Here is a 72,089-nt window from a genome sequence, read left to right as displayed (position 1 = left end):
AATTCCTTTGCTTCTCTATGATCCAACATGTGGCAATTTGATCTCTGGTTCCGCTGCCTTTTCTCAATCCAGCCTGAACATCTGGAAGTTCTCAGTTAATGTACTGCTGAAGCCAAGTTTGAAGGATTTTGAGCATAACCTTGCTAACCTGTGAAACAAGTGCAATTGTGTAGTAGTTTGAACATTCTTTGGCATTGTCCTTGTTTGGGATTGGAATGAAAACTGAACTTTTCCAGTCCTGAGGTTACTGCTGAGTTTTCCAGATTTGCTGACATATTAAATGCAGCACTTTAACAGCATCATCTTACAATTTCAAGTAGCCCGGTTGGAATTCCATCACTTCTATTAGCTTTGTTCATAGTAATGCTTCCAAAGGCTGACTTGACTTCACACTCCAGGAGTCTGGCTCTAGGTGAGTGACCACACCATTGTGATTATCCTGGTCATTAAGACCTTTTTTAAAAAATATTTCTTCTGTGTATTCTTGTTATCTCTTCTTAATCTCTGTTAGGTCCTTGATGTTTCTGTCCTTTATTATGCCCAACTTTGCATGAAATGTTCCCTTGATATCTCCAATTTTCTTGAGGAGATCTCAGCTCCTTAGGACATCTTAATATACTACCTAGTATACAATTTCTGCTCAAAAAATATTTCTGAGTTAATAATTGACTGACAATGAAAATGCATTAGAAACAGAAAACAGAGGACATATCAGATGGACCATCTCCAATCAAGTTGTCATATTTGATGTACAAAGTTAGTGTAACTTAAAAGATATTACAGCTTTCACAAAGTATCTTGTTAATTACTTTCTTAAGAAATTTATTTTTCTTAAGATAATGGCAGACTCAAATATATGCTTATGGCATGAGGCATTTGTCATATTCGATACTGGATAATTTTCTCTTGAATAACTCAGTTTTGTCCCCATTTTACTGGTATATAGCACATTTTATGCCTGAATGACAATGATGTGAACTTTTATGTACTTTTCTTGGTGATCCGTCTTTTATTCAGTAGAAGGATGGTGATTAGTTTCCCACAGAAGCTAAATAACTCTCCTGAGGGTACCACTTTTAACTAGTTTGATTTGTGATATTACATTATTAGAGTAAGTGAGATAAACGTCAAGCAATAATAAATCAGGTGACTCCTTTTCAGTAGCCAGCAATCAAATTTCAAAGCTCAAATTATGAAAACTTTGTGTTCACTCATCATTTATATAAGGTAGTCTAATAAAAAGACACAATATTGACTCCTAGAATGAACCACCCTTTGTGTAATTATATACGACTATAAAAGTGGGTGCAACCTATGGACTGTGTGAGAAAAGGAACAACTCTTTACCTGGGTAACATCAGGTACAAGACGTCAATTTCCATGAATAAAGGTAAGCATGATTTTTATTCACTATCTTGTAACTTTAAGATTTTAAATGTCCTAACATTTCAGATGTTAGGTGAGTCAAGCTTTCTGATATAAGAAATTAACATAATGATAATACTGATTATATACTTCAAAGGCTCGTTTGTGTTTCAACTCTAAGGAATGTAAGTTCTCATGTTATACTTGATGTTATTTAGTTTCAATCTGGCCTAGTTCCCATCATGAATTGGATGAAATAAAACTTAATTTTTACATATAATTTTACTCGAATTGTTTGAGCTATGGTTGTCCAGAATTACTGAGAAGCTTAATTAAGACTTGGAAATCTAAAAAGTTTTTCTCTTTACAGACTAGGAAATTGAATGTATTCTTAAAACAATAAAACAATAATATTTCTATATACTGAAAATACATTGAACTACAGATATTATTTGTGTTAACTGCTTAAGATAAATTCAATAAGATATTTTCATATATTAGTTTAAAATATCCTTGTGCTTAAAAGGTTCCATATATAATAAAGTTATTAAGGTAAATAGCAGAGGTGCTTTCTATTGTATTTTTACTGCCCCAGTCTACAATGACCTTGGTATAAATGAATTAAGTGTATAGCAGTTAAAGTTGTACCACAGAGGCTTTTCATAATCAGCAGGGAGTTTCAACTGTACTTTCAAATCCTATAGAGTAATACTGCTAATATGAGAAATCTACCATAATCTCCTTCATGGGCCTATATCATGGAAATGTATTTTAAATTTTGACTGTTGCTTCAGGTTAAATAGTTAGAAATAAAAATTCAGAACATGAAGATTAACCCACCATCTGATTAAGCTTTATAGAATACAATTTACAGAAATAGAATACAAGTAAAATAAATTTATATAACTTACTTTATTCTAAAATTTGAATTACTATTTGCCATGTCACAATTGCTAGGTTTTCTTCTGGTCTGGGGGCCAACTTAATTAGGTTTATTAAATATCTCACCTTTGAAATAACCTTATCAGATTCGCATTTTTATTAATTGCACTAATAATCTCTCTAGACCACAGTTGTCAAGGGCCCTGGAATGGGGCTGGTTTGGATGATCCGTGTCTATCAGTTGGTTTTCTGGGAGGTAGAGAGGGAAGAATCTGCTTCAGGCTTCTCTGAATCAAAGCTCATGGGCAGTCTCTGATTCCTGATAGAAAACAGTATCTCACAGGTGTACACAGTAATATGTGTATGGTGTGTGCGTGTCTGTGTGTCTGTGTGCTTGGGCATGTATGTGTGGCTCAGACAGTAAACAGTCTGCCCACAGTGCCAGAGGCCTGGGTTTGATCCCTGGGTAGGGAAGATCCCCTGGAGAAGGGAATGGCAACCTACTCCAGTATTCTTGCCTGGAGAAGTCTATGGACAGATGAGCCTGGCAAGCTATAGTCCATGGGGTCGCAAAGAGTGAGACACAACTGAGCGACTAACATACACACATATGTGTATAACATCTATATATCTGTGTTAAGCAGAATTTTCCATTTGGGACTTTGCTATCACCAAACTAATGACATGGCCTAGTGAGAAGTAGAAAATATTAAATATTAGTTTCTCCCCTTCCTCCCAAACCCAATCTTTTTCTAATGTAACTTAATTATTTCAAGATGCGCTATACAAAAAAAAAAAAAAAAAAAAAGAATATTTCCACACAAGTTGGCAGACACAGGATAAAATTTCTTAAATTAAAGAGAAAATAAGAGAAAGTGATTGAATTAAGATAGTTGTCTGAGACACATCTACTTTCTTTCCCATCTGAAAATGTGAAATAATAAAATATTTTTTTTAATAAAGAGAAAATCCAAATGAAAGCAGGAAAAAAAAAAAAAAACAATGCATGCAACCAAAGGTTTAGAAATGTTAAAGGATTCTGGAAAGATGGGAGGTCAAAACTACATCATGAAATTTTATAGAGCTGATAGAAAACTCGGTGATCATACCAAGGGTCATAAACTTGGAAGAGTGGGAGCTTTCAAACAGTAGAGAAATTTCTCTTTCTTGATGAAAAAAGTGATAGAGGAGGAGACAGAAAGAGCTTTGATGACATTCAGTCCCAGATCAATCTGTCTTACACTAGTATACTACATTAACACAGGCTTTTTAGTTCTATGAGCCAATCAATTCCATTATTGGTTAAGCTAGTTTTGGTTGTGTTTTTCTGTTATCTGCCATGGAAAGATACCTAACATTGTAGATACAAAAGAAGATGATGAATAACATGGAAGATGATTTCCCAGAGCAAAGAAAATCATTAGATTAGAAGTACCACAGAGTTCAGAACAAGGCAAAATAGAAATGCTCAGTGAGTTACATACTGGTGAAATTTTGTAACAGAATAAGGTCAAAATCCTAAAATATTCCAGATAGAAAAATAAAACAAATTAACAGGAAGTGAATGATAAACAGATTTATATAAGATACTTTATCTGTAAAAATGAATGATGAAAAAGAAAAATAAAGTCTTCAAATTTCTCAGAGAAAATGACTTTGAAATAGTTTTATATCTATTAAAACTATCATCCAAGAGGAAGCCAAAATAAGGAAAATTTTAGACACAAAAGGTCTAGAATTTTGTATCACCAATTTCTCTTCAACAAATTCTTCTTCTCTAGAAGAATCTCTTATATATGGAATCCAGGAAAATTTCATATGACTCTGAGAAAAGGAATTATAAGGATTGTGAGAAACAGTAATATAAAAAATAATGATAAAATTTACAATTATCTAAATACTTTTATAAAGCTTAATTTTTTAAAATCTGAAACTAAAACCCTGGATATATTAATATGGGCTACAGGGATAGTCAACAAGAAAGAAATGAAAGCTGTTGTATTGTAAATGGGAAGATATAGACAAGCATTAACTTTTGAGATTGACAAAAATCTTAAGTGAGGAACAACAATAAAATATTTTGATTATTTCCCATCAGAGACAATGGAGGTCAATGTAATAACATTTAAAGTGCTTAAAAAAACTGTTGAATAAAAGTTATACATCTAGCAAAATTATCCATTAATAATTTTTTTCAAGCAGAACAGCCTTACAAGAAATTCTAAAGGAAATTCTTCACATTGAAAGCAAATGATACCAGACTATTATGCAAATCTACTGGAAGAAATGAAGAGCGCTGAATATGGTAAATATTATAACACTTTTATTTTGAAGTATATAACATACATAGATATAGTATGTACCCATAAATGTATTACAAATAACAGTAATATAAAGATGGGAGAGGAAATGGAGGTGTATTGGAAAAAAGTTGATATAGCTTACTGGAATTAAATAAGTACTAATCTGAAGTAGACAGTGATAAGTTTTGAACATTGTTATCACTACACAAAGAAAATAACTTATTAAAAAATCTACCAAACAATAAAAATAGTTTGCTAAAAGAATTGTTGAACACAAAAGAAGTCAGTAAAAGAGGAATAGAGTAGAAGAGAAAGATATGAGACATAGAAAACAAATATCAAAACAGCAGTACCATAGAAACAATTACAGTTAATTTCAAGGGTTAAACATTGTAATTAAAAAACAGATTCTGGAGTTGGATGAAAGAGCAAGATTTAACTTGACACAATGTATTAGAAATACTTTAAAGATACATAAAGGATACAAAAAGGTCTACCATGTAAACAATAAATACAGGTGACCTGGAATAGCTATCTCAGACAAAATAGACTTTAACACAAAAAATATTACTAAAGACAAAGAAAGAAATTTCATAATAATAAAAGGGGAAATGTAACAGAATAGCAATAATTACAAATATGCATACATTTAAGAACACACAGCTACCCAAAAAGAAGTAAATCCTGAACAAAACGGAAAGACTAAATCAACTATTAACAGTTATAACTGGGGGCTTCCTAGGTGGTCCAGTGGTAAAGGATCTGCCTGCCAATGCAGGAGATATGGGTTCAATCCCTGGGTTGGGAAGGTCCCCTGGTGGAGAAAATGGGAACCCACTCCTGTATTCTTGCCTGGAAAATTCCATGGACAGAGGAGACTGGTAAGAGCTGGACATCACTGAGCACTCAGGCATACACACAGTTATAACTGGAGATTTTAATCCTCTTTTCTCAGCAACTGATAGAAGAATAGACAAAAAATTCACTAAGAATATGGAAGACATGAACAATGCTATAAACCAAACAGACTTTAAAACATGCAAAAACGTTACCAAAAGAAAGAGAATATGCATTCTTTTGAAGTATACATGAAACAGTTTCTAGGAGAGACCACATGACATCCATAAAACAAGTCTCAGTGACTTCACATTTGAATTTAGATGCACTGAAATCATACAAAGTATTTCTCTGACCACAACCAGATTGTCAAAAACAACAGAAAGAAATCTGGGAAAACCCCAAATACTTGCAAATTAAACACACATTTCCAAAAAATAACTTGTGAATTAAAGAAGAAGCCACAAATGTAAACACAACAAATCATGGAATTTATGGGATGCAACTAAAACAATGCTTAGAAAGTATCTTGTAGCTTTAAATGCTTATATTAGAAAGATCTAAAATCAACTGCCTCTGGGTTACATATCGAGGAAGTAAAGAAAGATCAAGTCAAATCCAAAGCTATCAGAAAGAAAAGCAAATTGAAGAGAAAAATCATTGAAAACAGTGAAACCAAAAGTAGCAAAACTATAGAGAAAAATCAATACAATCAATAAGTTTCTTCTTTGAAAATATTTAAAAAAAATTGATAAACTATTTCTGAGAAGAGACAGATGACACTAATTACCAAAATCAGGAAGGAAAGAGTGGACTCTACAAGAATTAAAAGGATTGTAAGAAAATTTTACAAACAACTTTACAGCAAGAAATAGGCAAGTTAGATAGACAAATTTCTGAAGAGAAACAAATCACCAAAGTTTACTCAAGCAAAAATATAAAATTAAAAAATCTACAAAATAAAAGTGAGTTGGTCATTAAATATATTCCCAGAAAGAAAATTAAAAGCTCTCGTGGGCTACAGTCCATGGGGTCGCAAAGAATCGGATACAACTGAGCAACTACCCACAGCACAGCAATAAAATTCTTAAGGATACATTTAACAAGAATAGTGTATGATCTGTACATGGAAAACTAGAAAATACTGCTGACAGAAATCAAGAAAGACCTAAATAAATGGGTAAAAATACCACGTTTATGGACTAGAAGACAATGTTAAGGTGGCACATCTCACCAAACTGATCTATAGACTCAATGCAATTCCTATCAAAATCTCAGCAAGCTTTTCCATGAAATTGGTGAGCTGATCCTAAATTTATAGTGCAAAGGACTTAGAATAGCCAAAACAATTTAGAGAAAAAGAAAATAAAATGTGGGGGACTTACAACATCTGAGTTCAAGTTTACCATGAAGCTATGAAATAAAAACTGTATGGTATTGACTTAAACACAAATATATCTATCAATGGAAAAGAACAGGAAGTCCAGAAACAAGTCCCTATACTTATGATCAAATGATTTTTGACAGTAGTCCAAGGTTAAACTGATGAAGAAAATACAGATTTTTTTCAGCAAATGGTAACAACTGAATATCCACATGAAATAAAAAGAAACGTTGGACTCTCGCAGCACACACAAAAATTAACTCAAAGTGAATCTTTGTAAAAGCTAAAATCATAAACCTACTGGAAGAAAACATTGAAGAGAACCTTATGATTTTAGCATACAAAAATTTCTACATATGCACAGTGCACAATCCATAAAATGAACAAATTAAATTTTTATCAAAATATAAAAGTTTTGCTTTTTAACAGACAGCATTATGAAAATAAAAAGAAGCCACAAGGTCTAAGAGAATATTTGCAAATCACTTGTTTAATAGAAGTCTTAGATATAAAGGCTTCTTGGATATAAAGACTTCTATTAAGTAAGAAGTCGTTCTTAGAACTTCAGTTCAGTTCAGTTGTTCTGTCACATCTGACGCTTTGTGACCCTATAAATTGCAGCATGCCAGGCTTCCCTGTCCATCACTAAATCCCAGAGCTTACTCAAACTCATGTCCATAGAGTCAGTGTTGCCATTCAACCGCCTTATCCTCTCTTGTCCCCTTCTTCTCCTGCCTTCAATTTTTTCCAGCATCAGGGTTTTTCCAGTGAGTCAGGTCTTCCCATCAGGTGGCCAAAGTACTGGAGCTTCAGCTTCAGCAACAGGATCAGTCCTGCCAATGAATATTCAGGACTGATGTCCTTTAGGATTGACTGCTTTGATCTCCTTGCAGTCCAAGGGACTCTCAAGAGTGTTCTCCAACACCACAGTTCAGAAGCATCAATTCTTAAGTGCTCAGCTTTCTTCAGAGTCCAACTCTCACATCCATACATGACTACTTGAAAAACCATAGCTTTGACTAGATGGACCTTCGTCAGCAAAGCAATGTCTCTGCTTTTTAATATGCTGTTTAGCTTGGTAATACCTTTTCTTCCAAGGAACAAGCATCTTTTAATTTCATGGCTGCAGTTACCATCCACAGTGATTTTGGAGCCTCCCAAAATAAAGTCTCTCACTGTTTCTATTGTTTCCCCATCTATTTGCCATGAAGTGATGGGCCATTTAGAACTGGACATGGAACAACAGACTGGTTCTAAATTGGGAAAGGAGTACATCAAGGCTGTATATTGTCACCCTGCTTATTTAACTTATATGCAGAGTACGTCATGCAAAATGCTGGGCTGGTGAAGCACAAGCTGGAATCAAGATTGCTGGGAGAAATATCAATAACCTCAGATATGCAGATGATACCACTTTTATGGCAGAAATTGAAGAAGAACTAAAGAGCCTCTGGATGAAAGTGAAAGAGGAGACTGAAAAAGTTGGCTCAAAACTCAACATTCAGAAAACTAAGATCATGGCATCCGGTCCCATCACTTCATGGCAAATAGATGGGGAAACAATGGAAACAGTGACAGATTTTATTTTGGGGTAGTCCAAAATCACTGCAGATGGTGACTGCAGCCATGAAATTAAAAGACACTTGTTCCTTGGAAGAAAAGTTATGACCAACCTAGACAGCACATTAAAAAGCAGAGACATTACTTTGCCAACAAAGGTCTGCCTAGTCAAAGGTGTGGTTTTTCCAGTAGTCATGTATGGATGTGAGAGTTGGACTATAAAGAAAGCTGAGTGCTGAAGAATTGATGCTTTTGAACTGTGGTATTGGAGAAGACTCTTTTTTTAATTAATTAATTTTTTATTGAAGGATAATTGATTTACAGAATTTTGCTGTTTTCTGTCAAAACTCAACATGAATCAGCCATAGGTATACACAGAGAAGACCCTTGAGAGTCCCTTGGACTGCAAAGAGATCCAACTAGTCTATCCTACAGGAAATCAGTCCTGAATATTCATTGGAAGGACTGATGCTGAAGCTGAAACCCCAATACTTTGGCCACCTGATGCAAAGAACTGATTCATTTGAAAAGACCCTGATGCTGGGAAAGATTGAAGGCCAAGAGAGGATGAGATGGTTGGATGGCATCACCGATTCAATGGATATGAGTTTGGGTAAACTCCAGGAGTTGGTGATGGACAGAGAGGCCTGGTGTGCTGCAGTCCATGGGGTCCTAAAGAGTCAGACACAACTGAGTGACTGAACTGAATTGAACTGATGGGACCAGATGCCATGATCTTGGTTTTCTGAATGTTGAGTTTTAAGCCAACTTTTTCACTTTCCTCTTTCACTTTCATCAAGAGGCTCTTTAGTTCTTCTTTGCTTTCTGCCGTAAGAGTGGCGTCATCTGCATATCTGAGGTTATTGATATTTCTCCCAGGAATCTTGATTCCAGCTTGTGCTTCATCCAGCCCGGAATTTCGCATGATGTACTCTGCATATAAGTTAAATAAGCAGGGTGACAATAAACAGCCTAGATGTACTCCTTTCCCAATTTGTAGCCAGTCTGCTGTTCCATGTCCAGTTCTAATTGTTGCTTTTTGACATGCATACGTATTTCTCAGGAGGCAGATAAGGTGGTCTGGATTCCCGTCTCTTGAAGAATTTCCCATAGTTTGTTGTGATTCACACAGTCAAGGGCTTTGGCATAGTCAATAAAGCAGAAGTAGATGTCTTTCTGGAACTCTCTTGCTTTTTCTATGATCCAATGCATGTTGGCATTTAACCATTAATAAGGAACACTGATGGGAATGAGAGGTCTTAAAAGACCACTGCTTGAAAAGTGCCTGGAATGCTAAGTCCAGCCAAGATAAAAGGAAAAATTAAATAGTATATCAATCTCTTTGTTTTCATAAGCAGAAAGCGGGGGGTGGGGGGTGGGATGTCAAATCTGTAACACTAGCCATCTTCAATTTTCAGTGTTAAAAAACTAGAGGACAAATTAAAAGAATATTTAATTCTTTGCTTTGGGGGATAAAAATGGGGCATAGGGACAAGAATGCAAAAGGTATCCTTCAAGAGAGATGCTGAGCTAGCAGCTAAAGCCAGTGACTATTACAAAGGGGGAATGTTGGCCTCCTGTGACCCTCCTGCCAGCACCCCCAGTGATGCTGGAGTTCCCTGGGTCCAGAGTCCTCTCTGAGGCCAACACAACCAACTGATGCTTACCACCACAACATGCCCTCTGCCAGGCTTCCAAAATGACCCCTGAAAACCCCTGAAACACCTTCCTCTTAGTTCTCTTTTTGCCTTAGTGACCCCTTTCAGCTAAGAATTGGTAGAAAAGCAACTGATCAATGTAGTTGATAATCACAAATAAAAAGTTTTAATATTCCTATGAGGCATCTGCTTTTAAAATGCCAGGCAGACTGCAATGACTCAAGATTATTCTCTTTTTCCCCTGTTTCTCTGATTCTTTCCTTTATTGGTATCCCAAATACATTCCCAGCTTCAGCTAAATGATAATAAGGTATGCAGCTGACCCCCAGTTCTGCACTCCCTGGACACTGATGCTGCTGGGAAACTGTGCAGGCGGTGAAGTTGAATGCTCTATTCTTCACCAGTCTTTAAAAAGTCCACATTCGTGGGTCAATGACCAGTGATAACTACTTCAATAATATCCTTCCAAGGAATTCCATTCAAAGGGTGGCACTGATGTCAACCTGCCATCACGCCTGGAAGATTTTGGGGGAATCTTTCTGTAGTTCCACAGTATCATCATGCTACCTTCAGTTCAGTTCAGTTGCTCAGTCATGTCTGACTCTGCGACCCCATGGACTGCAGCACACCAGGCCTTCCTGTCCTTCACCAACTACTGGAGCTTGCTCAGACTCATGTCCATTGAGTCAGTGATGCCATCCAACCATCTCATTCTCTGTCGGCCCCTTCTCCTCCTGCCTTCAATCTTTCCCAGCATCAGGGTCTTTTCCAATGAGTCAGTTCTTCACATCAGGTGGCCAAAGAACTTGAGCTTCAGCCTCAGCATCAGTCCTTCCAATGAATATTCAGGACTGATTTCCTTTAGGATTGACTAATTGGATCTCCTTGCAGTCCAAGGGACTCTCAAGAGTCTTTTCCAACACCACAGTTCAAAAGCATCAATTCTTCAGCACTCAGCTTTCTTTATAGTTCAACTCTCACATCCATACATGACCACTGGAAAAACCATAGCTTTGATTAGATGGACCTTTGTCAGCAAAGTAATGTCTCTGCTTTTTAATATGTTGTCTAGGTTGGTCATAACTTTTCTTCCAAGGAACAAGCATCTTTTAATTTCTTGGCTGCAGTCACCTTCTGCAGTGATTTTGGAGCCCAAAAAAATAAAGTCTGTCACTGTTTCCATTGTTTCCCCATCTATTTGCCATGAAGTTGATGGGACCAGATGCCATGATCTTAGTTTTCTGAATGTTGAGTTTTGAGCCAACTTTTTCAGTCTCCTCTTTCACTTTCATCAAGAGGCTCTTTAGTTCTTCTTCGCTTTTTGCCATAAGGTGGTGTCATCTGCACATCTGAGGTTATTGATATTTCTCCCAGGAATCTTGATTCCAGCTTGTGCTTCATCCAGCCCAGCATTTCGCATGATGTACTCTGCATATAAGTTAAACAAGCAGGGTGACAATATACAGCCTTGATGTACTCCTTTCCCTATTTGGAACCAGTCTGTTGTTCCATGTCCAGTTCTAACTGTTGCTTCCTGACCTGCATACAGATTTCTCAGGAGGCAGGTCAGGTGGTCTGGTATTCCCATCTCTTTCAGAATTTTCCACGGTTTGTTTTGATCCATACAGTCAAAGGCTTTGACATAGTCAATAAAACAAGTAGATGTTTTATGTTTTTCTGGAACTCTTTCTTTTTTGATGATCCAACAGATGTTGGCAATTTGATCTCTGGTTCCTCTGCCTTTTCTAAATTCAGGTTGAACATCTGGAAGTTCACGGTTCATGTACTGTTGAAGCCTGGCTTGGAGAATTTTAAGCATTACTTTGCTAGCGTGTGAGAGGAGTGCAATTGTGCGGTAGTTTGAGCATTCTTTGGCATTGCCTTACCTACCCTTAAATACTCTCCAATGGAGCCTGCAGGGCAAGCAGTCCACAAACCTTTATTTAGTGCCTGCTCTCTGTCAGGTCTTGGGTCCACAGGGTTCTTAGGTTAGGTTCTGAAGATTACAGGTGACTATGACAATCCAGAGTGTTTAAAAGAACACGAGTGCTCAGTCATGTCTGAGTTTTTGGGAACCTGTGCCTGCCAGGCTCCTCTGTTCATGGAATTTTCCAGGCAAGAATACTGGAGCAGGTTGCCACTCCCTATTCCAGGGGATCTTCTGGACCCAGGGATCAAACTCCTCTCTCTTGTGTCTCCTGTATTGGCAGGCAGATTCTTTACCACTGTGCCACCTGAGAAGCTCCCCAGCTGCCAAAAGAGTGTCAGTTAAATTCAAGACTATGCAGAGTAATTTGCTTGGAAAGAAGTTTTTTCTTTCTAAACTTGTGGCAGAAACATAGTGGCAACATGTGGCAAACATAGTTTCAGTGGCTATATTATTTGTTGGTAGATGTAAAACTAGCCTCTCTCACAGAGAGTAGACACCTTCCACTCCACAATTAGACCAGCTCTGTTGATTAATAAACTCAGCACTGGCCCATGAAGATAAGCCTGTTCAAACAGTGCTGAGGGTAAACAAATGGACACTAGTCATCATGATTTCTTGTATAATCTAACAGTCATTTTATTAGTCCTGCTGAAACACCAGTCCCTGAGGGGATTAGTATTGTTATGCACAGGAAATGGGGTCAGAGGTTCAAAGTGACTTCTAATCCCTCAAGCCATGGCTAGGATTTAATCACTCCCCCTTTCTTTCCTAGTAGCTCAGCTGGTAAAGAATCTGCCTGCAATGCAAGAGACAGGGTTCTATCCCTGGGTTGGAAAGATCCCCTGGAGAAGGAAATAGCCACCCACTCCAGTACTCTTGCCTGGAGAATTCCATGGACAGAGGAGCCTGGCAGGCTAGTCCATGGGATCACAAAGAATCGGACAAGACTGTGTGACCAACTTTCACTTTCTTGTCTTTTAGAAAGATAAGTTTCTCTAAAAACCTACCCAGCTCAAAGAGCCTTCTACAATGACACAAACACAGGAAGCTGAAGCCTGGTGGCTCTTAGCTGGGAAAACAAATAAATCTATTCATTTATTTTTAAAATTTGGTTATGCCACATGGTATATGAGATCTTAGTACCCCCACCAGCTATCAAACACAGGGCCCTTGCATTGGAAGCACAGAGTCTTAACCACTGGACTGCCAGGGAAGTCTCACAACAAACTTTTTTTTCACTGCGTTGAAATAGGATTTATTTGAAATAGTTTTTTGTTAAAAAGAACAAAAAACAAAAAAATGTTAAGTTTGGCCTTCAGCACATATCCAGGTCACTGTAATGGCCTTCAGAAATATTAAAATCTTAAACATCAATGAATACTCCGAGTCTTCCTTAAACATAATATGACAAGTTTCACAGTCTAGTACTCTTGAAGGCAAAGTTGTGTCAGATCTCACAATCTTGACATTTTGTAGTGTTTATAATTTAAGAGATCAATGAAACATTCCCCCCAAAACCTGCTGTAAACATCATCATTACTTCAAAACTGTATGTAATACTACATGCCAGGAAGAGAGAGAATACAGAGGTCTGTCAATTCTGCATTGCATAGAAATAAAACTCTACTAAAATAAAACTCTAAAAAACTAAAAGCCTTTCATTAAAAAATGTAACAACTTTCTGCTTAGTTTCCAAGAAGCCAGGACTGATCTCAAAACTGGAAGCACTAGAACACAGCCCCTCAAATTCTAGGGTATTCTTTTGATTTACACCCATTTTACATGAGTTGATTGTCCCATTCAAGAATGGTCTGAGTTTTGTGATTGTCTTCTTTTTTTAAATAAATATATAAATCAAAAATTTTAAATAATTTAAAAAAAAAATCTTTCAGTGTACTGTCACTCACTCTCGTCATTCTCTCCCCCGTCCGTCCTCCTGCTCACCCCTTCCTTTCTCTCTGATTGCAGGACTGGATGGGGGCTCTCAGGGTTTTTATTATGAGTCTAGATTCGGTGGAGACACTCCGACCTGACACCTAGACTCAGGGGTGCGCTGCTTCTGCCGGGACGGGCCAGTCGCGCTTACCGCCCGGGGACACACGTGGCGCGGCCTCCCCCTGGCCGCGCGTGGACACGATGGCGCGTCCCCACCCCTCCATGCGCGCCTCCTGCTTCCTGCCCTACAAGTAGCCTGAACCGGGCAACTCCGGCCAGAAGTCCTCCCCGCCTCACGCAGAGCAAACCTCTTTTCTCCCGGGGACCGCCGGGTGCGGAAGAGCTCCGAGCTCCGGCGCCGACCCAGGGGCGCGCGCGTCCTCAGCGCCAGGCCGCTCCCGGCGCCGGCTCACCCCGCCTGTCTCGCCCCAGGTGCCCGCGCCCGTGGGGAGCAGCCGCCGCAGGTGGCGTCCGGAGTGTGGTCAATGAGGCGAAGCCTGAGGAAGATGCTGCGCCCCGGAGAGAAGAAGGCGCCCCGGGACTTCGTCTGCCTGGGCGTGGAGGACCACAAGGACAACAGCAATGACTTCAAGGTACGCGGGCGGGCGCGCTCGGAAGTCTGGGCGCGGGTCGGCTCTTCCTGACTTTACCCTCCTCGACTCGAAGTCTCCTAGCGGGCAGCCCCAGGATGGGAGGACCCGGCCAGGCGAGGGCTGTCTGCTTCCTTCTCGGGAAGTGGGAAGCTCCGGGAGCCGCGTTCTCAAAAGGCGCCCGCCGGCTGCTGCCGGCTTTGACCTTTCTGCTTGCTTGCTTGTTCACCCTGCTCTGGCTGGGTGGTGGGCAGCTGCCGCGTGGGGAGACCTACCCCAAAAGTACCGCTGGCATTTGGCCGCAACTGCCTGGTTCCAAAATCGGAGCGAGTTTTGGAGCGCGTGCTGTTCTCCTTTTGTTAGATTTTATTTAGAACCAAACAGCTAGCTGGCTGAATCTGGCGGCCGGAGAGCTAGCTACTCAAGAAGTGTTTGGGGTTCAGAAGCACGCTGGTCTCGCGGAGGGAAATGGAAGCAGAACCTAACAGTGAGGTGTTGCAGGGGTTGGGAGGACGGGTGGGCGGACTCCTCCAGGGCCTGGGGCAGTCAGTTGGAAGGGACTTTGCGGGAGGAGACCCTTCGAAGCGGGGTAGGTGGTCTTCCGGAGGTCCCAAGGGCTAGGACGGGGCTTCTGGGTTTTTGTTTTTTTTTTTTTTTTTTTCGGTTCCCAAAGTCGCTCTGACCAAAAGGCTGCACCAGTTCAGGTTGCTGGCTGATGGCGCTGAGGGCGGAGGCTGTCGGATGCTCAGAAAACTCACCCTGGATTCCTCAAGTTGTCAGTAGGAGGAAGCATCTCTTTTTAAACATTAAAAGAATTGAAAGCTCTCTCCAACGCTACCACAAATCTCTTTGCATGGTGAAATCATTTACACTTTGATTTGCTCATGGAATATATTTTAGAATACTTCCAAATCAGCCGCTGGAGATGTATCTCATTCTTGTTAGCATCTTTATAATATTCCCTTGTATGAATGTGGCATACTTTACTAGACTAGCACGTGTATGTTTGTTTTGTTTTGCTATTAAACACGTGATTGAGTGTCTGTGGATGTAGATATGGCTTCCTCTGTCTACAGCACCTTAATGAGTATGTTAAAGGCCTAGTAGGATCAAAAGTCACCTAAGGGCTTAATTTTGGTAGAAATCGCCAAGTTGCCCTCTAAATAGTTTAGGTCAATAGACAGTGTTTTTAATCCTGCATGTGAGTCAGGCATGCATAGAAAATTATGTAAAACCACAAACCAGGCCTCCCAAGGTGAGTTTATGTGCACATCCAGATTAAATACTTTTCCTCCTCCTTAATATGAGTATAATAACTATGGTCTTTTAGCTTAATACAAAGAACTGAAGTTATGAGTGAATGTCAAACACTAGGATAGCATCTTTGGAGTTAACGTTAAGGGACTGGAAGAAATTTTTAAATTTTGAAAATCACACCAGTTGTACTTTCTTTACTTATCAATGTGGTCTTTGTTTTCTGGAGATAATCAGTGAAGGAATTCTGCAATACAGTGTCTCAGTTTCTTTATGTTTGTATTTGTCTTTGTTTAGTTTTCTTGCCTAAGTCCAACAAAAGCATTTATGTTATCTAAGGCTTTTGAAAACCACAGTCAAGCTTGCAGATTGAGGGATTTATGTATTTTATTTTGTTACCTGACTTTAAATCATCCTGTAGAAATCTCAGCAGTGAGACTAATTACAAACCAACACATGTAGCACGCTGGAGAGTTCTGAACTCTAAGGATTTCCTTATTAAGAAGACATGGTGTACAACCTTTTCTCCAGCATGCACACACAATACCTCAGGAGTCCTGAAAAAATCAAAGGATGGCAGAAAACTTACAAGATCAGAAATGTGGAATATGAATCATCTGACTGATGCTTTTGATCTTTTCCAATGACTTTCTTTCAAGGGAGTTAATACTTTAGCATTTGGTCTTAATTTCTCATTGTCATGGGCTTCCCTGGTGGCTTAGATGGTAATGAATCCACCTGCAATGCAGGAGACCTGGGTTCAGTCCTTGAGTCGGGAAGATCCTCTGGAAGAGGAAACGGCTAACCACTCAGTATTCTCGCCTGGAGAATTCCATGGACAGAGGGACCTGGCAGGCTACAGTTCATGGGGGGTTGCATAGAGTTGGGCACGACTGAGTGACTGACACTTTCCTTGCTTACTTCTCACAGTTATAATCTCCCATTTGTTAAAATCTCTCATTGTAATAATTTCCTTCCTTCTTGTCCCATACTGCTTATATGTATTTCATTAAAACAACCTAAAACAGGTGTATTTGATACCTCCAGTTTAAAGGACTCAGAATTAGCTTCTTTAAACATGATAGGAGAACTAACCAATCAGTCCTAAAGGAAATCAACTCTGAATATTCATTGGAATATTGAATAATCATTGGTGCTGAAGCTGAAGCTCCAATACTCTGGCCACCTGATGCGAAGAGCCAACTCATTGGAAGAGATCCTGATGCTGGGAAAGATTGAGGGCAGGAGGAGAAGGGGGAGGCAGAGGATAAGATGGTTAAGAGAGTGTCACCTACTCAATGGACATGAATTTGAGCAAACTCTGAGAGACTGTGAAGGACAGGGAAGCCTGGCATGCTGCAGTTCATGTGGGTCGCAAAGATTCAGACACAACTTAGCGACTGAACAATAACAACAAACGTGATCTAGTCTGTTACATTCTGTATCTAGTCACAGAGTTCAGAATCTGAAAGAATCTGAAGTGACCCTGTGACAGTAGAAAACTATATTATCTGAATATGTAATAACTTGTCTAGATGACACCCTTGACTTTCAGTACTTTCTTTAAAGAAATCTCTTCGAAGCCTAGGTAACATGCTGTGAACTAAATTCAGACAGCACATCTGATGAGTTTGTATAAAATATTTAGATGCTTTTTTATCATTGTGAACTCAGCAGTACCTCATGAGCCTCTGAACCCAGGCCTGGCTGTCAAAGAGTGTGTAATTGGATTTGTGTTGACAGCACATCACTGAGTAGACCAGTAAATTGCTCTTTTTGATACAGTGGGGTAGATGATAGAATTCCTTTATTATTACTGGAAGAACATATCAATTTCAAGTGCTATAATACTTCTTAATGGATTCAGGTAAACACTTACTTTGATGGGGTGAGACATTGAGAAAGAGCCTCCTTCTGTGAAGAGCTCATTTTATTTATTTATTTATTTATTTATTTTTCATTTATTTTTATTAGTTGGAGGCTAATTACTTTACAATATTGTAGTGGTTTTTGCCATATGTTGACATGAATCAGCCATGGATTTACATGTATTCCCCATCCCGATCCCCCCTCCCACCTCCCTCTCCACCCGATCCCTCTGGGTCTTCCCAGTGCACCAGGTCCAAGCACTTTTCTCATGCACCCAACCTGGGCTGGCGATCTGTTTCACCCTAGATAATACACATGTTTCGATGCTGTTCTCTTGAAACATCCCACCCTCGCCTTCTCCCACAGAGTCAAAAAGTCTGTTCTGTACATCTGTGTCAAAGAGCTCATTTTAAATTTATTACTGTATATGTTGTAAATTTGGAAATATCATATCTTGTGAGAATGAATCAAAAGCAGAATATCAACACCTCTAAATTTCACAAGGAAGAGATATATTGTCATCCATGATAAGTCATCTTCAGTGCAGTTATAATAAAGAATATAAAGAGCATGAAAAAAATAAGTCTTAGAGAAAATTTAGATATTCCATAAAGTCCTTGCTCCTCCCCTAATATCAGTGGACATTAATGTCTGTTTGGAATCATACTTTTCCAGGCCAGTGACAACTGCCAATTATGCCCAAAACTTATGGAACTTGTCCTGCAAAGTTTGTTCTTATCATCTGGAAACTTATCTATCACACAGTTTCTCTATCACAATTTCAGTCTTCACTGTATGTTGGATTTTTGGCATTCATCAGTCAGACAAAATATGTATTCCATGTACCTTCCGTTCAAATTCTAACTTTGTTCCTTACTGTGTGCCTTTGGGCAAACAGTGTAACCTTTCAGTGTCTTGATCTCTGGCTGTAAGTAAGTACACAGACAGTGGAAACAGTGAGAGACTTTATTTTTGGGGGCTCCAAAATCCCTGCAGATGGTGACTGCAGCCATGAAATTAAAAGACACTTGCTCCTTGGAAGAAATGCCATGACCAACCTAGGCAGCATATTAAAAAGAGAGAGATATTACTTTATCAACAAGGGTCCATCTAGTCAAAGCTATGGTTTTTCCAATAGTCATGTGTGGATGTGAGAGTTGGGACTATAAAGAAAGCTGAGTGCCAAAGAATTGATGCTTTTGAACTGTGGTGTTGGAAAAGATTCTTGAGAGTCCCTTGGACTACAAGATCAAACCAGTCCATCCTAAAGGAAATCAGTCCTAAATATTCATTGGAAGGACTGATGCTGAGGCTGAAGCTCAAGTTCTTTGGCCACCTGATGCGAAGAACTGACTCAATGGAAAAGACCCTGATGCTGGGAAAGACTGAAGGCAGGAGGAGAAGGGGACGACAGAGGATGAGATGGTTGAATGGCATCACCAACTTGATGGACATGAGTTTGAGCAAGCTCTGGGAGTCAGTTATGGACAGGGAAGCCTGGCATGCTGCAGTCCATGGGGTCATGAAGAGTCAGACACGACTGAGCAACTGAACTGAACTAAATGCTAGCCCCTCCTGCCTGCAGAGAACCATGAGGCACTGCATCTGACCTGACTTGGCCTGGCTCAGAATCCCAGTGGTCAAAAGAGGGGGATTGTTCATTTCCAGAGGAGAGTGGGCAGCTATTCTAGATAACTGACCAAGAGACTTACATGACCATCCTTCAATATGATTCTAGTTCCATTACCGAGGAACACATTGGATGGGAATTGACTATCAGCAGGAAGGCCAAAAAAAGGACAGTAATTTAGCTTCTACTCTTACTCCTTGCATTCACGAAAATCTTTTTTCATCAAACCAGAATCCCTTATGCTGTGGTTTCAGCACATTTTTCACCTGGCAGAGACAATGCCTCTGTGTTTTCACTGTACTTATTTTCTTCTCAGCTCACATCTCTTACATTTAATTTGAAACTCTTCTCAAGGCCTTTATTTCTACAGCATATATAGGTTTGGGATCAGAAAATCAAATTATTTATTTAATGTGCTTATCAGTGTGAAAGCATTTGCAGACCTGGGTTCGATCCTTCGTTCAGGAAGATCTCCTGGAAAAGGGAATGGTTACCCACTCCAGTGTTCATGCCTGGAGAATTCCATGGACTGCAGTCCAGGGGGTCTCAAAGAGTCACACATGACTGAGTGACTAACACTTTCACTTTCTTTCTGTATGTCTAAGAATCAGCCAATTAGGGAGACACAGGTTCAATTCCTAGGTTCAGAAGATCTCGTGGAGTAGGAAATGGCTACCCACTCCAGTATTCTTGCCTGGAAAAACCCATGGACAGAGGAGCCTCGCGGGCTACAGTCCATAGGGTCGCAACGAGTCAAACACAACTGACATGCATGCTCTGGGTCATGCTCTATATGTCTAAGCATTTTGTGTTCTTCAGAAAAAAAATATTTACTTTATCATAAGCACAGGAACTAGTTTGGATGATAACTTTTTTTAATGATGAACTTATTATACTAATAAGTTTTACATATGCTTATTTAAGGTAACAATTTTCTATATACTTCTAGGTGGTGTTCGAGGGAAACAAATGCGGTTTACAAAACTTTGTGAAGAAACAAAAGAGATTAAAAAAATATGATGATGTGAATGCCTCTCCTTTGCACCATGCTGCAGAAGAAGGTCAAGTGGAGCTGATGGAGTTGATTGTTAATGAATCCTCCTGTGAAGGTAACAGAACTTTATAGCTAGTGCTGTGTATTCCATCATCCCATTAAACTCATTTGGAAAGAGTGGACTGAAGTGATTCTGGAGTGTCGGTTAGTTCCAGATTATAAAAGGCCTGAATGTCTCACTCAGGAATGTGGTCTTCCCTCCAGCCAGTGCCCTTCAATCTTTTCCACTGAAATACTGCAGAGGACAGTGCAGGGATCTGGCACAGCCCACTGCCAGTGCAGCTTTTCTTTGCAATTGTATGATAGATCATAAAAATTCACATATATTTCATGTATTCTTATATACTGTTTCCACTGAGGTCATCACATACTTAAATTGCTTGCTTGCTGTGTGCGCATGCTGTCACTTCAGTTGTGTCTGTCTCTTTGGGACCCTATGGACTATCGACCACCAGGCTCCTCTGTCCATGGGATTCTCCAGGCAAGAATACTGTAATGGTTAGCCATTTCCTTCTCCAGGGGATTTTCCTGACCCAGGGATCAAACGTGTATCTCTTATGTCTCCTGCATTGGCAGGTGGGTTCTTTGCCACTAGTGCCCCCTTATCGTGGAATAAAATTGACACCCCAAGATGTCACATCCTCTCCAGCCTCATGCCCCCATCCTTCTCTGAGAAACTCAGCTGTAGTTGATAAGGAAGAGGGATGCCACAGAGATTTAAGCAGTGAGGTGGTGTAATAAGACCATTATTATTTAAGGTAAGATGAAGGTCAGTTAAAAAGCCATTTTAGTAGTAAAGAGAAATGGAGCATCCACTAGGGTTTTGAGATTGGAATAAGGAGAAAGGGAGGGATTCATGGACTATTTCACGTGTAGAGTGGGAAGTGCTTGATAAAGATTGAATGTAATGAGTAAGTGATGAAAAGGTGGACTGATGTTGACATTCTTAATTTAGGACATAGGTTAATAGTCTAGCCATCCGGAACAGAAGGCTTGTAAGAAAGCAGAAGAAAAGTGAGTGTGAGGAGATAATTTAAATATGGTCATACTGAGGTTAAAAGGCCCAGGGGACATCCACTTGAAAATTTCTAGTAGACTTGTAGCCTAATAGCTTGTATCTAGTAGACCAAAAATATAGAAGGAAAGGGTCAACACCACAGGGCCAGTATTGCATAGGAGGTAGCTCAAATTGTGTAAATGCATGAAAATCCTTTAGAAGACCATGGAATTGCCAGTGAAGGTGGCTAAGGGTAAAACACCAATGTTCAGGGTCAGAGGGCAGAGGAAAAGCCAGAAAAACGATGGTGAAGACAGTGATGCACAAGAGATTGATGGCACATGAGCCAAGGGAGAGAGTAGTTAGAAGGATCAGGTATCACAAAGAGATCACACAGAAAGAAGACACAATAACCTTGACATTAGAAGGCCTCCCGACCTCTGTGAAAATGATTTCTGAAAAGCAGTGGAGGTAAAAGCCAAATTCACATTATTTAATTGATGAATGGGAGTTTGTAAGTTTTGGCCGCAGTTTTATGAGGTTTGGTGCTAAATAACATGCTGAGTGTGGTGCTTTGTCTTGTTCAGACAGAATGGTTAAGGGATATGTGTGAGTATGTCTGTGAGAGAGAGAGAGAATATGTGGGGGCAGGGGGCGGTGTGTTGAGAATTAACCACTGGAGTGACCGAGAGAAGATAGTGGGGAGATAAATGTTAAAAAGGAGAGAAATGAGAAATATGGCTGCAGCATGATGGCATTGTAGGTGGTCCTTAAGTCATATTTATGAATGAGCTGTTTTCCCTTTTCTCTTCAGACATAAAAATATACTACCTCCAATTAAAATGGTTGATAAAGCAGACACTCTTGTTTATTTTAGAGCAAATATAAAGTAAATCCCGCAGTGTCAAAGGGCATGCTGATCACAGGGTAAATAATACGATGATGTATTATAGAAATATGTGGAAACCATGTATGGCATCAAGGTGCACAAGCTCTAATTCCAGTCTTGTGTTTGTTAGTGGTGCATCTTTTTTCTCATTAACATTTTTTTGAACCATTGCTAAAGGCCAAACACTCCACTAAGATCTTTAAGGACATGATTTGATATCCTTCTCCTAAGAATATTGCAAGGTGTACCTGTTTTGCTCCCTCCTTCTCTTCCTCCCCCTCCCCTTTCCTTCCTTCCACCAAATTTGAATATGAGAAAACTGAGATTCAAAGAGCTAAATCAGCTTACAGAGGTCCTTATTGGCTGCATAATGGCAGGATTTTGAACCTCTCTAGTCCTCATCTTTCTGAAAAATGGTCATGGGCCCTTGTGAGCTATTGGGGGGCTGGATGAAATAATGGTTGCGTGGAACTTAGAGTTGCCTGGTGTAGAGTTGTTACTTTTATATAAGCTCAATGCTTTGCAACAAATCCCCAAATTCATGGCACAGATAAAAGCATGTAGCAATAGGAAGACCTATTTCCTATGGATCCTACAGATTGACAGCTAACTCATTTGACAAAGTCAGTGCCATCACTGACATGCATCCCCAAAGGTGTCTGTTAGATGTTTTTGAGAACTGAAGCTATCTTTTTATTTCTTCTAAAGAAGGTGAAGCCTCTACCATGGCACTTGGCACCGAACTTTGCAGTAAATAGGCATGCAGTAGGTGCCGAGCACAATCCAAGCAACATCTCACCTGTATTTTGGTGTCTTTTTCTAGTACTGAATGTGATGGATGATTATGGAAATACCCCGCTGCACTGGGCTGCAGGAAAAAACCAGGTGGAAAGCGTTAAGTTTCTTCTTAGCAAAGGAGCCAACCCAAACCTCCGAAACTGCAGCATGATGGCCCCGCTGCATGTGGCTGTGCAGGGCGCGTACAACGACGTGATGAAGGTGAGCTTGCTGGCGGTTTCCCAGGTACCGAGCATCGTAGCATAGCCCAGGCCTCATGTCCAGCTATGTCTGCCTCGTCCAAAAGGCCAACCTCAGCTGCCAGGGCCAACAACATGTGATGATTTTAAAGTTGGCTTTTCTTCTGACCAAAACCATCTCCATAGTGATCGTGATGATGATGATGATGTGAAGAATAATAACCAACGTCTCATTTTCTTGATTAGTTCTTATGTATCAGCTACCAGCCTTTTTCTGTCTTTAGGAGCCTTCTGTGTTTTTGGTTTGTAAATCCTCATTTTAAAAAATCTATAAAGTAAGACCATAATTATCCCCATTTCATAGCTGAGGAAACTGAGGTAGAGAGAGAATTAAATAACTTGTTTGGTTAGTGCATAAGAGTTAGGAGGAGAAAAGAGAGAGTTAGGAAATTTGTCTTCATTTTTATGTTTCTCAAGTCAGGGTTTTACTGCTTTTACCTGGCTGATCTAATGCTTCAAAGAAAGGAGGTGACCAATGCCTCAGTGAAGAGAGAAAATATAATTGAGATTTATTGTTTTTGTGAGAGTCAGTGACAGGCCTTAGTGGATGGCATGTCTTAGCAGAAGACATAATAATACTATGGGGAAATTTCTTAATATTTTTTTAAGAGAGTGAATTGGGTAAAATAGAGGAAGCCTTGAGAAATGCAGATTACAAATGCATTTACAAATGCATTTACAAATGAATTATATTGTAGAAATTCATTTCTGAGGTAGGTAATTTGGACCTTGCAGTAAATTTTCCTCTAGGAAAAATGTTGCAAAGGATGACATGGCTGTTGTGTCAGAGTACCAGCTGCTATCACAGAACACCACAGACCCAGTGGCTTGAACAACAGCTATCTCTCATAGCTGTGGAGGGTGGGTTGTCCGAGATTGAGGTGGTGGCAGATTTGGTGTCTGATGAGGGCCTGATTCCTGGTTCATAGGTCGCCTTTGTCTCTCTGTGTCTTCATGTTGAGGAAGGAATGATGGTTTTCTGGGCTTTCATTTATGAGTGCTAATCCCACTCGTGAGGGTTCTGCCTTCATGACCTAGTTCAGTTCAGTTGCTTAGTCATGTCCGAGTCTGCAGCACAATGGACTGTGGCACGCCAGGCTTCCCTGTCCTTCACCAACTCCTGGAACTTGCTCAAACTCATATCCATTGAGTCGGAGATGCCATCCAACCATCTCATCCTCTGTCATCCCCTTCTGCTCCTGCCTTCAATCTTTCCCAGCATCAGGGTCTTTTCAGATGAGTCAGTTCTTCCCATCAGATGGCCAAAGTATTGGAGTTTCAGCTTCAACATCAGTCCTTTCAATGAATATTCAGGACCGATTTCCTTTAGGATGGACTGGTTGGATCTCCTTGCAGTCCAAAGGACTCTCAAGAATCTTCAACACCACAGTTCAAAAGCATCAATTCTTTGGCACTCAGCTTTCTTTATAGTCTAGCTCTCACATCCATACATGACTACTGGAAAAACCATAGCTTTGACTAAACAGATTTATTGGCAAATTAATGTCTCTGATTTTTAATATGCTGTCTAGGTTGGTCATAGCTTTTCTTCCAAGGAGCAAGCATCTTTTAATTTCATGCCTGCAGTTACCATCTGCAGTGATTTTGGAGCCCCCGAAAATAAAGTCTCTCACTGTTTCCCCATCTATTTGCCATGAAGTGATGGGACCGGATGCCATGATCTTAGTTTTCTGAATATTGAGTTTTAAGCCAACTTTTTCACTCTCCTCTTTCACTTTCATCAAGAGGCTCTTTAGTTCTTCACTTTCTGCCATAAAGGTGGTATATCTGCATATCTGAGATTATTGATATTTCTCCCAGCAATCTTGATTACAGCTTGTGTTTCATCTAGCCCATCATTTGCATGACATACTCTGCATATAAGTTCAATAAGCAGGGTGACAATATACAGCCTTGATGTACTCCTTTTCCTATTTGGAGGCAGTCTGTTGTTCCATGTCCAGTTATAACTGTTGCTTCCTGACCTGCATGCAGGTTTCTCAGGAGGCAGGTCAGGTGGTCTGGTATTCCCATCTCTTTCAGAATTTTTCATGGTTTGTTGTGATCCACACAGTCAAAGGCTTTGGCATCGACAGTAAAGCAGAAGTAGATGTTTTTCTGGAACTCTCTTGCTTTTTCAATGATCCAACATGGATGTTGGCAGTTTGATCTCTGGTTCCTCTGCCTTTTCTAAATCCAGCTTGAACATCTGGAAGTTCATGGTTCACGTACTGTTGAAGCCTGGCTTGGAGAATTTTGAGCATTACTTTGCTAGCGTGTGAGATGAGCAAAATTGTGCAGTAGTTTGGACATACTTTGGCATTGCCTTTCTTTGGGATTGGAATGAAAACTGACCTTTTCTAGTTCTGTGGCCACTGCTGAGTTTTCCAAATTTGCTGGCATATTGAGTGCAGCATTTTCACAACATCATCTTTTAGGATTTGAAAGAGCTCAGCTGGAATTCCATCACCTCCACTAGCTTTGTTCGTAACGATGCTTCCTAAGGCCCACTTGACTTTGCATTCCAGGATGTCTGGCTCTAGGTACGTGATTACACCATCGTGGCTATCTGGGTCATTAAGATTTTTTTTGTATAGTCCTTCTGTGTATTCTTGCCACCTCTTCTTAATATTGTCTGCTTCTGTTAGGACCATACTGTTTCTGTCCTTTATTATGCCCATCTTTGCATGAAATGTTCCCTTGGTATCTCTAATTTTCTTGACGAGATCTCTAGTCTTTCCCATTCTATTGTTTTCCTCTATTTCTTTGCATTGACCACTGAGAAAGGCTTTCTTATCTCTCCTTGCTATTCTTTGGAACTCTGCATTCAAATGGGAATATCTTTCCTTTTCTCCTTTGCTTTTCTCTTCCCTTCTTTTCTCAGCTATTTGTAAGGGCTCTTCAGACAACCATTTTTCCCTTTGCATTTCTTTTTCTTGGGGATGGTCTTGATCCCTGTCTCCTGAACAATGTCACGAACCTCCGTCCATAGTTCTTCAGACACTCTGTCTATCAGGTCTAATCCCATGAATCTATTTGTCACTTCTACTATATAATTGTAAGGGATTTGAGTTAAGTTATAGCTGAATGGTCTAGTGGTTTCCCTACTTTCTTCAATTTAAGTCTGAATTTTGCAATAAGGAGTTCATGATCTGAACAACAGTCAGCTTCTGGTCTTGTTTTTGCTGACTGTATAGAGCTTCCCCTTCTTTGGCTGCAAAGAATATAATAAATCTGATTTTGGTATTGACTATCTGGTGATGTCCATGTGTAGAGTCTTCTCTCGTGTTTTTGCAAGAGGGTGTTTGCTATGACCAGTACGTTTTCTCGGCAAAACTCTGTTAGCCTTTGCCCTGCTTCATTTTGTACTCCAAGGCCAAACTTGCCTGTTAGTCCAGATATCTCTTGACTTCCTACTTTTGCATTCCAGTCCCCTATAATGAAAAGGGCATCATTTTTGGTGCTAGTTCTAGAAGGTCTTATAGGTTTTCATAGAACCATTCAACTTGAGCTTTTCCACCAGTAGTGGTTGGCGCATAGACTTGCATTACTGTGATATTGAATGGTTTGCCTTGGAAAGGAACAGAGATCATTCTGTCATTTTTGAGATTGCACCCAAAAACTGAATTTTGGACTCTTTTCTTGACTTATAAGGCTACTCCATTTCTTCTAAGGGATTCTTGCCAACGGTATTAGATATAATGGTCATCTGAATTAAATTCACCCATTCCAGTCCATTTTAAATTCACCCATTCCAGTCCATTTTAGTTCACTGATTCCTAAAATGTCGATGTTCATTCTTGCCATCTCCTCTTTGACCACTTCCAATTTACCTTGATTCATGGACCTTACGTTCCAGGTTCCTATGCAATATTGCTCTTTATAGCACCGGACTTTATTCCCGTCACCAGTCACATCCACAACTGGGTGTTGTTTTTTGCTTTGACTCAGTCTCTTCATTCTTTTTGGAGTTATTTCTCCACTCTTCTCCAGTAGCATATTGGGTACCTACTGACCTGGGGAGTTCATCTTTCAGTGTCATATTTCTTTGCATTTTCATACTGTTCATGGGGTTCTCAAGGCAAGAATACTGAAGTGCTTTGCCATTCCCTTCTCCAGTGGACCATATTTTGTCAGAACTCTCCACCACAACCCATCTGTCTTGGGTTGCCCTATGGCATAGCTCATAGTTTCATTGAGTTAGACAAGGCTGTGGCCCATGTGATCAGTTGGGTTCATTTTCTGTGGTTGTGGTTTTCATTCTGTCTGCTCTCTGAGGGATAAGGATAAGAGGCTTATGAAAGCTTCCTGATGGGAGAGACTGACTGTGGGGGAAACTGGGTCTTGTTCTGATGGGCAGGGCCATGCTCAGTAAATCTTTAGTCCAATTTTCTGTTGATGGGCGGGGCTGTGTTCCCTCCCTGTTGTTTGACCTGAGAGCAAACCATGGTGGAGGTAATAAAGAAAATGGTGACCTCCTTCAAAAGGTCCTGTGCATGCACTGCCACACTCAGTGCCCCCATCCCTGCAGCAGGCCACCACCGACCCACACCTCTGCCAGAGACTCCTGGACACTCAGAGGCAAGTCTGGGTCAGTCTCTTGTGAGGTCACTGCTCCTTTCTCCTGGGTCCTGGTGTGCAGAAGGTTTTGTTTGTGCCCTCCAAGAGTCTGTTTCCCCAGTCTTGTGTAAGTTCTGGAGGCTCTATGGCAGGGTTAATGGTAACCTTTTCCAAGAGGACTTACGCCACATCCAGGTCTGTTGCACCCAGAGCCCCTACTCCGGTGGCAAGACGCTGCTGACCCGTAACTCCGCAGGAGACACTCAGACACTCAGAGGCGTCTGGCTCAGTCTCTGTGGGGTCTCCTGGTGTACACAAGGTTTTGTTTGAGCCCTCCAAGCGTCTCTGGTAGGGATGGGGTTTGATTCTAAACGGAATTTCACCCCTCCTACTGTCTTGCTGGGGCTTCTCCTTTACCCTGGGACGTGAGGTGTCTTTCTTTTGTGGGATCCAATAGTCGCCTGTCGATGGTTGTTCAGCAATGGGTTGTAATTTTGGAGTTCTCACAGGAAAATATAAGTGCACGTCCTTCTACTCTATCTTGTAGATTTAAGCACTTCCCAAATGCTCCTCCTCTTAATACCACAATGGGGATTAGGATTTCAATATATGAATTTTGAGGGACAAAAACATTCAGTTTATCACACCACACACAAACCTACTCAGCCTATAAAATACCAACAGTACCTCAGGAGTGTCCATGAACGCCATGCTTCCTTAGTTCAGACCCCTTCCTCTCAGGGCCCTGAGTCCTTGGCTCCTGTAAGCCAGGCAGAGAGGGCGTGAGAGGAGACCCCTTTCCACTCTCCCCTGTGCCTTGTATGTAGCTTTGCCGTAATCCTTAGTACAGGGTGTGGCAATCAAATGTTCGCACTCATCCCCCACTCTGGCTGCTTATACTAGAAGGAGGGACTGTGTGTGACTAATGGAAACATCTCCAGTCCTCGCATTGCTGCTAAATGATGGCTCTTGAATGAATAAATTAGTAACTAGGCGTTCTGGCTGAAGGGGAAGGGGAGAGTTTAGGTATCTGTGCCTAAGAAGACAAGTCAGGACAGCCCCTTGCAGAGGTTATTGGAGAGGTCTTTGGCAATAGGCTGTCGATGTCTATAGGCTGTCAGTTTCTGTCGATGTCTGCATTACTCACGAGCCTGATGCTGCTTCTGTATCGTCTGTGCTGGGCCGCCAGTGACTGTGGACCCCTCCACCGAGAGATGGCACGCTTCCCCAGTGAACTCTTGTGCTTCCTCTGAAGGCTCTTTTCAGGAACAAATGCCCATTGACTTAATCTCACCTCTGAAAGTGTGATTTGGGAACTCAAAGGCAGGTAACAGTTGAAAGGTTACTGTTAACTAGAAATCAAATCTTCAGGCTAAAAAATACAGGATAGGCATCACACTGAAATAGAAGAAAGTCTAGAAATAAACCCATAACTGATTTACAAACTAGATGGTAGATATAACAGATTTTCCTTTGTGACACCAGAACAAGGCAAAAAAAAATAGAGTTGTAAGGGAACTGAAATTAGTTGTCTCTCCTTTGCTTAGTCTTACTAACCATCACTTTATCAAAAGATGTTTTCAAGCCCTTCTGCTTCACCAGAGAAGGAGGAGAAGGAATTTAGGAGGGTCTGTCTGTGTGCTTGCATCCTCAGGGCCTGCCTCTCCCATTTATACCATCTACAGTCCCCCAGGTTCCCTCTGTCCATGGAATTCTCCAGACAAGAATACTGGAGTAGGTTGCCATTTCCTTTTCCAGGGGATCTTCCTGACCCAGGGATTGAACCCGGGTCTCTTGCACTGCAGGCAGATTCTTTACCTTGTGAGCCACAGGGAAGCCCTATTTATAATACCAGCTCTTGCCAGTTTCAATCTCCACTATCCAGCCTTCCCCCCAAACCTTCCACAGCTGCCTTGTGGTTTTAAAGTAAAAAGCTGTTACCCATGTGTGACCTTGTGTGACCTCAAGTTCTTACACAGATACCACTGGTGTGCATAGTGTTTCATTGGACCAGGGTTGGTGGCCGGCCTTGCTTCTCAGTAGCCTGCAGGTCTTAGTTCTTGGCTTAACCCCAAAGGGTACAGTTGGACCTCCCATGAGGTTTCCTGGATTCTCATCACAGGGATCTCTGGAGGTCTCACCTGCCCGCCTCCAGACTTGTCTGGTCATGGCTGAGCTTTAACTAGACACACAGTTTAGTTGCTCTCTCTGGGCCCCCTGCCACCTACAATTTAACACAGCTTTAGGAAATACTGTGCTAGTGGCAGTGAGCAGAAACACCCTCAGAGATGCTCCAAATCTATGAGCTGTGATTCTAAGAGTACAGAGATTAAAAAAAACCTCTCCTTGTAGACTTGTGTAGATTACTTCACACGCAAATCAGTCCAGACTTTGTTAAGAACAGAAGGCGATGCCTCAAGTCCATTGACTGAACTGTGTGTGCTCATTTTCCTTCATCCACAATCTTCCTGTGTGTTCTTATGGCCTAAAATTCCAGTGTAATTTTCCTTTATGAGAAGAGCTGATTAGTAAGCCCGATTCATTTGCTGACACATCAGGACACATTCTATTAACTAGGAGCTCTGCGTGCTTTCTGTTGTAAGTCAGAGTTTTTAGGAAACAGCTTGTTTAATAAATTCTTTCTTAACTTAGTTGTGAGCACATGATATAATTTTATGAGTCTTGCTACAAAATAAAAGGCCTTTAGAAGGCTAATTCAGAGATTTCTCTTTTGAAAGAGATGTTTGTGTAAGAAAAATTTTGTTAGAAGAAAACTAGTTCAAGATCAATAGATTCTTAGCCAATAGTCAGCTGTAAGTCAGCCAGATGAAGGGGTAACAGGTCTTCACTTAAATTCCATTAGACAAATTGCTTAACCATTTTAGCAGGAGTTCTCATTTCTTACATCGGAGAAAAATTTCTGGTTCCAGACTAAGTTTGTACCGATTGAGTTAAGCTATATCTCTGTTACATGAGACTCTCTTCTTTCCTGGAAGGAATGGAGTTTTAATGGACATTTCCCAGAATACTTGCAATCTGGGTCAAAGAAAAATGTCCAGATGGGAAAAGGAAACAGTTCCCTCCCGTTTGCTTCTCCCTCCCTCCCTCTCTTCTCTTTTTCTCGTTTCTTACATTCCTTCCTTATCACCACCCACACATTCCAAATTCATTTTTTGGCTCCATCAATTTATTTTTGGTAGATATTAGTTAATCTCATATATTAAAATCACATATCTGGAATCTAGAAAAATGGTACAGATGATACTATTTGCAAAGCAGAAATAGAGATGCAGATGGAGAGAACAAAGGTATGGATACCGAGGCGGGAAGTGAAAAGTGAAAGTGAAGTCGCTCAGTTGTGTCCAACTCTTTGCAACCCCATGGACTGTAGGCTACCAGGCTCCTCAGTCCATGGCATTTTTCAGGTAAGAATACTGGAGTGGGTTGCCATTTCCTTCTCTAGGAGATCTTCCCGATCTTATCCCACATTGTAGGCAGATGCTTTACCATCTGAGCCACCAGGTAAGTCCAAGGAGGGGAAGAGGGTAAGATAAATTGGGAAATTGGGGTTGACATATATACACTTCTTCTTCTAAGTCACTTCAGTCGTGTCCGACTCTGTGCAACCCCATAGACGGGAGACCAGCAGGCTCCCCTGTCCCTGGGATTCTCCAGGCAAGAACACTGGAGTGGGTTGCCATTTCCTTCTCCAATACGTGAAAGTGAATAGTGAAAGTGAAGTTGCTCAGTTGTGTCCGACTCATAGCGACCCCATGGACCGCAGCCTACCAGGCTCCTCCCATCCATGTGATTTTCTAGGCAAGAGTACTGGAGTTGGATGCCATTGTCTTCTCTGATATATACATTATTTTGTATAAAATAGATAACTAATGAGAACCTGCTGTATAGCACAGGGAACTCTACTTACTGCTCTGTGGTGACCTAAATGGGAAGGAAAGCCAAGGGAGAGGGGATATATGTATATAGCTGGTTGACTTTGCTGTACTGCAGAAACTAACACAATGTTATAAAGCTACTATACTCCAGTAAAAATTATATATATGTATGTATATTTACTTAAAATTACTTAAATTTTACTTAAAATTTAAATTTACTTTAAAATTTTACTTAAAATTTACTTAATATGTGTGTATATCTATATAGTTAATACAAGTGAAAAATATTTAGTGAGCAATGTTAACTAGTATTTACAATTTTTAGTCTGTTTTCAATTCTACAACTCCATGTTGCCTTAATTAATGAGTTATAGAAATTTCCATTATTTCATCTACATGAGAAATTTTTGTAGTACCCACTAGGTACAAGGTTTCATGCCAGATTCCATGGGAGAGTGATGGAAAAGGTGAATAAGGACATGGTTCCTGGTACTGAGAGCTTAACATCCAGTGGAAGAAAAATACCCTATTTGAAAACCTGCAGGTTAACTTTTGACTGACTATTCCCTCTTTTATGTAGGTCTTGATTGAGCACAGCAGTACCGATGTTAATCTGGAAGGAGAAAATGGAAACACAGCTCTGATAATCACATGTTTTACAGATAACAGTGAAGCCATGCAGCTTTTGGTTTGTATTTTATTTGTATTTTTTCCTGTTTTCTTTATCCTTTAGTACAATATGAATTTTTGCTCTTTAAAACAGCTTTCAGGGCCTTCCCTGGTGGTTCAGTGGTTAAGACTCCATGTTTCCAATGCAGGGGGCACAGGATTGATCCCTGGCCAGGGAACTAAGGTCCCGTGTGCCATGTGGTGTGGCCAAAAAATAAAAAATAAATAAAACTATTTTCAGTTTCTCTTTTAGCAAAATGTAAAATGTAGAAAATGTGTCAGAAAAAAATAGTTCTATGAGTTTGAGAACATGTTCACACCCCTTAGGGCTTCCCTGATGGATCAGCAGGTAAAGAATCTGGCTGCAATGCAGGACACTCGGGTTCAATCCCTGGGTCAGGAAGATACCCTGGAGGAGGGCAACGCAACCCACTCTGGTGTTCTTGGCCGGAGAATCCCATGGACAGAGGAGCCTAGTGGACTGCAGTCCACGGGGTCACAAAGAGTCAGACACAACTAAAGCAACTGACCACACCCCTTAAATCTTAACTGAGTCTGAAATTTCTTCCAGAAGACAAATAGGAAAGCATTACAGAAAACGTGAGTTGACTGAAATGAAAAGAAAATATCGATAAGAAAAATTAATGTGAAACTGGTGGTCAGACCTAGAATGAAAGTAAATATGCAAGTCATTCAATCGTGTCCGACTGTTTGTGATTCCATGGACTACTGGAGTGGGTAGCCTTTCCCTTCTCCAGGGGATCTTCCCAACCCAGGGACTGAACCCAGGTCTCCTGCATTGCGGGTGGATTCTTTACCAGCTGAGCCACCAGGGAAGCCCAAGAATACTGGAGTGTACAGGAGTACTTCCTGACCCAGGAATCGAATCGGGGTCTCCCGCATTGCCGGCAGATTCTCTACCAGCTGAGCTATCAGGGAAGCCCAGAATACAAAAGACAAAGCATAATGGCCTGTATGTGCATAAAGGTGAATCATACTGGGACTCTGAGCTTCTGAATAGTCAAAGGAAAGATGAAGATTGTTATTTGCAAAATTATTGTTGGGCCCTGAAATAAAAGCCAGGAGAAACACAGCCATATCTGTTTCCAAGATGAAAGAAACAGCTGTCATGGGTTCTCCGAAAGGGACCCTTGCATGATTTAATGACTGAGCTCCTCAGCCATAGCCCGACAAGAAGAGCCAGCCTTCTCTCCAGTGAGATTTCTCGGGATGATCCAGTCCGACTCTTCAGGTGTCTATCACCATGGCTGAGTCCTGCTCCATGGAGTGCCCCTTCTGAGTGTGGTATTAGAATTTCATCAAAAAGCTTTCTTTTAACTATTCCTCAATCACTTGTACATTATTCAGGCCAGATTTTCTATTTTTAGCACTTGATTTTCCCTCTCCACCACCTCCAGGGAGTAAATAAAATGAAATAAAAGAACTTCAGACTATCTGTGGGATATTTCAAATTACAAATACCTTCTAACATATTTACTAAATATACTTGGATGAAAATATATATTCTTATAAGGTGTCATGATTGGACCAAAAAAAGAATTTAAAAAGACTTGACTTTTTTTGATCCAATCATGACAGCTTATACTGGGAAATCCCATGGACAGAGGAGCCTGGTAGGCTAGTCCATGGGGTCACAAGAGTCAGACACAACTTAGCAACTAATCCAACAACCAGCCAACCACAATGGAAGGACCTCAAGCAAAAATCAACAAAATTAGAAACAGCAAAAGGATTTAATTGAATATGAAGGAGAATTTTTAAATGGCAAAGGATCAGTATGCAATCCTATCCTAAAAATTTGAAAATGATTTTTAATGGATAAATGAGCTGTGCTTAGTCACTCAGTTGTGTCCGACTCTTTGCGACCCCATGGACTATATATAACCAGCCAGGCTTCCCAGTCCATGGGACTCTCCAGGCAAGAGTACCATTTTCTACTCCAGGGGATCTTTCCAACTCAGGGATTGAACCCAGGTCTCCTGCATTGCAGGCAGTTTCTTTACCATTTGAGCCACCAGGGAAGCCCAATGGATAAATAACTGAAAGTAACTAAAGTGTTAAAATTGAATATCTGTAAGGAACTATTAAAAGATTTTAGGGAAAAAAGCATTGCTAATACTTCTTTAAAGCTCTGGAATGAGCTCATATTATATGCTTTTATAGATTTTATAGTTTCTTTCAAACTTGCAAAGAAGTTTCTATTTCAGGTAATCTTCCTGTAGCACAAGAAAAGAGTGGCTTTGTGCAGATTAGTTTTATAAAGTAGACATAATAATAATTCCCAAACTTGAGAGCTCACCCCAAAGAAAAATGTAGATCAATTTCACATAGATGCTGTCTTAAAAATACTAGCAATTAATTCATCAAAATAATGAAAAGTAACATGTAATACCACATTGGCCTTATCCAGGGACTGTATGGAGAGTTCAGTATTAGATTAGATTATAATCCATTGATTGACCTGAGCCAACAAAGCATATGATTACATCGATCTGTTTATCTTTAAATGGATATAAAATTATCTGTATTTTCACGGATTTATAAGAAAAAGACAATGGTAAGGGGCACATAAAGTTTATTTTAATTTCTCTAGTAATCAAAGAGGAAGATATTAAAACGATTAGTTTTTTCAATCTCTTAAATTGAAAGGACAAAAATTCCTTATTGATTGAAAATGTAATGAGTTGGGGAATTTCATTCACTGTTGGCACAAATGTATTTTGACTCACCAATCCCAATTCTTGCAATACATCTCAAAGAGATAATTAAAGATATCACTGATATTAACACCAGTGATATATATAGCAGAGAAAACTGAGAAAAAGTTGAAATTCAGTAATAGGGATTCATTGTATGAAGTTTTGTGTACCCCCAAATGGAATATGTATTTAATAAAATCATATAATTTAAGAATATTAAGTAAAATACTTTTAAAATGGTGTGATCACATAGTATACACATAAATATTACTGTGCAAAGACAGAAAATATTGTCTTCTAAGATGTAAAACAATGCTGTCCCTAGAAAGCAAGTTGATACATGTATTTGCTTCTTCACACTTTTTTGCTTTTTCAAAATCTCTAATTTTGTGATAAGAGGTACTTGAAACTGAAATCCACTGTTCTATAGAAAATGATGATTTGAGAATTGTTGACTCAGAGGTGAAGGTAATATACCATTCTGTTCATTTTAACAACTTTTTAGTAGAGAGCATTCATTAGTGAAAATGTCTGATTTTCATGATTTAATACAAGTGCTGGTCTAATCATTTGTTAATTGCACAAATGACAGGAAAATTATCTGAGAAATATTATCACTTTATTTGTATAAGGAAAAGAGAATGGTTATAGGAGCAATCATGATAATGTTTTTAAAAATCTCTTTAATTTCACTAAAAAATGTGTTGACTTTGGTGGAAGATCAAGTTGAAAGTTTTGTGTCCGTGTTGTTACTTTGTCATTAGAAAATCTAAAGTGTCTCTAGTTCAGAATCTTAACCTAGTTCCAAAATTACCTTTTAGTCCAGATTTCATATCATACGAAGCTTTTCTATGTAAATAATTTTACATAGGCACAGAGTAGTGAAAAGTTATGGGAGAGGCATATAAAGTCTTGTCCAAAAAAAAAAATTCTTGTCCATCCTTGTGACTGGGGTTTATCTTTTGTCATTTGACTTCTTTTGTTTTTTCTTTTGTTCCAGTTAAATAAAGGAGCTAAGCCATGTAAATCAAATAAATGGGGGTGCTTCCCTATTCACCAGGCAGCATTTTCGGGTGCCAAAAAATGCATGGAAATAATATTAAAGTTTGGTGAGTAGAAACTTTCCCCCATTATGTACTATAAAGAAGCCTATTTTGGTGGATGCTATTGAGAAATATTTAATATAATTTATACCTGGGCTTTTATGTAAGTCTAAAAGTCCTTTGTTCTTTTTTTACCTTTTATTTATTTATAGTATTTATTCTCTTGAATTTTATTTTCTCCTAAAGGTGAGGAACATGGATATAACAGACTGTCTCACATTAACTTTGTGAACAGTGGGAAAGCCAGCCCTCTCCACATGGCAGTTCAAAGTGGGGACTTGGACATGATTAAAATGTGCCTGGACAATGGTGCACAGCTGGACCTGCTAGAGGTAACTGTTCGGATTCCTCCTGTAGAATTGTTCATGTTCTATTTGCCAAAGTGCCCTACAGCTCTTTCAACAGTTAATTTAGATAGCTGTTACTTCCTGCTATTCATGCAGAAGCAGAACAAGAGATTCTCCCAAATTTTAATCTATCTAAAGAATTTTGAGAGCTACCAAAGACAATTGCAAACACAAATACAGATACAGTGGAGATAAAGACACTGATGACAGAAGCTAAGTACAGTCAGAGCTGTCAAGAACTGTCACCTTGCTAGGAAATAAAGTTGCTAGCTATGACTTTTATATTGAGGCTTCTCAATAGGTGAAACCGATTACTCTTTGCCATCTGAAATTCCATACTCCTTGATTTTGTTGGACTGGGAAGGAAAACAAAAAAACAACTGAATTTAGGTTTGATCCTTAAATTGGGATGGAATATTGATTGATGCTGATATCAAAACTCTTTACAGAAAGGGAAGTGCACAGCCCTTCATTTTGCTGCCACCCAGGGAGCCACTGAGATTGTTAAGCTGATGGTATCTTCCTATTCTGGCAGCAGCGATATTGTTAACGAGGTGGATGGAAACCACGAGACACTGCTTCACAGGCAAGTTTCCCTCCTATCATTCTGAGTACAGATTTTTCGTCTTCATGTGTTTAATTAAGAAGATAAGACAATGTTACCGTTTATGGTAGCAAAGACTCCATAGTTCAAAAGAAAAGAGCAGAGATAACAAAGATCCTGTGGTTCAACTGCAATCTCTATATTCCTCTGGAATCAAAAGTAGAAAGTTGAACAGATTTTCACAGGACAGACTCTCCAGTGGAATATTCTGGATCAGTTCTTAGTCCAGTGGCTATAAGCTCAAGATTCATTTCCTATATGCTCAGGAGGTCAACATACATGGCTTTTCAAAACCTTTCTAACCTGTTTCAGGTCCTCACATGTGTGTTATCTTCATTCTCAGTGGGGATAATGGAACAGATACATATGAGCGGTCTACTTTTCCCACCTGATTTCCCTTTCCACTTAGTCCCACAATTACATGTAAAAGTTCTCAAAACATATATATACTTAGTTTTAAGGAATGATAGCCAAGCTCCAAAGAAGATAAATATTTATGTTGAGTTTAACAGAAATACATATCAGATAAAAGCATCTGAAATTATAGACTTATTAGCTGCTAAGACAGAAAACAGGCAGTGTAGACTAAGTGTTCAATTCCTTGGGAAGATGAAAACTGGCTGTTCCCTATGTGAGTGAAAGAAATGGCTGAGAAGGGGCTTTGCTGTCTCTCTGTCTCTATCTCTCACCATCTCTCTCTGTCTCTGTCTGTCTGTCTGTCTCTCTCACACACACCCAATACGCATACAGGCAGAACTAGAAGCTTGGAATGGCAGAAGAAGAGCTGAGAAAGCCTCAATAAGTAACTGGACCAAGAAATCTACACTATCCCACAGTGAAAAAGAAACTCTAGCTACCAATATAAGATCTGGTTCTAAACTGGGAAGATGGAGGCATGAGTGTACACATTAGCAAGATCACTAGCCATAATAGGCTATGCATGAACAGAAGGAACTCCAAGGAACTTCCATGCAGGATGAGTTTGCAAACTAAAATCTCATAGCATAAAGGAAAATTTATAAGATTGTGACAATGAAATCAACAAAAGGCTAATTTACTTCCAAAGGAATAGAAATAACAGGGCAATTTATAAATAATTTCATAATAAAGGTATTTAAAACTTCCAAAAATTTAAAAGAAGGAATGGTCAGTTATGTAAAGTAAATGTATTAAGAGAAGGCATTATGGAAAACAAATGGGCATTTATGAATCAAAGATTGGTGATATGAAAAAGATGCAGTTGGAAACCCTAGACAAGGAAAAAAAAAAACAAATATTGAAATAAAACAAAAACTCAGTAGACAGATTAACCTCTAGACCAGAGATTTTTCAAAACTACTACATGTTAAAATCCTGTGACGAATTTATAAAATCCCAACATTAATTCATACTCAGAATTGCTGATAACTCTCAGGAATTTTTAAAAACTCTTTGTGATGCCAATGTTTAGCCAATTCAGAAACCTCGTGATCTGAGTTTAGTTAAAATGTGTACATTTACACTAGAGCTTTAATATACAAATATGCACAAGAAGGAGTTATTTTAGGATAACAGACCCATCTACCTGACCAAAAAATATACTTAGCCTGGTGACTAGCTGGACACTTTCAACTTAAGTTGGCTGAAGATTTTTTGGACTAGTTCAGTTCAGTTCTGATGAACCTAATGCTGATCTATGATCCTGGAATGTCCTTTTAATAGCCAGTGACATTAGAGTTTATCTTGAGCTTCAAAGGAAAGTTTGTTCCTTGGTCTACAGTTTCTTTTGCTGCTGTAGTGCAAAGATCTCATTGGTGTGCAGGCCACACTTGGAATACCAGAGCTCTAGACTGAGAAGATACAGAACAAATCGAATGGGGCCTTAAATTGAATTTGACTCTTAAAATTACTCAATACATCTAATAACATTTAGAATGCAACCTCTTGTGAATTTTGAATGAAAATTGGCAAGCTGATACTAAGACTTATACACAGAACGTTAAGAATAGAGGAGATAGTCTTGAGTAGGAACAAAGAATTAAGATTTGCATTAGGAAACAGACTTTTAAATCATTGGTATTAACATTTGTTATGATGTTTTAATATAGATTAAAAACATGTATTTGCTGTATTAATTAACATTATCCTTTAGGGTTGTTTGTGAGATGATGCCAAGTGACTTCAATTATATCCATCGGTTTTTTTTTGGCTTCATAAAACTTTAGGAAAGCTAACACTGCCTTGTTAACTTTTGCCAACAAAGGGGCCTTGTGAACCCTGCAGGTAAATTTTAGCTGTACCTTGTATGCAATTGTTGCTATTTCTCATGGTCACAGTGGTAATAGCCAGTTCTTTGGCCTTTTATTTTAAAACTCTTAGGACAGATTTTACTGTTCACTTCAGAACATGTTCATGATGGTTTTTTACAAGGAGAAAATAGGTTTGCAGAAAGATGAGGAAGAAAATCTTGTGACGTATTTGATCTTTCTCTATTACTCCTACTTGAAAAGTTACCCTAATCAGAATCCAGTTGTAGATTTTGAAAGGTTATTAACTCCCAAGCCTTTTATCATGTTATTCAATGATCCTTTAAATTCACTTTCTGAATATATTGAATAGTCGCCTTATTTTGTATATTTATATCAATAGTTCCTTAATATGCTTATAATTCTCTTTTTGCAGAGCCTCATTATTTGATCACCATGAACTAGCTGACTACTTAATTTCAGTGGTAACTATTCCTTGACAGATTTATTTTTTATTACTATTTATGGTTGAAAAATTATATAATTACATACCATGAATCTTCAAAATTCAACCAAATTTTTCAAATTGGGGTATACTTGCTTCACAATCTTGCGTTCGTTTCTGCTGTACAGTTAAGAGAATCAGCTGTGAGTATACAGACATCCCCCTCCTCTTGAATCTCCCTCCCACTCCCCCACCCCATCCATCTCGGCCACCACAGAGCACCAAGCTGAGCTTCCTGCGCTATACAGCAACTTCCCACTAGCTGTCTGTTTTTACACATGGTAGTGTTTATATCCATCCCATTCTCCCAGTTCATCCACCCCTTTCCTACCCCCGTGTCCACACATCTGTTCTCTACATCTTCATTCCTGCCCTGCAAATAGGTTCATCTGTACCATTGCTCTAGATTCCACACATATGCATTAATATATAATAGTTGTTTTTTGCTTTGATTTCTTGCCTATCAGCAAAAAAATTTACAAAAAGATGATTGATACATTTGCAAAACACTTTGAAAATTTTTTCTATGTCTTTACTTTCGTATCTCTGAGATGAGGGATGTACACTAAACTTACTGTGATAATCACTACATGATATCTGTAAGTCCAATTATTATGCCACATACCTTAAAGTTATACAGTGCTGTGTGTCAGTTATGAAAGTGAAAGTGTTAGTCGCTCAGTCGTGTCTGACTCTTTGTGACCCCATGAGCCCACCAATCTCCTCTGTCCATGGAATTTTCCAGGCAAGAATACTGGAGTGGGTTGCCATTCTCTTTTCCAGGGGATCTTCCCAAACCAGGGATCAAACCTGGGCCTCCTGCATTGCAGGCAAATTCTTTACTGTCTGAGCCACCTTGGAAGAACTGATGCTAAAGCTGAAGCTCCAATAGTTTGGCCACCTGATATGAAGAGCCAATTATTGGGAAAAAAACCCCTGATACTGGGAAAGATTGAAGGCAAAAGGAGAAGGGGGCGGGGGAGGATGAAATGGTTAGATAGCATCATTGACTCAATGGACATGAATTTGAGCAAATTCCAGGAGATATTGGAGAACAGACTAGCCTGGCATGCTGCAGTCCATGGAGTCACCAAGAGTTGGACACGACTTAACGACTAAACAACATGTCAATTATATCTCAGTAAAACTAGAAGAAAAAAAAGATACTTGATACATTCACAAATAGGGTATATTGTATATGAATGCATAATGGCCAAACCTTATTGCCAGGATGCTAGAAGTACCAGAGTATACTTTTGATGCCCATATCAATGCAGTTTTTGTGGGGAGTTGATGGGTTCATGGCAAGGAATGCTCTCTGGTGACCCAGTCCTGGGAAAGCGTCAGGCTTGTTGCCTCGTCAACACCCCTTCAGTACATGTGGCTTGCAGGTGGAGGCAGGACAGAAAGCACGTGCGCCCTTCACCTTCCATTATAATCTTCTGCCCCTGCTGCCTCTGTGCCAGCTTTCAAACAATGAAAATGTGAAGAACTAAAAATACTGTCCAAGGTTCGTTACAAGTGAAAGCACAAGACCTTTTTCACTCTAAGAAATGCAATCAATCAGCTTTTGGGTAAGCCCTTTTACCCAAATTTAGTAAGCCCTTTCTACAGATGAGCCTATGATGTATTTATTTAAGCCCCATCATATCAATAATGAATGTAGTCTGGCCTGGAGTATTTAACATGTGCTTGTTGTCAATAGCAACTATTGAAATTGTGGTATTTACATAGAAGAGTCCCTGGAAGACTCATTATAGCCCAGAGTTTTGTTATGTGCAGTTTTCCTGCAAAATCATTGAGGCAGAACCTCACTGATCACTATCAGGCTGTCATGGGGACCTGTTGCCCCAGTTATCTGTATTTAGTGGGTCCCAAAAGAACAGGATACTATCCCCAGTCAGAGTTTAAGCTATTTTTATTACCCTGTGCAAAAGATAGAATTCTTTTCATGAACTTTTAAGTTTTGTTTCTTGTCATATCAAATATTATAACCATAATATGTAATGGTAAATACCAACTTATTCCCTTAAAATATATACATATGAGATGTGATTTCTTAAATGCAAAATTTTTTAACATTTGACTAAAATTTTACTTTAGGATTTGAATGATTTCAATTTAGTTATTTCAGTTGATCTCTTTCAGATGAAGTAGAGTTTTTAAAAAGAGAACAGTTCTTTTTTCATGAGTTATAATTGAAACATACTATTATGTGAATTTCAGGTGTAGAGCATAATGATTCAATATTTGTATACAATGAAAAGTGAACACCACAGCAAGTCCAGCTATCACATGTCACCATGAAAGTTACAAAAAATTTTTTCCTTATGATGAGAGCTCCCAGGATCCACTCTCTTGGTGATAGAAGTGAATGATTTCTTGTGAATGGTTTTAGAATCACAAGTGCAACAAACTTAGAATTTTTTTTATCACAGATATTTAACAATCTTTTCTTACAGTGGGAACTAAACTAGTGATATAGGTCAACATTTTATGATTTCGGCAGGAAGATAGATCTACTGCCAGATATCAGTCGAAAGATTAACGTGTGAGGACTTCAGTTATTGAAGTTATAGAAGAATGCCTTGGTTTTCCCTATGATTCATACAATGTGAATTACAGGGAAATGTCAAGCAGTCGTGTGTGTGAGTGCTAGCTATATTTTGGACATTCTGTCCCAATGAATGAACATTAAGTTACAAATTGTAGTGTGAACTGTTTTGTCTGTTCATAGGCTCTTTGTTGAATGACTTGTTTTATTTTAGGGAGCAGATATTGATATCACTGATTCTGAAGGACGGTCTCCACTTCTATTAGCAACTGCTTCTGCATCCTGGAATACTGTAAATTTGCTCCTCTCTAAAGGTACTAAGAGGGACTGAGCCATGCCTGTAGAACTGCTCCTCGCTTTGGTTAAACATTCAGTGTCCATTATGGTGTGCCAGGCTACAGGCCAGGTGCTGTGAACACAAATGGGATGCTTCCCATATCTAGAATAATTTTCAGTCCAGGAGGGCGTAATACTTGGAAAGATAACTTCAGAACAATAATTGATAACCTTTATAAGGAAATTATTACATCCCAGGCATCTTACTAAACACTTTATATTCATTCTCTCAGTGAACCAATCCTACCTGATGTAGGTACTGTAACTGTTCCTATTTTAGATACTAACCCAGTCTGATAATGAAGAAAAGAGAAACCTTCACCTCTTCTCTCTTGATCTCTAATCTCTCTATAATTCTGTTTTATGTTTTAAAAGATGAGACCTCATATATTAAATAATGTAATAAATCACACATTCTCTACCTCATTGTACACACACATGCACACTGTAAGATAAACACATTTTAAACCATGCTTAGTTTTCTTACCTAAATAAAGTTCTCTAACTTAAACACTGGCAAAGTTTTAAGTCAATCTTCTATGTTCTTACATTGAAAACCCACCGTAGGCTATGCTTTAAATAAATGAGTAGAGTTATATTTATATTGTGCTTTTTAGGTGCCCGTGTGGACATAAAAGATAATCTTGGACGTAATTTTTTGCATTTGACTGTTCAACAGCCTTATGGATTAAAAAATTTGCGTCCTGAGTTTTTGCAGGTAATACATATGTGTGGATTTCCATAAAGTGAGTTGGGTTCAATAGAGAGTAAAGTGATTTCATTTATTATAATTTTTATTCCTTTGAAGGCTGAGTCTGGAATTTAAATTTTATTTTTAAAGAAAGATGTCATATTTGAATATTTATAATATAGTAGTTATGATTATGATAATGATAATAAATTACATCAGGATCATTTTCTAAGTTATGGAGAGTTTCCATATATCCTTATCTATAATAGAATGCCTTTCCTTCTCTCTTGGACCATTACGAATTGTGTATCAATTGAGAAGTCAAGTACATGAGTGAATTAGCAGCACTTCCTAATCAATGAAGAAAAACTACTCAACATGCTTGTTGACAAATCGAAAACATTTTCTCTATATTTATATTCACCAACTAATACTTACTGAGTGACTATTAGGTACATTTGAAGTGCATCATACTTTTTTAATAAATAGATTTTAATATAGTCTGTGTCTTAAAGAGTCAAGTATATTTGAATGTCTAAAATATAAAATGTTTATGGATTGATTTAAGCTGCTCATTTGCCATTTGATTTTTATTTAAAAGATAAAGTGATGTTAATTTCATTTTATTTAATTCATTTGATACTCACTTAACAATTTTGCTAATTTTGACTAACAGAGCCCATTAACATTAAGCTGTTAAGTATTACTGGGCCGGGCGTGGAATGAAGGGAGAGATGAGAGGTTGGTTTGTGGTCAAATACATTTGAAAAATACTGGGTTTAAAATATTAAATACACTTCCTATTAGGATTTCTCAGTGCCTTTAATACGGTAATGTACATTATAGGGAGACAGAGCACACATCTTCATCCGCATTTATTTTACTCTAGCATCCTTGTGTGTATTTTTAGTTGTTCAGTTGTGTCAGACTCTCTGCGACCCCATGGACTGTAGCCTGTCAGACTCCTCTGTCCATGAGATTTCCCAGGCAAGAATACTGGAGTGGTTTGCCATTTCCTTCTCCAGGGGCTCTTCCCAACCCAGGGATCAAACTTGCATATCTTGCATCTCCTGCATTGGCAGGCAGGTTCTTTACCCCTAGCATCACCTGGGAAGTCCCTAGTATATAACCCTTAAGGTTATTTATACTTTCCACTCAAGGTGTATATATTGGTCCTTGTTAGAAAATACTATTATACAAAATAGGTTGAAAAACACCCTGTAAGCATCATCACAGAATTGTATTTAGAATATCCATCTTTCCCATAGATGCAACATATAAAAGAGCTGGTGATGGACGAGGACAATGATGGGTGCACCCCTCTGCACTATGCATGTCGACAGGGGGTCCCTGTCTCCGTCAACAACCTACTCAACTTTAATGTGTCCATTCATTCCAAAAGCAAAGATAAGAAATCACCCCTGCATTTTGCAGCCAGGTAAGGGTCACTTTAAGCAACATACAAGCATGTCCTCTTTCTGTTAAATGTTTGCTTTGAAGATATCAAACTTTTTTTTTTTTCAAGTTATGGACGTATCAATACCTGTCAGAGGCTCCTGCAAGACATAAGTGACACGAGGCTTTTGAATGAAGGTGACCTACATGGAATGACTCCTCTCCACCTGGCTGCAAAGAATGGGCATGATAAAGTTGTTCAGCTGCTTCTGAAGAAGGGCGCATTATTTCTCAGGTGAGGATATAAGATTGTGATATTTACATCTTCTTTGTAACTGGCTAGACATTGTCAGGCTGTTTTTCTATTTTATTTTTGATTATGATATCTCACTTTCAATCTCACAAAGTACTTTTACCTGTCTTAATTAATCCTCAAAACATAACATGATTTCTCAAATACTGAAAGGAAAGTCAGTATTATTTCTGATTGAAAACACTGAGGTTCATAGAGCTGAAGGCCTTATTCAAAGTCACAGAATAAGTGGCTTTGTGTAGTTTCCAGAATCTTTGAGATACTCGCTTCTTATATATTCCTTCATCTTGCTGTCAGCTGTTTTGGCAGATATAAGGCAGTGTGTTTTTACAGACACACACACATGCTATACAAATCAAAGACTCTGCATCTCATTCAGTATGATGACTGATGGACATGAAGAACTCCCTTTAAGCTGCAACATGAGACATAAAAATTTCCTGAATTTCACTACAAAGGAAATCTAACACATGAAACAAAACCAATAAAATGTGCTGTGCTTAGTCGCTCAGTCGTGTCTGACTCCTTGTGACCCCATGGGCTGTAGCCCTCCAGGCTCCTCTGTCCATGGGGATTCTCCAGGCAAGAATACTGGAGTGGGTTGCCATGCCCCTCTCCAGGGGATCTTCCCAACCCAGGGATTGAACCCAGGTCTCCTGCATTGCAGGTGGACTCTTTACCATCTGAGCCACCAGAGAAGCCCAAGTTAAAATAATTAAGTACAATAAAAAATGGCATCATTAAATGACATCTTTGTAAAAATAAAAGGAAAACCCAGAAGCTTTTTGTAGATGTATGATGGGCTAGTTTCTAATTGCGCCAATGTGGTAGCAGAGAGTTCATTAGGCTAATGTTAAAAAACATATCTCTTTATCAGAGTACCAATCTCAGCATAGCAATGATGCAGCCGTGAAATGAATGTTCTGCTTAGTTCCTTCCTGCCTCTAAATGAACACCAGGCAACAGACTTGCAAAGGGGACCCCAGGTGAACCCAGAAGACAAGTGCTCTTGCTTAATTATGTCATAACTGAAATAGCGAGGTGTCTCTTGCACCTATTATGGTTACTCACTGGCCCTGAAATTAAATTGTGTCAGGATCTCACACTTTTTTTTTTCTATGTCTAATTTGGAAAAAAGGCAAGTGTTCACTGTATTCATATCTTCAATTTCTGACAGAAGAGACAGACATTTCCCAAAAGGATCAAGTAAGAATCTTTGAGAGCATGAGAGGAACAATCTCTTTAGACCTGAACTCAGAAAAAAATAAGTGGCACTAAGCTAAGCATCTTCTATCCATGTTTTGTGCAATGATATTGTTATTATAATTATCTTCATTATTATTATTAGCCATGACTAGTAGCTACAAGGACTAATAACACCATTATGGAAAAATTTTTGATACAATACTCGATGAAAGAATAAAGCAATATTAAAAATAGTGTGTATAAGTACACTACTTATACACATTATACATAACTTATACTTGAAGAAAATATGTATGACACAAACATGCTAACTCTAGTTTCAGTCACCCAAAGTATTTGATAATGTGTTTATAGACTTTATTTATTTTCTTTTATAATTTTATTGAGATTATAATTGACACTGTGTAAGCTTAAGGGGTACAACACATTATCATGAAAGGGTTACCACAGTAAGTTCAGTGAACACCCTTAATTTCATACAGATACCAAAAAAAGGAAAAAGAAAAAAATTTTTCCTTGTGATCAGAACTCTTAGGATTTACTCTGTTAACAATGTTCATTTATAAATACAGCAGTTTTAATTATATTTTTTCATGTTATATACCACATCCCTAGTATTTATCTTACAACTGAGAGTTTGTACCTTTAATCTGTGGACTGTAGCCCACCAGGCTCCACTGTCCATGGAAATCTCCAGGCAAGAATACTGAAATGTGCAACCATTACCTTCTCCAAAGGATCTTTCCGACCCAGGAATTGAACCTGGGTCTCCTGAATTGCAGGCATATTCTTTATTCTCTGAGCCACCAGGGAAACCCTCATCCAATTAAGCTTGAAATTAGCTCATGTTTAATTAACCATGTAACACATATTTGGGCTTCCCAGGTGGCCAGATGCTAAAGAATCCACCTGCCAATGCAGGAGGTGTGGGTTTGATCCTTGAGTCCGGAAGATCTCCTGGAGAAGGAAATGGCAATCCACTCCAGTATTCTTGCATGAAAAATCCCGTGGACAGAAGAGCCTGGTGGGCTACAGTCCATGGGGTTGCAAAGAGTCTGACACAACTTAGCAACACAACAACAACAATACATAATTACTTGCTAGAACACAAATATCTCAGATATGGTTTGTTTTCTCTGATCATCAGACCCACTTTCAATTGGGAGGTGTCCTTCCCCTTTTCATCTGTAAGGTAAAGGCACACATTTTCTCTTACTTCTCTAACAGTGACCACAATGGCTGGACTGCTTTGCATCACGCTTCCTTGGGCGGGTACACTCAGACCATGAAGGTCATTCTTGACACTAACTTGAAATGCACAGATCGGCTAGATGAAGAAGGGGTACGTACTATGTTCCTCATACCGACCCCAAATCTTGGCACAGAGGAACCTTCCAGCATTGCAAGAAACCTTCTTAGCTCCCCTCTTCCCTTCTTACCATATTTTGGGTTCTTCTTTTTTTAAAACTTTTTATATTGGAGTACAGCTGATTAACAATGTTGTGATAGTTTCAGGTGGAGAGCAAAGGGACTCAGCCATACATATACATGTATTCATTCTCTCCCAAACTCCCCTGCCATCCAGGCTGTCACATGCACTGAGCAGACGTCCCTGTGCTCTTACCATAGGTCCTTGGTAGTTATCCTTTTTAAATATAGCAGTGTGCACATGTCCATGCCGGACTCCCTGACCATCCCCAGACTCCCTAACTATGCAGACTGCTAGTGAGGAAAGAGTCAAAGGGGAACAGAATAAGGAGACAGCCCCAAGGGGTGGGTGCATGTTGAGGACAGCTGGTGAGTCTCACAGAGGCCTGTTACAGGCCCACGTGAACTGATGATAAAATTTTCACCATTCCCTGGTAGACCAGGGGAAATGAGGAGGGCAGGGCTAAGTTTTCCCTAAAACTAAGCGTATTTGATTTGAAAGACTGTCCTTCAGTCGGCTGTGATGTCCTTTGTTCTTTTTTGGAGAAGGAGTATTGAAATGTACATTCTTTCTTGCAATGACAGAGCTAGAGGACTATGGTTGCTTTTTAAAGTGTCTTTTTGTGGCAAAACTAGAGACTGGCAACCTTTTATCAACTTCTGATTTTTTTGTTATTTTATTTTTGGTTGTGCTGGATCTTTGCAAGAGCATGGATTTTTCTCCTCTAGCTGCAGTAAGCGGTGCACAGGTTTGTTCTCCTCGCGGTGGCTTCTCTCCTGGAGCACAAGCTCCAGGGTGCGTGGTTTCCATAGTGGTGGCTCCCAGGCTCTAGAGCACAGGCTCAGTAGTTATGATGCAGGAGCTTAGTTGCTCCACGGCACGTGGGATCTTCCCCTACCAGGCATCAAACCCAGGTCTCCTGCATTGGCAGGCGGATTCTTTACCGCTGAGCCACCGGGGGGGCCCCCAATTTTAACTCTTTGCCATTAAATAGTTTTGTTAATAATATCTTAAGCAACTCAGCAGTGAAGCAAAGCTGTAAAATAGCCAAAGGATGAGTAGCCTTTGTCACTGGATTGCTTGTGTTGTTTTCTCTGAAAGAACACCGCACTTCACTTCGCGGCGAGGGAGGGCCATGCCAAAGCCGTCTGCCTGCTGCTGAGCTACGACGCCGATGTGGTCCTGAACAAGCAGCAGGCCTCCTTCCTGCACGTTGCAATTCACAATAAGAGAAAGGAGGTGGTCCTCACGACCATCAGGAACAAAAGGTACGCTGCCATCCTGCCCACAATTGGCTAGTGTCCTCTGGCCTCAGGGATAACCTGAGAGGAAGCAGGAAGAGAAAGAGAATAAAAGTCTCAGCTGTCGATCAACATTTTTATTTATTTTTCCTTTTTTTAATTGAGGTTTGGTTGATGTGCAATATCAACTGATGTGTAAGTTCCAGGCATATAACATAGTGCTTCACAGTTTTTAAAGGTTATATTCCATTTATAGTTTTCTAAAATATTGCCTATATTCTGTGTTGTACATTATATCCTTGTAGCTTATTTGTTTGATACATAGTAGTTTATACCTCCAATTCCCTACTCTTATTTTGCCCTTCCCCTCTTCCTTTTCTCTGCTGGTAACCACTAGTTTATTCTCTATATCCATGAGTCTCTTTCTTTTTTTAAATATTCACTAATTTGTTTTATTTTTAGTCCACATATAAGCGATACCATAAAGCATATTTGTCTTTCTGTCTGACTTATTTCTCTTACCATAATACCCTCCCAAGTCCATATGTGTTGTTACAAATGGCAAAATTTCATTCTTTCTTACAGCTGAGTAATATTCCATTGTATCTATCTATCTATCTATCTATATATATATATATATATGCACACACATATATATATATACCACATCTTCTTTATCCATTCATCTGTTGATGGACACAGGTTGCTTCCATATCTTGGCAACTGTAAATAATGCTGCTTTGAACACTGTGGTACATGTATCTTTTTGAGTTAGTGTTTTTATTTTTCCCTAGGATTATATATCCTGTATACCTATATACCCAGGAGTGGACCTACTTCATCATATGGTAGTTCTATTTTTAGCTTTCTGAGGAACCCCCATAGTGATTGAACCAATTAACATTCCTACCAACAGTGTATGAGGGTTCCCTCTTCTCCACATCCTTGTCACGTTTGTTATATGTGTTCTTGTTGACAATAGCCATTCTGACAGGTGTGAGGTGATATCTCATTGTGGTTTGAATTTGCACTTCTCTGATGATTAGCAGCATCTTTCCATGTGCCCATTGGCTATCTATTAGTCTTCTTTGGGAAAATGTCTATAGAGGTCTTCTGTCCATTTTTTAAAATCAGGTTGTTTTTTGATGTTGAATTGTATGAGCTGCGTCATATCATTTGAAAATATTTTCTTCCACTCAGTAGATTGTCTTTTTATCAATGATGTCCTTTGCTGTGCAAACACTTTTAAGTTCCATTAGATCCCATTTGTTTATTTTTGCTTTTATTTCCTTTGCTTTAGAGACAGATGCAAAAAGTCAACGTTTTGAAATGTCAGTTGTTTTCCCTAAATTTTTTTTTTTTTATGAATCTCTATGGTTTGTTTATTTTTCTTTGTACCTATGATTATGTCTCCATTTTTATTTCTAATTTTGTGTATTTATGATTTCACTCCTTTTCGCTGTTTATTAGTCTGGCTAGCTTTTCTTTTTTCTTTTTTTAATTTTTTTTCCATTTATTTTTATTAGTTAGAGGCTAATTACTTTACATCATTACAGTAGTTTTTGTCATACATTTAAATGAATTAGCCATGGATTTACATGTATTCCCCATCCCAGTCCCCCCTCCCACAAGATGGTAACGATAACCCTATATGCAAAACAGAAAAAGAGACTCAGATGTATAGAACAGACTTGTGGACTCTGGGAGAAGGTGAGGGTGGGATGTTTCAAGAGAACAGCATTGAAACATGTATATTATCTAGGGTGAAACAGATCCCTAAAATTTTTAATGAACTCTTTGAGTGACCACAGACACCCAAAGAGTTGCTTAATCTCTCTGGTCTTCAGCTTCCGTTTCTAAGTGACGGGAGCACAGACCCGATTCACAGCGCTCTTGTGAGGCTCCCAGGGTTCAGGTGTCTATAGCCTGTGGCAACATGGTCGTTGTCAGGCTGACTCTGCCCTGACTCACCTGACCTTGCCTGAAGCTCTCCTGCCCAGTGGAAACCCCCAAACTGGATGTTGGTGAAAATATTCTCCAAGGTAAATCCCTGTTGTGACCAGTGCCAGGAAATGGAATTTCCTTTAACCCATGATCTTGTGTGGCTGTGGGTTTTTTTAAACCGTACTCTAAGAAGTTTTAGTGATGAAGTTGGAGGGTAGTTTGTCCCGTGTCTCAAACATAATCTATTCTATATATTAGTCGTCACAGATAGATTTGCACCAAGGCCCAGCGTCACCCAGTAGTGGACTCAGAGATGAGCACTCTCATATTCATAGCAAACCAAGCCTGTGTTTTGGAGCATGGGCAGTCTGCAGGTCCCCCGACCCATTCTTCCTTAGAAGCACACTGCAACCTGGAGTTTTCTATTGATGGTACAGATATCCTAGATGGACTTTACTGATAGGGTTAACAGAAAATTTGTCTGGGTAGCTTTTAGAACTAGCCTCCTATTACAAAGATAGAATCTTGGAGATAAATGGGCTCTTTTTTACTTCCTGTTGTAGATTTCTTTCATTCTTGGTGTCATAATCATCTCCTTATCCTGTCCAACCAGATGGCAGTAAAGAAAGATGAAAATCTGCAATGTTCTCACAGAGCCCATGGTTATTAATGTACTTGATACATGTTGTTGCTGTTGTTTAGTTGCGCAGTCATGTCCTGCTCTTTTGTGACCCCATGAACTGTAGCCCACCAGGCTCCTCTGTCCATGTGATTTCCCAGGCAACAATACTGGAATGGATTGCCATTCCCTTCTCCAAGGGATCTTCCCGACCCAGGGATCGAACCCATTGTCTCCTGCTTGGCAGGCAGATTCTTTACCACTGAGCCACCTGGGAAGCCCTGATACATGTTACTCTGTAGTTTAATTCAATACATGATGTATACCTGGGTTAAAGGTAAAGTGTCATGTGCCCAGTACTATGTTGCTGTTGTGTGTTTGTGAATGTGGGTATCACCGTACAGCATGACCAGCTTTGAAGGTAATACCCCTTCATGACTTCAGGGGGAAATCAAGGTTAAAACCTACCTTCTTGAAAAGGCATTTAGATAAAGAGTCAGAACAGTGATTATAATAGCCATCCTTGAATTTGCATGAATTCTAATTTATAAATTCCTAATTTCCATGAATGAACAAGGATTTTATTGGATTGATTTCAGTTCACATATTGATTCCATTGGAACCAATCAGTTTCTCCTAAACTTAATAATCTTTAATTTCAACTAACCAATCAGTTTCTCCTAAAGATAGTAATATTGAATTTCAGCTGGTAGTTCTGTTGTTGCACACAACAGAAGGTTTAAGAATTGTGTTTATTATTTTTTTACAGATGGGAAGAGTGTTTCAAGGTTTTTAGTCATTGTTCTCCTACCAATAGATGTCCAGTCATAGAACTGGTAGAATACCTCCCTGAATGCATGAAAGTAAGTTCTAAAAACAAAATTCCTTTGGGTATATGCTTGGCATGTAATAAAATGTGAGGATTTATTGTTGTAATCACAACCTAAACATAGTAATTTCCATCTTTAAAGTTAAGCATCTAGTTTTATATAGGCTTCAAGGGAATCTAGCCAACAAATTTGAGAAGGACATACTTGGATTAAAAAATTCTGTTAGTGGTTATGTGCAATGTAGGAAAATATGTTAAACATTTTTTTTATTCAAACAATCCAAGTCTAGAGCAGAGAGCACTAGTGGAGGTTGCCAGCTGAATAAAGTCTCTAGATGTGGGGGTTTAGGGGCATGCGTGTTATTCTTTCAAATTTGCATTTATTAGTTGTGAACATGATTTCAAATTTTCTCAGTAATTCCAGTTGTTGGGATCTGTCCTAATGAATAATCAAATGTATAGACAGATTTATGTGCAGTGATGCTTCCTGCAGCATTATGAATAATAATAAAAAGTTATAAATATTCACATATGGAAAACATAGAAATTACTCCAAAATGCTACTAAGAATTACAGTTGTGATTATGATTTGGTTTTTCTTTTCTTCTTCATGTTACTATATATTTTCTAGTTCATTTTCTATAATGACTTGGTATTATTTTAGTGTTATGAATATTTTTTTAACTAGGGGAGGTTAAAAGCCTTTTAGTTTAGCCTCACATCACACATTTGAGTAACATACACAATCCTTCCCCCATGACCTTCCCCTTCCCCTGGTAGCCCAGCCTTCACTTTGCCTGTGCTGGTTATTACAAAGCTTTCAAACTGTTATAGCCAGGCCTGTGTCTGGTTCTTCCTTGCACAGCACAATTGACTGGACTTGTCTTTCTTTTTCATGATGTCTTTTACGACTCCTAGTACTGCTGCTGGGTCATCAACAGAGACCGCCTCAAAATTTTTAAGTTGCCTTGGTGCTTGAGACCAGCCAGGACAGGCATGCCCTCCTAGTGGGGCCTGAGTCCCTGTGTCTCCCCTTCAGGGTGCTGTCCAGCCCTCTACCCTTGTGTCCTGCAGGTGGGGTCGACCAGATGTCCCAGGAACTCCAAGGGACCCACTGATGGAGTCACCTGGGGCCTTGTGTCCATATCTGGTTTCAAGAGGGTAGACTGGGCAGAATTTCTTTCTCAGGATCATGATTTGGGGCCACCAGAAAGGTCCCAACACACAGATTTGGAGTTACTCAAATTGTTTATATAGTAGACAAATATCAAAATATCAAAATATTTGTCCCCCTCAAAATATCTGTCCCTACAATTCCCAGGGGAGGATCTAATGCTTAACTCTTAAGTGATTTCTCCCTTAACTGAGCATCTCGAGGGCCTCCAACTGTTTGTCACTATATTATCCATGGCCTAACATCCTGTCCATACCACTTTGGATGTGAACTTTGTCAGTGCTGCTCAGTAAGCCAGGTACAGAAGCAAACACAATATTCCAGGATCAGATGATACAGAAGAAGCAACCTAGACTGTGGGAAGAACTCAGGACTCAGCTGAAAAGTCTCCATTAAGACAATTAAGTTATCACTAGAAGATGATAAGCAAAGGAATCCTCAATCATTCACATGTTTTCTAGAAACCTAGAAAAACATCAAGTTTTAGGCAAAGCAAATGGAATATTTCTTACCTAAAATTTAGTGAATGCAGTTTCATTCTCAGGTGCGTATTTTTCTATATCACTTGGTATTGCTGAGGCATGCAGTAGTACATGTTAACACTTCATGTTTTAGACTTTGTTCCTGAATAACTAAAATCGTAGTGTACAAGTCTTTGAGATACAAGAAGCAAAGGAAGGGGAAGGAAATATCTTGGGTATTATTTTAGAAATGGGACCAAATTCCATCTTGGATCTAGTCTCCTGCCCAGTAGCTTAGCCAGTCTTTCTCTCTCAAAGGTACTTTTAGATTTCTGCGTGATGCCCTCCACAGAAGACAAGTCCTCCCAAGACTACCATGTAAGTTTATTTTATCATAATAACTTGAAATGTATTCTCTTTAGGGAATAGTAAAAATAATGTTACTAGAACTCCAAAATCTCAAAAGATGGTAATTGTCTTCATTTCTCATATGATTATATTATCTACTTATGAGATAATTTTTTCCCTTGGATATGCAGTTTTCTCTCATGATTTTAATTGTTTCTAATAGTTTTATTTAGCCTTATTATTTATATCTTTATATTTTCTTGGGTAATGTTGCCTGAAGAATGAAATCCTAAAAGATCTAAGTGGTCTTTCTAGAAGACATTTTTTTCCCACAACTAGAGAGTTAGAAAAGAATCAAATACCCTGTTATGACATTTATTTTTTGAAATGAATACAGAATAACTTACTTTACTTTTCTTCAGGTTAAATGGTTCAACTTTATTTGAATCACTTAATTTTCAGCAGAATGATAGGGTTGCATATTTGATGTGTTAAGAACGACTTTGGGGGCCTATGCTAGACTGCAATTTTTAAAAATTGTTATCTTCTACAGATTGAGTATAATTTCACATATCTTCAGTGTCCATTAGAATTCACCAAAAAAGGAGCACCTGTACAGGACATTGTATATGAGCCTCTTTTAACTCTCAATGTAAGTCCACTATTTTCCTTATTCAGGTAGTTTCTACATGAATTCTGTAATGTTTGGTATGATAGTTGCAGGAAGGAGTCTGGAGAGAATTCCAGATTTATGGTTTGATCTTTGTGTATGCCATACAGCCTAACTCTTTATTTGTTAGTAAATAAAGCAATCATTTTGTATGATTGCTGTAATTTGGTGCCCTTAAAGTTCCACACTGTTGATCACCTTAGTCCTAATGGTTATGCTAGACCTGCCCAACCCAGAATCCAATAAACCGTGAACAACACAGGCTGACGATCAGCATCTGCTCCTACCTCCATCCACTTCAATGTAGACATATATATATGTTTCCTACAGTGTAAAACCACAGGATAATGCAGGGGATGACAGTTTACAATCATCGATTCCAAATTCAGCTAACCACTGGCCTCCAGGGTAAATGCGAACCTCTCAGCAGCTCTTATATCCTTCTGGAAGAGTGAACCCAATCTGAAAGCAGGCCCTAATCTCACAGTTTGGACCCAAATTTCCCAAGAGACTGGCTCCAAACCAGTTTTTATTCCAAAGAGTGCTTTTACATTTCTAGTAAGTGAGGTCGTGAAAGCCTTGCAGATGATCTGCTTTAGGGTAAACCAGGAGTTTCAGACTCAACTGCAGAGGAAAACAGGTGTCAAATGAGTGGGTTTCTGGTCTAAAAGGACAGCAGCTACTAGTTTCGACAGATTTTAGCCACGTGGAGCAGCAGACTTGTGGTGTAAATATTGGCAACACAAAAACTTGTGTACATGTGAAAGAAAACATTTGAAGGCTGGATGGCAAATGGTGGTGTAGGATCCAGACTGTTCTCTCTAATATAGTATCTGAACCACTTGTGACTGCTTAAATGAAAATTAGTGAAAATTAAAATAAAGTTAAAAATTCATTTCTTCATTTGCAATAGCTATGTTTCAAGTCCTCAGAAGCCTATGTGTCTTGTAGCTCTTTTGCTTAACAGCACAGGTATAGAAATTTTCATCACTGCAGAAAGTTCCATTGGACAGAACTGTTCTAGTTCAATTAAGAACTTTCATTTACCTTAAATGAATTCATTTCCCTTTGTGGAAGCCTTTGATACAGACCATAGTACCAGCCATCACCTAATGTGAAATCTAAAAGGCTGACTGATGGGAATTCCTGGCTGTCCAGTGGTTAAGACTCCCCCTTCCGAGGCAAGGGGGTGCCGGTTCACCAGTTCAATCCCTGGTTGGGGAGCTAAGATCCCACATGCCTCATGGCCAAAAAAAGCAAAACATAAAAAAATAAACAATATTGTAACAAATTCAATAAAGATTTCAAAAATTGTCCATGTTAAAAAAAAAAATCTTTAAAAGACCTACTGAGTACTTGGAGTGTGAAGGAAGAAGAGACATGTGGATCTTATGCCTGTAAGACTGGCGATGACAACTGACTCTCACATCTGTTCTATGCAAATCGTTTTAGCATCTATATAAAATGGTTCTCTCTAGATTGTGAGTGTTTTTTTTAATATATTCTTGATATAATTTTTGATTTTTCAAGTTTTCTGAAATAAGCAAGTGTTGTTTTGATTAAATTCAAAATAAAGTTATAAAGCCAGCAAACAAAAAGCTGAGTTTATACTCAAGAGTTTAATGTGATTGTATTTTTATTGATCTTTCCTTATTTTTCAGGCAATGGTGCAACATAACCGCATAGAGCTTCTCAACCACCCTGTGTGTAAAGAATACTTACTTATGAAATGGTGGGTATTAAGTAATGTTTCTTTTGAATGATGCTCTCATTAAATTTACTAAAAATCTTTCAAAACAAAAAATAAATTTACCCAGTAATATTCGATTGTAAAAAATCTTCTAAATAATTGTTTAATGGTATTAGAATACTTTATATTTTATTACTTCTAATGTTTTATGTTTTGAAAAAGAAATATGTCAAAGGCAAATTTTGGTATTAAAAATGTTGGTATTAATATATCTTTGGCATTAAATGAAATATTTGGGGGGATCATTATATAAAACACAAAGAAGCATTCCTGGGCTCTGCAGTTTAGCAGACAATGAAGTAACAAGAGTATTCCAGGGAAGAGCATTAAACTTGGAGTCAGAGCTAAAGTTCCTTCCATTAATTGGTGAGAGATTTTAAGTAAGTCATTAATTTCCTAGGAAGTTGTGATTCCTTTCTGGAAATGAAAAAGGCAAATTCCAAAATCTTTGGCTTTCAAGTTCAATGAATTTATCAAATACATTTCCAGAAGAGACTATATATAACTCCTCCTTCTGCAGGTATCTTAACTAAATATTTGTGGTTGAAACTATTCAGTGTGCTTTGCTTATGTTTTGTAGGTTGGCTTATGGGTTTAGAGCCCATGTTATGAACCTAGGATCTTACTGTCTTGGTCTGTTTCCCATGACCTTTCTTGTTGTCAATATCAGACCAGGTATGGCTTTCAACTCAACTGGAATCATCAATGAAACTAGTGACCATTCAGAAATTTTAGACACCAAGGTATCTTCAATTGGTTTTTATATTCCAACTTTTTAAAACAAGATTTTCAGAACTGTGGGCTGGGCATTTTTTCTTTAGAAAATACTTTAACCTCATAATAAATCTGAACTATCAAGACTTTGTTTAATACAAAGAGCTTATAGAATTCATATATGTAGCAACTTCTAAAATCCTTTGTAGAATGAGAGGGAATATAAATAAATAGGTCAATAAATGAGCTCATCAACTAACAAAAGGAATTGACATGTATGAGAGCCAATGCACCTGACATGTATGAGGTACATTGACATGTACCTAGCTTAGATGGGTGCTGAAGTATAAAATTTAAAATAGGATATACAAGGAAGCAGGCTTCCCTGGTAGCTCAGCTGGTAAAGAACCTGCCTGCAACGCAGGAGACCCCGGTTAGACTTCTGGGTCGGGATGATCCCCTGGAGAGGGGATAGGCTACCCACCTCAGTATTAATGGGCTTCCCTAGAGGATCAGATGGTAAAGAATCTGGCTTCAATGTGGGAGACCTGGGTTTGATCCCTGGGTTGGGAAGATCCCTTGGAGGAGGGCATGGCAACCCACTCCAGTATTCTGGTCTGGAGAATCCCCATGGACAGAGAAGCCTGGCAGGGTACAGTCCACAGGGTCGCAAAGAGTCGGACATGACTGAATGACTAAGCATATACAAGGAAGCAGATTTCTAGCTGCCAAGGATCCTGGGGAGGGGGAGGTGATGCTTGGCGGGGACAGGATTTCCATTTGGAGGTGATGAAACAGTCATGGCACTAGGTAATAGTTGTATCACATTGTGAATGTACTTCATGCCACAGAATTGTATGTTTCAAAAGGTAACTGTATATGTAAAATGTAACATTTTTGAAATGTAAATTTTGTTATGTATATTTTACCACAGTGAAAAAATTATATAGATCTATAGATTCATATTCCTTTTGAATTCAATTGGCAACCTCTATTAATAAAGACATTATGAAATGACTGTGTTGTTTTTATATTGGCATCACAGCAATTTTCTGTTTAAAGCAAAACTGGACAGTACCTAGAAATAAAAGTGGAGAAAAACAAATGTTTAATACTGAAAATGATGAAGAAAAGTATTACTTTCTTGGTACCCTTTATAACTGTTTGTCTTTTTGTTTCAGAATTCCTATGCTATAAATTTCTGTATGATTTTAGTTTTGCTATCAAGTATATTAGGATACTGCAAAGAAGTGGCCCAAATTTGCCAACAGGTACATGATATGTTTTATATCATTACAATTGCGAATATTTTAATATGCAAAATGTAGATTGATTGCTAAACTATTATATAACTTATGTCAGAATAAAATCACATATCTGGATGAATGTATAAATCAGAAATAACAAGTATAAACTCTTCAAAATGCAGAAATCACATGATTTCAGATAAGGCTCCTGCATTGGATGGTGCCTATTTGATTATCTGAAGCAAGAGATTTCAGTTTTATTAGTATGTATGTGTCTATCAAGTATCTTAGGATACCACAAAGAAATGACCCAAATTTTCCAACAGATACATGATATGTTTTATATCTTTACAGTTGCAAATATTAGATTTAAGGGACTAGATCTGATAGACAGAGTGTCTGATGAACTATGGATGGAGGTTCGTGACATTGTACAGGAGACAGGAATCAAGACCATCCCCAAGAAAAAGAAATGCAAAAAAGCAAAATGGCTGTCTGAGGAGGCCTTACAAATAGCTGTGAAAAGAAGGGAAGTGAAAAGCAAAGGGGAAAAGGAAAGATATACCCATTTGAATGCAAAGTTCCAAAGAATAGCAAGGAGAGATAAGAAAACCTTCCTCAGCGATCAGTGCAAAGAAGTAAAGGAAAACAATAGAACGGGAAAGACTAGAGATCTCTTCAAGAAAATTAGAGTTACCAAGGGAACATTTTATGCAAAGATGGGCTCAATAAAGGACAGAAATGATAGGGACCTAACAGAAGCAGAAGATGTTAAGAAGAGGTGGCAAGAATACACAGAAGAACTGTACAAAAAAGATCTTCACGACCCAGATAATCACAATGGTGTGATCACTCACCTAGAGCCAGACATCCTGGAATGTGAAGTCAAGTGGGCCTTAGGAAGCATCACTATGAACAAAGCTGTGGAGGCGATGGAATTCCAGTTGAGCTATTTCAAATCCTGAAAGATGATGCTGTGAAAGTGCTGCACTCAATATGCCAGCAAATTTGGAAAACTCAGCAGTGGCCACAGGACTGGAAAAGGTCAGTTTTCATTCCAATCCCAAAGAAAGGCAATGCCAAAGAATGCTCAAACTACCACACAATTGCACTCATCTCACACGCTAGTAAAGTAAAGCTTAAAATTCTCCAAGCCAGCCTTCAGCAATACGTGAACCGTGAACTTCCCATTCAAGTTGGTTTCAGAAAAGGCAGAGGAACCAGAGATCAAATTGCCAACATCTGCTGGATCATCGAAAAAGCAAGAGAGTTCCAGAAAAACATCTATTTCTGCTTTATTGACTATGCCAACGCCTTTGACTGTGTGGATCACAATAAACTGTGGAAAATTCTTAAAGAGATGGGAGTACCAGACCACTTGACCTGCCTCCTGAGAAATCTATACAGGTCCGGAAGCAACAGTTAGAACTGGACGTGGAACAACAGACTGGTTCCAAATAGGAAAAGGAGTATGTCAAGGCTGTATATTGTTACCCTGCTTATTTTACTTATATACAGAGTACATCATGCAAAATGCTGGGCTGAAGGAAGCACAAGCTGGAATCAAGATTGCCGGGAGAAATATCAATAACCTCAGATATGCAGATGACACCACCCTTATGGCAGAAAGTGAAGAAGAACTAAAGAGCCTTTGATGAAAGTGAAAGAGGAGAGTGAAAGTGTTGGCTTAAAGCTCAACATTCAGAAAACTAAGATCGTGGCATCTGGTCCCATCACTTCATGGCAAATAGATGGGGAAACAGTGGAAACAGTGACTGACTTTATTTTTCTGGGCTCCAACATCACTGCAGATGGTGATTGCAGCCATGAAATTAAAAGACCCTTACTCCTTGGATGGAAAGTTATGACCAACCTAGACAGCATATTAAAAAGCAGAGACATTACTTTGCCAACAAAGGTCCATCTAGTCAAGGTTATGGTTTTTCCAGTGGTCATGTATGGATGTGAGAGTTGGACTACAAAGAAAGCTGAGTGCTGAAGAATTGATGCTTTTGAACTGTGGTGTTGGAGAAGACTCTTGAGAGTCCCTTGGACTGCAAGGAGATACAACCAGTCCATCCTAATGGAAATCAGTCCTGGGTGTTCCTTGGAAGGACTGATGTTGAAGCTGAAACTCCAATACTTTGGCCATCTGATGCAAAGAGCTGACTCATTGGGAAAAGACCATGATGCTGGGAAAGATTGAGGGCAGGAAGAGAAGGGAATGACAGAGGATGAGATGGTTGGATGGCATCACCGACTCAATGGACATGGGTTTGGGTGGACTCCGGGAGTTGGTGATGGACAGGGAGGCCTGGTGTGCTGTGGTTCATGGGGTTGCAAAGAGTTAGACACGACTGAGTGACCGAACTGAACTGAACTGATGTGTCTACCCAGCTCCAGTGAAGTTTTGAAAGACTTCTCTGTGTTTTCTCTGAGATATATTTCATATTTTGCTAACACACAGATTTTTTCAATTTGATAATTTTAAGTGTCACTGTTTACAGAGCTAATTTTAGGTGTGACTATTTATTTGGCTTAAGACTCCATTTCAAATGGATCTTTTAATTGCTTTCCTAATAGGAATGCTTTATTTTATTGGATAAAATTTCAAATTACAATGGAATTTGGAAACTTTTTATTGCATAATTTTTACAGGTGGCTCAGTGATAAAGAATCCACCTGCCATTCCAGGAGACTCAGGTTCAATCCCTGAGATGGGAAGATCCCCTGGAGAAGGAAATGGCAACCCACTCCATTATGCTTACCTGAGAAATCCCATGGACAGGGGAACCTGACCAGCTACAGTCTGTGGGTTCACAAAGTTGGACATGACTTAGCAACTAGACAAAAACAATGTCTTTTTAAATAGGTGAACACACATTCAGATCAGACACAAGGTTTATATAAATTATATGTAGGTCTTTGATGTAGTTGATAAATGGCTTCAATCATTTATCTGTCAATTTGGAGGCTTAAAGTCTTTTATTATTCATTTTTTGGTATAATTTTGTGTTTTTTATAAGTCATATAGCTTTTATACAACACCTCATTTTCTGAAAGAATTTACTATGTTACATTTTATAAGCACAAGGATATTTGCATTAAAGAATGTTGGTAGTAATAACAGTGTTTTGCATTTGTCTGATACTATACATCACAAGTACACACACACACACACACATTTCCATTAAATTGTCAAAATTCTGAGAGTTAAGACTGTGTTGTTCCACTATTTCTTAAATGATTTAGGGCATATTATTTAATCTCTCTTGTCCTTATTTTTATTTTTTAAAGATGAGAATTACAAATGACAGTTTATATTGAACTGTAAAGTTGTATGATTTCTCTACTAATTTTGGTCTCCACAGCTCCTTATTGATATGTAAATGGTCTACCCTCTAGGAAATCTGATATTCAAAACATGAACTATTTAAGAATAGGAGATGATACCAAATCATTATGGTAATTAAGTCTTAGCACAGGCCCCAAACTTCCTTAGAGGCAGCTTTAGTTCATTGCTGAGAAATCTACGTGCATGTCCTTCTATAGACAGAAAGGAATTACTAAAACAACTTGCAGCCCCCCAGGAGTTTCCTTAAGATGGAGTGAACTTTATGAGCAAAGCCTTGAAACTTATAGAACTGCTTAGGCTCCCAAAATGCCAGGTCAGCAGGAGAGGCTGGGGCACCTCTAATACTGATCTGTACCCAAGACTCTGAGTTAAGTCCGGGATGGCAAGAGCTGGTAGCCCCTTGGTCATAAACTTCTCACCAGCTGTAATGCCAGAAAAATGTTGTTACTGATTACATATATATAACCATCCATAAGTTGCTAGGTCTCAGGTTGTACATGTGGTAATTCTTTATTCTTTTCAACCCCAGAAAAGGAATTACTTTTTGGATAAGGACAATGCAGCTGAATGGATCATCTACACAACCAGCATCATATTTGTGTCACCCTTGTTCATCAGGATACCAGCATATGTGCAGTGGCAGTGTGGAGCAATTGCTATATTCCTCTATTGGATGAACTTCTTATTGTATCTTCAGAGGTAAAACCAGCTTGAATGACTTCTACATCCTTTGCTGTTGTTATTGTGTAGACACTAAGTCATGTCCGACTCTTTGCAACCCCATGAACTGTAGTCTGCCAGGCTCCTCTGTCCACGGGAATTCCCAGGCAAGAATACTGAGTGGGTTGCCATTTCCTTCTCCAGCGCATCTTCCTGACTCAGGGATAGACCCCATGTCTCTTGCGTCTCCTGCATTAGCAGGCGAATTCTTTACCACTTTGCCACCTGGGAAGCCCGTAAGCAATTGGCAGCATTATCTTTGATACTGGGAAGCTATGAAATAATTTCCAGTGGCCAAGTGGTAAAACAGTTCAAGATAAACATTAGGAAGAAGTACAACAAAAGAAACAGCAGTTTGACAGTTTGAAAATTGAAGGCTTGACTCGTCACAAATTCTCATGTCCCTTTCTGAAAGTAGAGGGCCTCAGTGATCTCATCTATGAAACTTAGTACCTAGTGCCTCATAACTATTGAACTAAATGAAATTCAGTTTCAGCAGAAAAGTGAGTAAATGTTGTAATTTTCAAAATATCCCTAGATTTGAAAAGTGTGGAATTTTTATTGTGATGTTGGAGGTGATCATGAAAACTCTGTTGAAATCGACAATTGTGTTTGTCTTCCTTCTTGTGGCTTTTGGACTCTGCTTTTACGTGCTCCTGAATATACAGGTGAGGTATTTGCATGAGTCATTGATTTTGTTGCTGTGAATACTGGGAATATGTATTTATACTTAAATCTTAATGGTGTACAAAATTCATAATAACCTCACAATATTTGAATATTTTTTATCTGATATAATAGCATTCACATGATATTTATTACAGGGAAAAGTATAGTCTTACTCAATGACTTTGTCCATTGTCAGAAAGTTTGTCTAGTACATGATGATCTGTTACATGTGCAGAAAAAATCTTTCTGATGACGTGTTGCTGTTGTTGTTTAGTCACATCCACCTCTCTTTTGTGACAATGTGGACTATAGGCCACCAGGTTCCTCTGTCTATGGGATTTCTCAGGCAAGATTACTGGAGTGGGTTGCCATTTCCTCTTCCAGGGGATCTTTCCGACCCAGGGAATGAAGCTGTGTCTCCCGTTTGGCAGGCAGATTCTTTACCACTGAGCCACCAAGGAAGCCTTTTGGATGACTTTACCACCAGTTTATTAGTATTAATAGTTCTTATCACTGTATTTCAGTAGCTATATTCTTAGGACTTTTTTTTTTTAAGTATTTTAAATGTGATTTCTATCATTTCACTCTCTAGAAAACATTTTTTTCATTATATGCATTTTAAATTTCATTTTCCCCTTACTATCTTTCCCCAGGATGCTTTCAGCTCTCCGTTCCTTTCTATAATGCAGACCTTCAGCATGATGCTAGGAGACATCAATTATCATGATGCCTTCCTAGAGCCATATTTGAGGAATGAATTGAAGTATCCATTTCTGTCCTTTGTACACCTTATCACATTCACCATGTTCGTCCCAATTGTCCTCATGAATTTACTTGTAAGTAATTTATCCTTCTGTTTGCTGTCGGTAGATCACTTGGGATATTTAAGAATGAAAATGCTTTTTACCCTCTTTTGTCTCCTTTCATGAAGGTGGAAAAAGAATTGCTATAAAATTCATTTATTCAACATTCATTAGTACCTGGGGCGAGCCAGGCAGTGTGAGGTTGGGGGATGCTAAAATGCATCTATTTGGCAAATATTTACCAAGAACCTACCAAAATGCCAGACACTGATACAGGCCCAACAGTGGTGAATAAAACAGACCAATACCCAGCCCTGACATGATTATAAACTTGTCATGAAGATGAGTAGTAAACAAATAAATATGTAGCCTGACATCACAGGGGTGATAAATGCCGTGAAGAAGTACGAAGTATCGACAGAGTAATAAAGTAATGATGAACAGTGGGTGCTGCTTTGCAGCTGGGCTAAGGGTCAGAGGTTAGCCAGAGATCTTCATGGAGTGGCGGATTAAGACCTCATCTCTGCCCTAGAATTTCTCATTGACTCCCTGGAGATTCAAGCGGGGAAGAGGCGTTCATGCAGGGGGCATCGGCAGCATCCAGCTGCCACCTCTGAGCCAGTCAGAGCCTGGATGCCCTCAGCAGACACAAGTGTTCTCTTCCACAGAGAGTCTGCTCTGGCCACAGGCATCTTGGTTGATGCAGACAGAAATACATCCCAGTTCCGGGTCCATGGGGAGCCTTTGCTGGCAAAATTGTTACTGAATGTGTGACTGTCCATAGAAATAAATATTTATAGATAAATAAATTAAATGGACAAGCACACATTCAGTACATTTTGTCTGAATCTGACTATACAGCAGAGACTGTGCTAGGCAGTGTTGATGGAAAGAAAAAAAATAAAGACTACTTAATGTTTTGATTCATGCTGTTGTTGAGTCACTAAGTTGTGTCCGACTCTTGCAATCCCATGGACTGTTCTAAGCACTGGGCATACAGTGGTGTCCTGGGCAGACAGAGTCCTTCTCTCATGGAATTCACTTGACTCTGAGCTTCTTGAGAGCACGGACTGGTTTTTTCTCTCTGGCTACCACCTGTACGAGGCTGATTTGGCATAGACAGGTGTGAAGTTCCTAACAAGTGATGAGAGAGTGAGTGAATGTAGCTGATTTAATTCAGGTTCAGTAGAACTGAGCTGACAACTTACCTCACTTAATTCTACCTAGCCGTGGATTTCTAGAGGGAGATTTTATCAGTGCCTCACTCACCTTTAAAGTGTACCTTTTCCTCCCAAAATATATGGAAGATATAAATTCCTTCCATTCCCTCAGTTTAATGTTTTAGCTTTTCCATGTTGTCAGGTCACTCTTGTTTACCTCAAGTGCTCAACTCCTGGAGTTTGCAACCATATTGTATGGTTATACCAATCCCAGGCTTTCCTTGTGGCTCAGCTGGTAAAGAACCTGCCTGCAATGTGGGAGACCTGGGTTTCTATCCCTGGGTTGGGAAGATCCCCTGGAGAAGGGAAAGGCTACCCACTCCAATATTCTGGCCTGGAGAATCCCATGGGCTATATGTAGTCCATGGGGTCGTAAAGAGTCGGACACGGCTGAGTGACTTTCACTTCACCCCTGTCCTGTCCAAAAGTAACATATTTTCATTTTAAGTTAAGCTGTTAATCTGTGTTAATCTGCAGGTTAATCTGTGTGCCCTCACTTTTCACAAGAACACTTATGACTACTGGACCCACTGATGTGACCACCACTGTTAAAAAGGTCTACAGGCTTTTGCAGATTTCTGTACAGTGTGTAAGCACAGTGTCTTGAGGCCACTGCTAGTAAATTTCATGCCCACTCTGACTGTAGTCAAAGGGACTACACACGCACTTTTAGATGAGTCATTAAACCAATAGTGATTCGCTGCCCTGTTGTCCTTCAGATTGGTTTGGCAGTTGGTGACATTGCTGAGGTCCAGAAACATGCACTGTTGAAGAGAATTGCCATGCAGGTAAGTGTTATATTTCATTATGACTTACTGAACTTACTAATGACTCCCCAATTATTCATGTATAAACACTGCTGATTTCTGAGAACACAGTTATTTCATACAGGTATTGTCTTAGCCCCGAGAGGTACCCCACCCTGCCGGCTCTTTGTGTCAGTGTAGCGATCCTGCTCTAGTCTGAGAGTCAGTAATCATGAAAAAGATTTCCCCCAACAATCTCAGCAGAGAAATTGGGTAATTGCCTGAGCCTCTTTCTAGGTTAGCATTTGGCCAGCCAGGTAGTTAGAGGCTGGACCAAGAACGTCAGTGATTCTTGTCAATAAATCCCAAACTTTAGGTGGAACTTCACACCAGCTTGGAGAAGAAGCTGCCACTCTGGTTCCTACACAAAGTTGATCAGAAATCTATCGTCGTGTATCCCAACAGACCCAGATACAGCAGAGGGATATTAGTAAGTACATGTGACAAATACCATCATCAATCACATGATATTGACATTCATTCATTGTGTTATCCCTAATGGTGCCTGTTTATGGGCAAAGTTCCGGTCTTCCGAGTGGCTCATCCATAGCCTCCGTGTTAAATATGTATCACATCCTCCGAGTCAGAGTAAAAGGTGGGTGGACCAGTGTAGGTATACTTCATTTGTTCTTCCTAGTCACATGTGACTTACATATATGTGGAGATATGTGTGTACATACATAGAATACATGTGTATATATACACAGGTACTTACACACACAAGGAGAGTGTACATTACAGAAAATATACAAAGTGTCAAAGACTGAACAAGGCTATTGCATTATAATGGAAAAGGAACTTATACTAACAGTCAGAAGTACTGGATTCTAATTCTTTCTGAGTTCTTCATAGGTTGAGTTTCCGTTATGTAGTTATAAATAATAAGGTCAATCTCATATGGGCTTAGGCTTTCTTCTGCACTGCATTGTTTCTCTGTTTGATTTCTCCCATAACTGAGGTTGCCATCACCACTGAAACACAGAAAGCTCAGCGGCTGATTCTCTGGCCTGGAGCTCACTGAGTTCCAGGCCCCTGTAGCCAACTGTCTATATGACATCTTCTCTGTGTGTCTCCAAGGTACCTCAAATTCTGCTGTTCGGAACAAATTCATGCAAAGCGCACTAATGATCTCTACTCCTCTTGCTTCACCTCCTCTCAACATCCCCTACAGGGAGAGGGTGAAACTATCCCATCTTTTTCCAGACCTTCATGTTTCATTGGATGTCAGCACCGTTTATTTGCCTGTGAGAGATGTTGTCCGTCTCCTTTCCCTTTGTCACCCTCACGCCCAATCGATCCCACGTTTGGCTCACCTGACTTCCCATGTGGCCTGTGCGAGTGGCCATCCTGTCTTGCCTGGATGGCTACAATTACCTCATTCCTGGTCATTTCACACCTGCCCTTGGCCCTTTGCAGGGCACTGCTGGTTTAAAAGACATTAAAAAGCTAACACAATATTGTAAAGCAATTATCCTCCAATTAAAAATAAATAAATTTTAAAAATATTTAAGAAAAGCAAAAATTCCTATGATAAACCATTATGGAAAAGAATATTAAAAAAGAATGTATATATAGGTATAATCAAATCACTTAGCTGTACAGCAAGAATTAATATTGTAAATCAACTTCATTTCAATAAAAATAAATAAATAAGAAAAAAGACACTAAATTTAAAAAAAAAAACTGTATTTCAGAAATTTCCCCATGTGACATTAAGTTGTGTTGGATAATGGTGCAGAACAGTTTGAGAAAAATAAGAACCCATCATGTGTGGAATACCACTATTTGTGTTGGACATTTTTAATGAGAAAATATAATATGGTTCGGTCACACCTTTTCCTAAGCAATCCCCTATTCCAGTTTACTCCATCTTCTATGTTAACTATACATCTTATAGATCCCTCAGTTACATGTGTGACTTCGTTTTGTGGCTGTTTGTATTTGTCTGTTTCTATCCAGAGGCTGTGAACTCCTTTGAGGGCCATGATTGCGTCTCTGAATATTTGTGCTGGCATGCCCACCTTGTAGCTGACTCATGGCACCTGTTCAGGAACTAGTTCCTGAACGGAGTTCTACCTGAATAACTATTAATCTCTTATCCCATAGCGTGGTGTATTTCATTATATCTTTTGCCCCCACGAAACAAGACAAGAAATACCAAATGTTGATACATCTTTAGAAACAGAAATAATGAAGCAAAAGTACCGGTATGTATTTTTCCTTTTATCTGTATTTGAAAAATTTAACACTCTAAATAATGATGAACAGTAAAAGTCTCTGTTGTCTAATTGTGTTTATTTATATTGTCATGCTTTAATTGATGATGTGGCTAGTATACTGAGAATTTTGAGACTGCTTCTTTTTAGACCCAACAACTGATTGGCTGCTACTGACAAATCATTTTGCCTAACAGTATCCTAAACTGCATTCTTCATCAGCTGTCTGAATTCTTACATCAAAACTCTAGACGCTTTGAGGATCCCTGGAGAAACTATGCAGTGTACAGTGGTGAAGCATGAGGGCTTCAGGGCTAATTTACCTGCTTTCAAAGACCTACTCAACTGTTTTCTAACTGCACGACCCTAGGCAAGGCGTTTAACATGCCTGTGAAACTGTGTTTTAATCTTTAAAATGGGGATGAAAATTTAACTTGGGAGAACCACTTAAACTTTTAAAATATGTATTCATTAAGAGGATCATGACTACTGAAAGTCAAAGTGATAGTCAGTCAGTCAAGTCGGACTCTTTGAGACCTTATGGACTGTAGCCTGCCAGGCTTCTCTGTCCATGGGATTTCTGTCCATATTCTTTCCAGGCAAGAATACTGGAGTGGAGTGCATTTTCCTTCTCCAGGGGATCTTCCCAACCCAGGGATTGAACCCGGGTCTCCTGCATTGCAGGCAGATTCTTAACCATCTGAGCCGCCAGGGAAGCCCTTGGTACAGTTAATCTGATCTAGAACCCAGTACATAGCCTTCCTGTACTCAAGGATTGAAAGGATAATTGAAAATTAACCCATGAAATGTGTTTCCTTTCAGGCTGAAGGATCTCGGTTCTCTTCTGGAAAAACAGCATGAGCTTATTAAACTCATCATTCAGAAGATGGAAATCATCTCTGAGACAGAGGATGAAGATTACCACAGTTCTTTTCAAGACAGGTTTAAGAAACAGCAGTTAGAACAAAGGAATAGCAAATGGAATTGTGTATTGAGAGCAGTAAAGGCAAAAACACACAGTCCTTGAGTATCAGTTGTCCAACCGTGCAACCGGTTCCTGATGGTCGGGTGGGGGGGTTATGTGACTTACTGGGTCTACATTCCAATTTGGCAAGAGTGAAGAAAAAAGCAGAAATGTAATTCTGATTTCACTATACATGAAATCATGGTTCCTGTATTCTATATAAAAGGTAGACTCTGTTTCTCTTCATATTTTCTGCCAGTCACTATGTACAGGGATTATCCTTGCTAATAAGTTCAGGTTGGACTTTACCTCGAATTATTTGAGTGGGTGGAAAGCTCAATTACTAGAACACACATTGTAATGATAAGGAGTAATATGTGTAATAACTATTAAGCTAGAATACAAATGTCAATACTGGATCCCTGCTTAATAATTTACAGTAGGGCCATGCATTAGACAATGAAGTATTGTATGAGATCCCACCACTTGGTGTTAAAACTCTGTGTTGAAAAACTCTGTGCATGGAACTCTGTGTGCTCTATTCCCACCAAATAAATTCCCCACCTTCAGGCTGCTCCTAACACACCTGAAGTCACTTTGAGATGAGGCCCCAATTAATAGACCTTCTGTTATACATGAATTTCACTATATGTAGCATCTGTTATTTCTGTATATTTTGTTTCCTGCTGATGATAATAAATATCTATATAGTCACCCCAGGGATTATTGTGTGAGCCTTTCTATTATTAATACATTTGTTTTTGAGATTTGCAAAAACACTTCCATCATAGATGTCCTTTTTCTTTTGATGTCCAGTACAAAGTGTGATCAACACCTCATCATTGATCTTTCAAAGTCACTCTCTTGTTTCATTTTCCTCTTCGCCTCAAGTCTCATGGTACTCCCCCCGCCAGGAAACACCCTCTTTAATGAATGTCTTTGACCGGGTGTGCATTTTTGTGTTTTGCTGAACAGTGTTAAGTTTGGGGTGTGTTTTTACTTACCTGGGTGATTTGCTATGCTCTCTTTCTTACTTCTTGTTCTTACTTACTTCTTGTTCTCTTGCTTACTTCTTTCCATTGGACATTATGTCTGCAGGACATAACTGAGTTGCCCCCTGTCCAGTTAGTAAGAACTCCTGACAGCTGCTCACCGTCATGGTGTACACCCCCACAGAGGACTCATCTCTGCTCCAGAGATGGACACAGTGGTGTCCTCCCCCTTCCTCCATCACACACATTCCCAGACACTGCCATACAAACAGGTCAAGTGCTGAGTGACAATATATATTATGAAAAAAAACAACAGAGAACAGACTTGTGAACACAGCAGGGGAAGAAGAGGTTGAGACGAACTGAGAGAGTAGAATTGAAACATATACATTATCATATGTAAAACAGATAGCTAATGGGAAGAGCATCAAAGAACTGATTCTTTCAAACTGTGGTGCTGGAAAAGACTCTTGAGAGTCCCTTGGACAGCAAGGAAATCAAACTAGTCAACCCTGAAGGAAATCCAGCCTGAATATTCATTGGAAGGACTGATACTGAAGCTCCAATACTTTGTCCACCTGATGCAATGAGCCAGCTCATTTGAAAAGACCCTGATGATGGGGAAGATTGAGGGCAGGAAGATAAGGGGGCAACAGAGAATAAGATTGTTGGATGGCATCACCGACACAATGGACATGAGTTTGAGCAAACTCAGGGAGATAGTGAAGGACAGGGAAGCCTGGTGTGCTGCAGTCCATGGGGTCATAAAGAGTTAAACACGACTGAACAACAACAATGGGAAGAAGCTGTATAATACAGGGAGCTCAAGCTGGTGCTCTGTGACAACCTAGAGGGGTGGGATGGGGTCGGGGATGAGAGGGAGGTTCAAGGGGGAGGGGACATATGTATACTTATGACTGATTCACATTGTTGTACGACAGAAACCAACATAACATTGTAAAGCAATTATTCTTCAATTTAAAAATAAATGACAATGTATGGCAAAAACCACTACAATATTGTAAAGTAATTACCCTCCAACGAATAAAAATAAATGGAAAAAATAAAATTAAATAAATAAATAAAAATAAATGAAATAAATAAATGGGGAAAAAAAGTCTCTCTTCCACCCAGAATGGCCTCTGTCTCCTCTCTCCAACTTTTTTCCACTTCAATTTAAATGGCATCTCCACCTAGAAGTCTCCTAATGCCCCGAGATGGTGCTCCCTGCCTCCTTTGAACTGGAGACTGTATTTCTCCTTTGCCACTTCTGTCTGTTGCACTGACCACTAGGGGGTAGACTCTTGAGGTCAGTGATTGACTATTATGAATAGCCTCAAGCAATCTAAAGAATTCCATCCTGTTTCTTTTTTCATTTTTCTTTTTATCCTGTGTAGTTTCTGGCACAGGGCTTTGAGTAATAATAACAGATGCTCGATGAACATAAATACATAAATAATAAAAATCAGGGAAAATAATAAACACTATAAGCCTGAGAGATACTGTAAGAAAACTGGTCCAGCCTGGCTCTGAAAAGCAGTGTAGTGCCCCTATTCTGTTAATTCTTGTCCTAGAGAAGTTGAATCATTTTCCTCTAACTTGTGGAAGAAACACTGAAAT

The 72,089-nt window shown here is 39.2% G+C and overlaps 1 protein-coding gene across 1 annotated transcript; it reads left to right on the top strand.

Moving 5' to 3' along the window:
* The first annotated feature begins 13,932 nt into the window (after positions 1-13,932).
* On the top strand, positions 13,933-70,191 carry TRPA1 (transient receptor potential cation channel subfamily A member 1). Its single transcript, XM_020907330.2, has 27 exons — positions 13,933-14,447; positions 20,147-20,306; positions 22,961-23,136; positions 32,211-32,318; positions 36,020-36,128; positions 36,309-36,454; positions 36,919-37,055; positions 39,735-39,783; positions 42,572-42,671; positions 43,311-43,411; positions 44,653-44,822; positions 44,910-45,074; positions 47,526-47,640; positions 48,829-48,995; positions 52,301-52,394; positions 54,314-54,373; positions 54,897-54,995; positions 56,675-56,745; positions 57,344-57,506; positions 58,659-58,748; positions 62,609-62,778; positions 63,338-63,467; positions 64,122-64,304; positions 66,211-66,279; positions 66,614-66,727; positions 68,404-68,504; positions 69,336-70,191. Exons 1-27 carry the CDS (start codon positions 14,340-14,342, stop codon positions 69,538-69,540), a joined length of 3,360 nt encoding a protein of 1,119 aa, XP_020762989.2. The 5' UTR covers positions 13,933-14,339; the 3' UTR covers positions 69,541-70,191.
* Positions 70,192-72,089: the final 1,898 nt, after the last annotated feature.

The sequence above is a fragment of the Odocoileus virginianus genome, chromosome 15 (assembly GCF_023699985.2).
Source record: "Odocoileus virginianus isolate 20LAN1187 ecotype Illinois chromosome 15, Ovbor_1.2, whole genome shotgun sequence".
NCBI lineage: Eukaryota > Metazoa > Chordata > Mammalia > Artiodactyla > Cervidae > Odocoileus > Odocoileus virginianus.
Note: the sequence above shows the minus strand (reverse complement) of the source record. Positions and strands in the feature narration are given on the sequence as shown.

Coding starts and splice junctions, on each gene's coding strand:
- TRPA1 (XM_020907330.2), top strand. CDS start 14,340: ATGAGGCGAAGCCTGAGGAAGATGCTGCGCCCCGGAGAGAAGAAGGCG. Junction 14,448..20,146: donor ACAACAGCAATGACTTCAAG/GTACGCGGGCGG, acceptor ATATACTTCTAG/GTGGTGTTCGAGGGAAACAA. Junction 42,672..43,310: donor AAATTTGCTCCTCTCTAAAG/GTACTAAGAGGG, acceptor TGTGCTTTTTAG/GTGCCCGTGTGGACATAAAA.